Source organism: Topomyia yanbarensis, chromosome 2, assembly GCF_030247195.1.
Source record: "Topomyia yanbarensis strain Yona2022 chromosome 2, ASM3024719v1, whole genome shotgun sequence".
NCBI lineage: Eukaryota > Metazoa > Arthropoda > Insecta > Diptera > Culicidae > Topomyia > Topomyia yanbarensis.
The window spans coordinates 402,981,871-403,053,959 of record NC_080671.1 but is presented as its reverse complement, the minus strand read 5'-3'; the positions used below and the strand labels follow the sequence as shown (position 1 = coordinate 403,053,959).

Here is a 72,089-nt window from a genome sequence, read left to right as displayed (position 1 = left end):
CGTAATTCGGAACAAGATGTCGGTTGAAAATGAAATTCAATAGCAACCTATGGGAATATTATACCTTTCATTTGAATCTTAGTTTGTAAAAATCGGTTCAGCCATCTCCGAGTAACCGATGTGGACATTTTGTTAACAAATCCGCACATACACACACACATACACATACACACATACATACATACACACATACATACACACAGATATTTTGCGATCTCGGCGAACTGAGTCGAATGTTATATGAGACTCGGCCCTCCGGGCCTCGTTTAGAAAGTCGGTTTTTGGAGCAATTGCATAACCTTTCTATATAAGAAAGGCAAAAGAATAATATTTAATTAGCTTAATAAGCATGAGTTCAATGTTATCTTCATGTGATTATAATTTGCAAAGGTTGGTGGAATGCGTTTGAACGTGTAGGGAATGGGGGTTTAGTAGAGTGGGTGTGGAGGATGCGTCAGAAATCCTTCATCTTATTTCGGTATACGGGGTGGATGAAGGAAATCTGGGCGTGAGGGTGATCCAAGAAGAGGGGAGTGATGAAGGAAGGAGGTGTAAGGGCAAGGTGGGGAGGGGGGGGGGGGTAAGGGGCGGCTACGCAATACTCAACTGCATATTTTGCCTTCCATTTGAGACTTGGTTTGAGAAAATCGGTTCAGTCATCACCGATGAACCGGTGTGACTTTAATTGTGGAATATGCCCGGAATTCCGGACTTCCGGAATCGTCGATAGTGGACAATATATTCAAAGAATGTTTGATTGGCAATCAGTGATCTAAATCTACGATTAGAAGTAATTTGGTGACCATTTCAATAGTTTTTAGCCTCTGAGGTATTACGATTGTACCGATTTATATGGGAAATTCCAGTGTATCCTTACTAACACCCCTGTAACTCCGGAAGCAAGAGTCAGAACCGAATGAAATTCAGCAGCAGTCAATAGCATTACTGTATCTTTCATTTGAAATCAAGTTTGTAAAAATCGGTAGAGAATTCGTTGGGGAATGGGTGTGATATTAGCTTAGGAACTTGGCGGGTTCCCCGAGGGCGTCATGAACCGTCATAGGTGGCCAATGTGGTCAAAGCTGCTTTGATTGATCATTAGTGATCCAGACCCCCAAACTAGAGTAATGTTACATCAATTTTAATATGTTTTACATCATTTGAACATTATGGTGGTACCAGTTTATATGGGAATTTGCTGTGTGACCGCACTCTTCAACCCGTAACTCCGGAACCGGAAGTCGGATCAACTAAAAATTCAATAGCAGCTTATGGGAGCGTTATACCTTTCAGATGAAACTAAGTTTGCGAAAATCGGTTCAGCCATCTCTGAGAAAATTGTGTGAGTTTAAATGACACACACACACATACACACACACACACATACACACACACACACATACATACACACACAGACATTGGCCGATCTCGACGAACTGAATCGAATGGTGTATGATACTCGGCCCTCCGGGCCTCGGTTAAAAAGTCGATTTTTACAGTGATTGCATAGCCTTTCTTTATATGAAAAAGGCAAAAATATGATGCGGCAACAAAAGAGAGAGAGAAGGAATATCAAATCAAAACTCATCATCAATTGTCGTCCTGAAAAGGGCAGGTTCTGGTTTTCTCGGCACTGTTTCGCCTGCCAACGCCTGACGGCAGAATGGCATGGATATTAGGCAACATACCATCCTGGAAAATGGTCCGGAGAGCAATATTTTAAAATCCGTTTTTCGTCGTGTATGGTAGGGGAAAGAGGGTAAGAGTGGAACTATGAAAACGTATTGTTTTCATAGTTCCTCTGTTACCCTCTTTCCCCTACTCTCTAATCAGAAATGAAAATGATTGCCTCTGCTAACATAAACAGATTTACAAACCACCCGTGTTCAGCTCACAAATAATTCCTTCTCTACAATATAGCCCTTTGAGAACCCTGTACGCTCTAAACAGTTCAACACAAAATGAAACAAATCTACAGTGGACCTATAATTAAAATTTTTCATCATTTAAGTCTTAGGTTGGTGCATCATATTGACAGGTCTGACCGAGATGAGCTGAATTTTTTCGCCATTTCCGAGCAGTTTTCGAGTAATTTTTCAAAACAGTTTTTCGTTATGACAACATTGTTGAACTTATTTTCGACAAAATGGCAAGAAAATTATTAATTATATGCAGTACAGCAAAAGATATAAGCGTACCAAACCTTACATGACTTTCCTACCGAAATTTTTAAAAGGGCCCGTATATTGAAAGGTAAGGTGTTAGTCACGATAAAACCGGAGCTTCATTGTATAAAGGGTTCCGCCGCGGTATTGGTATTTAATTAGTCTACTTTGGGGTCCTTAAACTAATGTCACTGTTGAGTTACTTAGTACTTTGGAATGGTAATCCATGTTTTCATGATCTTACATGGACTACCATTCCAAAGTTGGAATGGTAGTCCATGTGTTTAAAAATTATGTGTGGTACCAGATGTGATGAAAAATTGACCATTAGAGTGAGACATGGTTATATGAAGAAAAAAATTTTTGCTCAGAGTAACTTATTGGGATCCATTTAGCTCCCTCTGCAAATTTTTAGCTCGATCGGTGAAACTATATTTTTGTGCCCACTGTTTAAAGTTTACATGGGATTTCGTATGAAGAAATCGTCTTTTCCAAAATAATTCTTCTATGAGTCGTCCGTTACTTCCTAAAAATAAATAGATGTCTGATTTTTATAGGAAATTTATCAAGGAAATAAAGTCTAGAAGACTGCGAAACGATCTGAGGCTTGTTGAAAAAGTTATTAATCAAAAACCGATTGATGCTCTGAAGATCGATGAAAATTTCACTTTTCATAGCATCATTGCTGCTGACAGTCTAATTATATACAAAGGTTTTAACTTTCTCTTATTATGTACAAAAGAAGCCTCAATTTATTTATCAAAACCCTTGCAAGGTGGCCAAACAGTATAGATAAATGATTTAGACACATTAAGAGTAAATCAAAACAAAATTTCATATAATTGGACAACCAACAGCAGTGGTGCTAGAAAAAATGATTTTTTATCAATCGTCAGAGCATCAATCGGTTTCTGTTTAATAACTTTTTTCTCAAGCGCCAAATCGTTTTGTGGTTTTCGAGACTTTGTTTCTGTGTTGAATTTCCTACAAATGTCGCATAACGATTTATTTTTAGGAAGCAATGGGCAACTCCTGGAGGAATTATTTTATGAAAGTTCCCACATTTTCCCACACAAAATCCTATGTAAAATTTAAACAATAGGTGCAAAAGTATAGTTTCAGAGATCGAGCTAAGAATTTGCACAGGTACCTGAAAAGCTGCTCGGAGCTGGAATCTAATTTGACTATTGTCCATCCGGCATTCAAATTGCCCTAGCACCCTTTGCTTACTGCCGAAGTATCAGTCCCATACTCGTATAACCAATATCAATTGAGTTGGTTTTGCAGCACCTGCACGTCTCGAGGCGACCAACGAGCACCAACGGCAACAACATACACCACATCTCTGCGGCGATAGCAAGCAACATGCGCGATGAAACGCACAAAGCAAAATGACACTACCCAGCCGGTTCAGTCTCTACTACGACAGAGCGATCGACGAGCGCCGGCAGCAATGTTGCAGTTATAGCAGGAGACGATCCTTCCTTGCCGGAATAGTCGCACAAAGCAAAATTCAAATATCTGGTGATGTACCCCCCGACTGGGCAGGCAGCGCAGTTGCCATGCACGCTTTGCTTGTTTGCAAGGTGATAGGGGATGCTGATTATAATAGAAGCACAGCGCGAATTGGATTGTAGCATACTTAGGTATTTATCCCAGGCTGCATTATTAGCGAAATGTAGTGTTTAAGTCTAGTAGTCCGCGTAAGGTGACAGAATATATTTTGAGCCCTATTCCTAAGTTATAAATGAGACCAGATATGATGAAAAAGTCACTAATCATCATTCGAATGACCCTAGTAGTTCTCACCTATCACCAAAATATCAGCCCTGTAATCGTGCAACCAATGCCTGTCTAAATGAGTTCATGGCGCATAGAGTACGCTTCTTCTGCGGGAGGCAATCAACGAGCACTGACGCGCGACACTGTTCATGACGTCTTTGAGGAGAGAGCGTTCTTAGAACTAGTCAACAGTTGCTTCAAAAAATTAAAAAAGGTTAATAAATGAGGCAACAGAAGAAATATCAATGGGATTACAAAGAAAGTCAAGAATATAAATTTTATTATAACCTGAGAGTCTTAAATCTGTAACATGTTATGTATAATAAAAGAAACTCTGCACAAGAAATAAGAGTATTATTTTAAACTAGTTTGATTCTCTAACGCTATTGTGCGGAAAAAATAGAAAACATTCAAAAGGTGTATCAAAATATATTCATTCTCGATAATATATGGATGTTAGCACCACTATGCGGTCTAAATTATATTTATACACGAAAGCCTTTGAAATGCTCTACAGCTTCGTAGAACATCAGATTGCATTATCTCTTACCATTGTATAGATAGGCGTATTACATTGAATTAATTTTGCTCACTGGCGCCACCATGTGGTGCAATTTTGCATTTTTCAAATGAGAGAATAAAGTATTTTTGCTACTCTCCAACTTGGTAGAACATCCAAATGCTCCATCTCTTAGCGTTGTACAGATAGGAGCATTCCCTTTAAATTGCTTGGCTCATTACCGCCACCACGCGGAGAAATCCTGAAACTTTCCAGTGAAACCAAAAAGTCCGTTTATTTCTCTACAACTTTGTGGAACATCATAACTTTCTATCTCTCGTCGTTTCAGAGATATATGAGTTTTTCCTAACCTTGCCCCACCTTTGCATGTGGGTCACATATATGAGATAAGCGGAGTACACCCTTTGCGAATGTTAAGCAGCAGTATCCAACTTTAAACGTTAATAACTCTTTAACGGTTGGTTGGATTGTCTTGCAGTCTTCGACAAACTTGTTCGGCATATCTTCAAAAGCTTAACTCCTTCCTAGGTCCGTGTTCGGAAGTTAACAGCGACCTCTAGGGGCGATAATGTGAACTGTGAGTGTTTCCCCATACATTTTGGCCAAAAATCCCATACAAACTTTAAGCTCGTTGGGGGAGGGGTTAGGGTTAACCGATTTCGCTCAAATTTGGACAGTGTCATTTTTTCATGATTTGGAACGACGCTAGGGGGTGTAGATTAGTAATTTCAAAAATGATCGTTTTATTGTCACCCTATTGTGTATCCATATTAAATCCCACACAAACTTTAACCCATTTGTGTTAAAATTTAGCACAATTTACCTCATCAGCATTTTGATTTGTGGTTAGAAATCGTATTGCGAGGCATTCCAGATCGCTTCTATTGGAATTTGTGCCATTCTAGTGCCTATGATAGTCATAAAATATAGTTGGATATCAATAATCTGTAAATTTACACGTACTCCAGCGGTCAGATTCTCTAGGATAGAAAATACCTACGAACAAGCAAAAAACCTTGACCTATTTCGTGACAGCCTCAACAATTACGCCCAAGACATGTTTCGCCCTCATAAAGCCACATTAGCACATAGATACTAAAGTGTCTTTTTCACACAGGGAAAAAGCCTTGCATGGGATTAGATAGGCTCATACATTACATTCCGATATCCTGTTTCGCTTACCAACTACCTACTCTCCACCATAGTGGAATGAATGCAGACCACCAGAAGCAAACATTGGGTGAGGGGAAAAAATGCCTCAACAAAAGTCTTTTATCAGTCCGAATGTCTTCATAAAAGCTGTCCTATTTAAATACGCATAAAACCGAAAGCATCCTCAACAACAGTCAGTGACTCTCTTTCTTACAGACAAAAAGTAAACGGCAAGGAAAACCAGAAGCATTTCCGCCCAATGCATGCGACAAAAGGCGAAACTAAGAGGACGTATTCACGCGAGAAGAACCGGAACAGCTCCAGCTCAAGGGCTGCTGACAAAAGTTGCCAGGGAAAATAGGCAAAAACCAAAATAAATAAGGGTAAAATGATAATGATTTATGACGTCGGCTGCCGTATGAATATAAATTGCTCGTGATTCGTTGGGAAGGCAACATTTGTCACGCTTTTCTCTTTTGGAGGTTTTTGTGTGATTTCTTGACAGTTTGCTTCCAGTGCACGCGCAGCAGCAGTGGAGGACGACGCATGGTGCTTTACGCTACGCGCTCATCAGATGTTGTTGACTCGTACACACGTGAAATGCTGATAAAACTGTAGGTCTTAAATCAATTTCACTTGGTTCGTTCGGTGCCGTTCTTTGGTCTTTCTCAGATTCGACATTTTTCTTTGTTTGCTTTTTTTTCGATGCGGCACCACTTGTTTTCCAAACCAAAGGCTAAACGGTGTTTTTGCTGCGTTCGTCAGATGGCGTTTTGCATAATTTGTGATTGCGAATTGAAAAGTAGAGCTTGGCTCATGTTTCTCAAGTTGTTTTGAGATCAATTTTTCCGGTATCAACAGCAAAATATTTGTTTGGAAGGTTTACAAATAGAACAAATGGAAATATTTCGAGAAAGTAAATTCTTCGATCGAATCCTAACGATGGGTGTGTAACAATCCGTACTTTAAGAACCATCATATAAAAAATAGAGAACTTTCAAATGGGTGTACTTTACCTTTGGTTTAGTCGAAAATATTTCCAAGGAGGAAGCAATGGTTATAACATTTTCTTTCCTGCATCTTCAGTCTCTCGTAGACGAAACATGAGTTATTTTGGTGAATCCCGCTCGTTTGGAATGGCCTTGACTCCATTGCCGTTGTACAATAGTAACACTCCTTGCTATCTCGATCTGACCAAAACGTCTGTGCTGTCATGAGGTTTAATGAAGGGTAAAATCAATTTGTTGGGGCCCTCTTTTTGGGATACGTCTCGGTCTCAATTCATAGTCTTAACCATCACAACAACACTGGTATGCCAGCCATAGGAACAGATCCCTTGCCAAATCATAATATTTTTACGAACGCATCCGCGAATCAAACAAGAATTTACAAGAAACCTTGTAGGATTCTTGAAGGAGTTGGGCCCTGTAATTTGCTAGAAATCGGCTTTCGCATAGGTTTCATTATAATAAAATGAGACAATCAGTTAATATTTTGATACGGACCGACGAACAACTTCTGAATTATCGCGTTGAGTTTTCGTTTTTGCGTTGATAGTTCAGCAAGCGATGCTATGTTCAGACTTTTCCACAACTGACGTCCATGTTTACTCATGTTGACCCCTGCGGATGGTACTGAACTCACTTAATACCTGCAGAACGACTGGGCCCAGTTGTTGTTCACAGTGGTTATTAAATCGGAAAAGTCTGTTTTGTTACGGTACTGCAACACATTGCATTTCTAATAAAAATAAACAACATACCTATTTTATTTTTATCCAATTCATCGAAGGGAACCCGGTACATTGAACCTAATAGTAAACAATTCCGCGAACGCAGCCTGAAAGACCACACACACCCAAACGGCTGAGCTGAAATCCGTCCTGGCGCTTATCTCATTTCTGATGGTGGCACGAATTGATACGGTTGATCGACTACTATCTGTGTTCATTCATCGTGCTTCCTGTGCTGGTTAGTCGTCACCGGCACCGTCAGTCAATATCGTGGAATGTCAGCCCGTCTGGACAGTCAGCCAAACGGACAGCAGCAACTGTTGTTTTTGTTTCATCTCTGCAGCCGGCACACGTTTTTCCGGTATCACGTAATAAAGCGACGTAGCTATGTGTGCACGTACGTATTCGACTGCAATGGGCAACTGCCAGTAACGGATTATTCGGTTAAGGATGTATTTGAAATAAATCCACACGGTTGGAATTAGAACATCAAACTTTTTCATAACCAAATCGTTTAACTTCAAAAAAGTGGCCCAAAACCCGCCTTCAAACTTCAACTTGTTACTAAATTATTACAAAACAATCCATCGAATTGACCACCGTTGCCGAAGCAGTGAATCCTGCACGGTCGATTGGTTTCACAGCAGACGGCAACTACAAATCACTGCCGCATCGGGCTGAAAGTCATGTCAAGTCACAGAACTCGCATCGATAGGCCGGTCGGTCAACGGAGCGATCAGGCCTGGACGGACGGATGGACCGAAGGAATTGGCGAGGTAAAGTGTGCTGTGCAGAGACAGAACAGACGAGCGAATGGCGTATCACAATCACAATCTACGATGGTGGTGTCACGTGCTCCGAAATTGTTCTCTAGAAGGCACACGTGTGCGAAATGAGTGATGGACTAATTAAACGAGAGAGATTGTCCCAGTCAGCTGATTGGACTGTTGACTTTTTTCATTGCATTTGGATCCCGGAGAAAAGCGAATTGCATTGGTCACTGCAAGGGTGCTTTAAAATTGTCTGTCTCGTAAATTGTTGTGGATGGTCCATTTGGGTTGCATGTTAACCTAATACATTCATGTTTGGTTGCTTTGAAGTAGTCTCACACAGGCCCGATGAGAGAGGGGGTAAGCCGGGGCAATTGCCCTGGGGCCCGGGTCGCGTTTGGGGGCCCGAATTTTTATCCTGAAGATGGGTGAAAACGTCTGGTATTCATAGAAGAGCAAGAAAAATAAGAATTGTAATTTCTTTGTAATTATTCATCCTATTAAATTGTCATATGATGAAAGCGGAGAAAAATTTGAAAGACATTTTAATCTAATAACTTGAGAATTCGAAATTGTGGATACCAGAGCTTTATTTTATATTTAACTTTTTTTTATTTCGACTATGTTAGTCACATTTTCTTTTTACATTTTAACGACATTCAATTAGCTAGAGATTACTGGGTAGGGAAATTTATGAAAATTAGAGCCATAGTACTCAAGTGAGAGCAAGGATGTGAAGTAAACAGATCGGAAAACTAGAAGTAGCAGGGTCGTTAGAACAGGCTTAATATCGTACGGGCTTAATCTTTGTCTTCTGTTAATGAGGGTCGAGCTTAGGCAGTATAACTACGAATCACCCGAGTTCACTAACATGTGTCCTGGTATCGATAGACGTGTCCATCTTTACCGTGACAACCGACGATATATTTAACATTTGTTAAAACAAACGTTCTTAGAGGAGTTGTCTACTTTATGTACTAGGTCAACAAAACCGAGTTTTTTTGTTTGAATTGGCAGAATACTTTACAAAACGTTCAGAAGCCAATTCAATGTATTTTCGAAGAGAACAGCGCCAAACAGAAATGCAAGCACACGGACGTATCCGTCCTCTTCTGCGTTCGTTTCTTTACTGGTGGTACCGGTTGTTGGATTGCAGACACTGGGAGTATTTTATTGAGTGAATATTTGTTTCTGTAAGATCCACAAATCTTGGTTTTGAAGCTTTTTGTGGTTTGGCATAAGATAACGATGTGCTGTTAGCGGTTATAGTAGGCGGACTTTTCTTAGCTACTTCTGTACAATGTTTTAGGTGGTGCAGTGTTTTTTGGAGAATTTGCGCATAGGAATCTGCCCTGGGTGCATAACCGGTGTTGTCTGATGAGATGTTCCATGTTCGGTTAATATGCATAAAATGGTTTTGTAAAAAGGAATTAGTTTGTTCACAAGCATTCTCACCACAGGAAAAGGATTAGAATTACCCTGGAAAATGTTCCTCAATGTTATTAAATCCATTTCTCCGTACCTTGATATAAACTTTTTTTTATCGCCATGTCAGGAGTGGGCAGAGATAAATCGTGTAAGCGCACCTGTTTAGAGCCGTTGTCTATATATACGGGGATGCTTTAGTTAACGTTGCCGCATTCGTTGGCGTGTTGTATGTTGTTTCGCGTAACGAATGACTGTGATTAATGTTTTATATGGTGCAATTGTTGGATACTAGCTCCTGCCACATTGAGCACCTTTTTCACTTTTAGTAATTGTTTCACTTCCCGAATAGCTGGTCTCAAAGAACATTTCCAAAAAAAAACAATAGCAACACAATTTATCCACAGTGGGGCTAGTTTTTGCCGGGGATCTATGGCGGAACGATTTTAGCTTGGACTCCGGGAGGTAGACTGACCTTAATTAACCCGTAATTGAAATAAATTTTTATTTGTATATTTGTATTTTTATAGCACGTTAAAATAATTTTTCGCCAAAAATGCTTTGTGTTAAGATGGAACACTAATTTTGGGCGTCGCTAGAGATGTTTGTGATATCCATAAGAAGCCAACTGCGATGTGCCAAATAAGGAAATCAAATCAGTTCAATTCAGTCACCAGTACTAGCAGTCGTTTGCCCGCTGTACTCGCAGTTGTTTTATTTGCGTTTAATTCCTTATTACTGCGTTCTGTGTCATTTTTTGTCTATTACTGTATATTCCAACAGCGTATTAAAACCGACTTCTACATTAAAACATCACATTCCTTTCCAAAAAAACCTTCATAAAAGCTATGATTAGAAAATTTTCTCGGTTGTTCTATATTTTTAATCCTACAACGGTTTTGTGGGGTACATTTGTACCCCAGAGCTATTTGCAATCCCTGTTATTCCGTTACGGTTTATTTTAACTGCAAGCAAACTTTATCATAAATCAATTTGATTATTAAACTTCCATTAAAGCTGGTGCAACCTATTTGTTTCACTTAAATAACCTAACAGTGCCTGCTTAAAATTTGTCTGGGGTACAAATGTACCCCACAAAACCGTTTATGTTAGTGTTTTATCATGTGTATATAATTCGGAAAATTTATTATATCTTTTTTATAAGCAAAATATCGATACATAGTAACTTGCGTGAAATTGTATAGGCTTCAACACTGCTGAACAATTAAATCTGTTATTTGATTTAATAATGCTACTATAGCAAAGTAACTAGAAAAGGCGCTTGGATCGTAATCGTATTTTTTGGTTTTGATGTCAAAATATGATTTGTATATAATATGTACTACGCACAACTCAATTCCTCATCTTCTGTAGCCCAAGTTCTGGAACGTACAATGCACTGGTCTGTTCCTTCATCGCCTATTTTAACTTCGTTACTGCATATTGCTGTATATTTACTATTTGTGTTGTATTTGTATTTGGTGTTCAAACAAGCATCGGAATAAATGCACTTTTTGGTCGGTTTTTGAATTATTTACTATTTGTTCAAAAAGCAATTTAATAATATTTACAACGCCGTATAGATAGTAAAAATCGGTTAGAAGCTTCCGAAGTTATAGCAATATTAAGGTTAAAAAGGGATGTTGACGTATTTTTAGGACAAATTGTATAAAAATGAAAATGTGCATAAAAAATTTGCAAAGCACGATTATTTTTGAAAAGGCTGCTTTGATTGGCTTATTTTGAATAAAACTATCTAATTTAATTATAAATTCAATAAAAACTAGGCATATTAGAGCGGTTTTAATTCTGGGGTACGAATGTACCCCACAAAACCGTTTACGTATAGAAAAAGTTACGAAACCGTTGTAGGGTTAAACGAGAATTACGAGCTGAATTTGCTACCTTATTCTTGCTAACAACAAAAACTGCTCCACCGCTACCAACAGATAAATCTACCCGTGTATCATTTTGTCTAAACCACAGAAGCAAAATATCGTAGGGGAGCCCGGGGCTAGATGGCGGTTGAGGTTAGTTGGCGGAATCCCTTTTTCTCTGTTTCAATTAGACATATAGCGCTGGCTCTTCTTGTGTACTTCAAGTTAGGTAAAACCCGTTATCCAATGTGTTTTTGTTGCAAAACGATTTGTTTGGTGGAAGTTGTGGGTGATATTGTGTTTTCGAGTATACCACGTAAATGTTCTAAATTTTAAATGCTTTGCGTTATTTAGAGTGATTTTAAATCTATTTCCCGAATGATTATATTTTTCGACAGCGCGTGAAAAGAGCATCCGTATAGATATTACATCTATCCACAAACAAAAGTAATTTTTTAAATAATTTTTAATAAAATATGCGGTTGAGGCAAGTTGGCGGTGCTGCACGTGGGATAAGTTGGCGGTACTATTTCCAGTGCAATAAAATCATTAAATATTTTTATTTCTGGAATTCACTCCAAAGTAAGAAAATCTTTTTCTTGTGTATCTCGCCAATGTAAGAGACATTTATTCCGGCCAATTGCATAAAAAATTTCGAAAATTTTCTTTTGTATAGGGAGTACGCGTCAAAGTCAAAATTCCGGGGTATTGAAACTGAAATATAATAGCAAATGTCGGTTAATATACAGTTTTCTCGAAAAGACATTCAGCACGTTCCAAAAGGACCCTTGAAGTAATTGAATCTCCATTTGATTGCTTAGTTTTTGGCGTATACTCACATACCGCCAACTTACCCCGGGGCCGGGGTAATCAGCATAGGACAATTTCTGTGCGAGAAATATCAAAAGACAATGTGTATATCATTAAGTATGAGAAACTGAATTTCCTTTTGTGCTTAATAATAGCATTTACTAGGATTCTCGTGGAAATTTAAGAACTAGAACTTAAATGGCATCTCTTAATAACACACTACCTCTGAAACGCAGGCGTGCATACTTCAAACTGATGAGCAATATATTTCGAATACCGTTGAACTAATCTAATCTGAAATTTTCCAATATTATTTATACTGAAAAAAGCTAGTGATTGAACTAAGTAATTTCAATGAAACCATCACTACTATTTCTAATAAAAAAAATCAAATTAAAATGCTCTCAAAACACAATTTTTACATCTATATATATAAAAGTCAAAGTTTGTATGTATATGATTTATAGACTCCCAAACGGCTTAACCGATTCCCGTAAAAATTTGCACACAGTAGGTATTTGGTATGGGGCGTGTTTGTGTGCTATTAGTTGGAGATTATCTGCTCGCCAGATGGCGCTTTGGAACAAATTGTGTTTTCGTCCTATTTCGCAGAGTGTCGCAGCAACGCGCGATGGGTATTAGCTAGTTTCTTATAAAAGAAATGTTTAGAATTCGCTCATACTTTCAAGAATGTTTCTGAGGCCCGGAGGGCCAAGTCTTATATACTAATCGACTCAGCTCTATGATTTGCCACAATGTCTGTGTGTATGTGTATGTTTTTAGAGAGCATTAAAAACTTTAAAGAAAGCCCTGAGACGAGAAAAAATGTACAAAAACCCTAATTTCTCAGAGAACGGGTTTGGTCTGCCATCACCCGACCCGCTAAAAACCACTGCTCTTGCCCAGAACCTGATTCCTCCCCGGCACTACCTTACGGCATTAGTTCGGGGAGGGGTTTTTTGTGCATAGCACCCACTCTAATTCAACTACTTAGTAGTTAGCTCCTTCAGTAGGGTTACAGCCCCACTCCTCGACACCAGTTCTCCACCATCCACACAGACTTGGCAATTTTTGCATGCAAGTCGGAAAGCTGGCTGTGAGTCGAGACTTAGACTTACGAAGACAATCTGGGCGGCAAACTTCTCTCTAATTCACCGAGCCCTTGGGCTCCCTTACGCCATTCAGCCCCACGACACGGCTCCCTTGTGCCAGTTAGCATCGTAACTCCCTTCTCGTACAATTCAGCGTCATGTACTTGTTGAGCTCCCGACTTGTTCGCGAACTACTCGGTCTAGTCTACGACGGTAAACCTAGCCTACTCCGACGGAGAATTCCCCGGCGCGAGAAGTTCTCCCGAAACCGAGCCAACCAGCCAGGCATCGAGGTCAGCTCAGCGATTCCGGTGGAGCAGAGCGTCCGGTTCGCTGGTGCCCCGATGATCCGCGACTGGTGGTGTCTAGTCGCGGTCTACTCAGTCTAGTCCCCCGCGGTGAATCTAGCTAACGCCGACGGAGAGTTCCCCGGCGAAGGAAGTTCTCCCGATACCGATTCTTCTTTGGTTCCCCTTTCGTTCCATTTCGCTCCACTTCCCCGATGAGCCATTCAGCTCCCGCCCTGACTTGTTCGCGAACTACTCGGTCTAGTCCCCGACAATGGATTTAGTCTACTCGGACGAAGAATTTCCCGGCCAGGGAGGTTCTCCCGAAATTGAACGGTAGATTTCTCCTGATACCGATGTTTGTTTCCGTGAGCCATTTAGCTCTCACCGCCGCCCCCCACCCCCCCAGTCCCGGCGGCGGATCTAGCCTACTCAACGGGCCAGCCAGTAGGTGCTGAGGTCTATCCGGCGATTCCGGGTGGAGCGTAGCTTCCGGTTCACTGACGCCCCAACGACCCACTGCTAGCTGTGCGACGCGATCTACTCGGTCTAATCCCCGGCAGTGAATCTAGCGTGCTAACGAGCTACCCGGTAGGGTGTCGAGGTCGGTCCGGCGATTCTGGTGAAGCCTGACGTCCAGTTCACTGGCGCCCCGACGACCCGAACCCGGTGCTACGTACTCAACTGCTCCCCGGCGCTATGGGAGCGTTGTGCCTTTCAGATCTAACTAAGCTTGTGTAAATTGGTTCAGCCATCTATGAGAAAATTGTGTGAGTTTAAATGACACACACATAAACACACATACATACACACAGATATTTTCCTATCTCGACAAACTGAATCGAATGGTATATGACACTCGGCCCTTCGGGCATCGGTTGAACGGTCGATTTTTACAGTGATTGCATAGCCAAGAATGGAATCCTACTGTACCATCATGATATCAAAATGTTGCAGAACATCTTAAAATGGGTGCAAAATTACTTGGATTTGCCAGTCTAGATCAATAATGACTAACCAAAGTCGCTTTGACCACATTGGCCACCTACGACGGTTCTTGATTCCATATAAGCAGGAACTGAAACATGCTCAAAGGAAGGAGTAAAGGAAAATTTCAAAATCGAATTTGTATTTTTAATGCCAAATGTCTTCAAAATGCATAAAACGTCGAGATTTGATGTAATCTCGAAAAAAAAAATATTGACGAAAGTTGAGTCTTTTAGACTGACACATTTTTGCCTTTCTCATATAGAAAGGTTATGCAACCCCTCTGAACATCGACTACCTAATCCCGGCCAAAAAATTTTTGAATAATGTAAATTCACTGTATTTTAATGGGGGCGTTTCTAGGGATAGGCGGTCTCCCCACCCTATCATGTCCCCTTCCATCAAGCCTCTCCCGCTCATCCCAATCACCTCTCCCATTATAGGCTGGAGAGGTGATTCGGTTGTGGTTTATTCATGCCCTTCACACACATATCCCCGCATGATAAAATTAGTTAGCCGAAAGACAACATTGAGCTAATGCTACTTAAGCTTATTAAACATTATATATTTTTGCTGCAAGCAGGGGCGGATCCAGAATAAAATTTCCTAGTGGGTCCGAAATTTCGATTTTGAAATGAACACGTTACGTAATACACATTTAATTTAATAAAAATTTAATTTGAAGTTATGTTGAGTTTGAAACTACTTTAAAATTGTAACTAATTTAAAATGTCATAACAAGTTGAAAATTTATTGCAGGGTCCGGACCCCCAGACCCTTCTCCTGGATCCGCCACTGATTTCAAGTGTTTCAGCGTCGACACATAGCATCTCAAGTTCGTGGTTGTCGATCCATTGGCAGGGCCGCCGAGAGGGAGGGGGACGGGGTGTTTCCCCCAGGGCCCGGAGTTTTGAATGGGGTCCGGATTTTAACAGCAACTAAAATTTTGGCTAATACTTTTCAACAAAAAATCCAATATCTTGTGTATGATGTAACTAGAATAGCGAAAATTCTAAGCTACTGCATATTTGATATCAAATATTTATATTTGTACCCAATCAGAAGATCAGACCAGGGCGGGCATTGCGTAGTTGGTACATCGACTGCCATGTACGAAGCCACCACCATTAGGGTTCAGATTTACTTTACCCTACAGGACCTTCACTTCAATGGATCAACGGATTATATGCTCCTCACAAAGATTCTCGAAAGACACTGAAGTGTGAATTTACGCCCTGTCTTTGTTTACTGTAGGGCAGAGCAAAGTTCGCTCGGGGTATCCTACGCAGCGAGAGTGGCTGGTGCTTTTTGTTTTTCTATCAACAAATCGATTTACAAATGCGAAAAAATACACCTAAATGCTCTACCACAACATTACACTCTGCGGCGAATGTGAAGAATATATGATATATTTTGTGCTACGAGCTACATAAGAAATAAAGCAGCACACTTAGAAAAAAATGAAAATTACATTTGACGTAAATAATATTGCGATGTATTTTGCTGTCTAATAATGGAATTTTACATGTTTTGAAATGTGAAATAAAATATTGTGTCGCTTTTGATGTAGAACTCGGTTGAATGGAGATGGAGAATTGTAAACAATGTATTTTTACATGTTCTTGAATGTAAATTCAAGTGAATTGTGACGCTCCTTTTATGTGCATCTTGTGAGATGTAAATATTTTTAAGTTTGAGAGCCTATTTGGCTTTTAAGAATGTTTTCGAAACCAGCATAGCGTAAAATCCAACCACCCTTATTTGAAATTTGATTCATGTTTCGCTATTCCCATTTTTTTATTTTTACATGGATTTTTTGTAATTTTGTTAAAATTTCGTTCATCAATTATTTTCAACACTTTCAAAAGCATTGGTTTTGGGCGACTTAGTGAAATGTTATATTAAACATTTTTCAACATATTGATAAAAACACTGATGAAGGCTGCAAGTCGTAGGCGTAATACGTATCTGTGCATTTTTGCAGTTTTCATAAAATAGTAGAATTAAAACGGAAGACATCATAAAAAATGTTTAAATTTTTTTCAAGTTGTAGATTTTTTTGTATTTCTGCAATTTCAACATTCTGCATTTTTTATCTATTTCCATTGTTACTATATTTTTATTTTATCTATCTTTTCGCGCTCTTCGTTTTTGCATTTTTATCACTACCACTTACCTTAATTTGTAATCATTTCTATGCTATTCCATTTTATTTGCCATTTTCGAGAGAATTCCATTCTATTTTATTTTTTCTGTTGTTTCATATTTTAATACCCTGATTTTTTATTTGTTTCTTTTTGTTTTTGTTCTTTTGTTTTTAAATTCATCCCAAAATGTCACCTTTCTCACACTTTGGTCCATGTTTTCTAGTTTTTAGTTTTCCGTAGTTTATTTTTTATCATTGCTAATTTAATATAATTTCATTTATTTTTTAAACATTTTTCCTAATCTTTCATTTTGTTCATTTTTGTTTTTCCGTTTAAGGGGTTACATATGTTAAGGACGGCCAAATATCGACATTTTTACATTTCTTACAAAAGAAATGTATAGAATTCGCTCAAACTTTCGAGATTTTTTCCGAGGCCCGGAGGGCCGAGTCTTATATACCAATCGACTCAGCTCGACGATTTGGGACAATGTCTGTGTGTGTGTGTGTGTGTCTGTGTGTGTGTGTGTGTATGTAACGGACAAATTCTCATTCGTGTTTCTCAGCAATGGCTGAATCGATCTTATCCAAACCAATTTTAAATGAAAGAACTAAAAAACAGTATGAACGCTATTAATTTGTTTTTGATTCTGATGTTTAGTTTCCAAGATATGAATGTTTGAATGCGTAAAAATGGCGTTTTTTGCAGTTTTTTTGAATTATCTGCCGAAATTGATAACATAGATTAAAAATTTATATGTTTTTAGACAGGTTTAACGAATACCTTTCGAACAAGCTATAGATTGTTGAAATCGGACTATTATCAAAAGAGATATTTAATTTTAAATGCGGACGAAAGATTTTTATCATTTCCCATTGCCAGAAATATGACCAAAAACATGTAATCTATTATTAACGCCAAAACGGCTTATTTTAGGTCAATAGTATCTTCGGAGAATTTAATGGAGGCAATATGACCTTTCTTTTGGTATTGTGCTTTTGCTGATTAATCCCCCTATGAGTGAGATATTTTCACAAATTTTCTTGGAAGTGATTATATCGAAATGATGCCTTCAGCAATTCTGTAGCTCTTACTTTTGCGAATAACTTTACTGAAGACTTCAAATATCTATTTTGAATACTTTAAAAGTTATGGCTTGTTGTTTGTGGATTACTCTTTGTCGCCTATTTATTGTTCAATATAGTAATAATCCATTGAAATAAGCCAAACATTATTTCGATAAATCGAATTTTGTATTTCATTTTTCTATCTACAACCGCTAGAAATAATCACCGAACACTTCCAAGTTGTCTGGAAGGAACTTGATAACTTATCAGTACAAAAATGTTCATTTGTGCGAACCTTCTGACTGCATTTTTTCTAACTTATAACCATCGGATCGATCTGAAACATATCGGAAAATGAAAAGCGAAATAAATAACTCCAAGCAACGGCGTAGCCAAGAGAAGGTTTTGGGGTTTAACACCATACAACCCCCCCCCCCCCCCCACCAGACCCAAAAAAATATTGGATTGAAGTTGAAAATTTATTGATGCAGACTGATTTAATTCAATATTACAATAACAATTATTTGATCCGTACATTGATAACCTGTTGTTGTAAACATCATGAGGACTTTTGATAAATTGTCGGAATGGGGTCCTGATATGTAACTGATCTATTGGTCTTGATTTCACAGTTGTATAATTGCATAAATATCAAATTCTTGCCTGGAAACATTCCAATAGAAAATTCCAGAGTTCTGTAATCAATCATAATCCTCAGATTTATTTTCAAATTGAGCTTGTTTTTGTAGAAATGTACTGTAATAAGGGTCTTTAGTTAATAGGAAGCGAAGTTCAAATTGATTTAATGTCTATGCTCACCAAAAAAATGCATAACTTTCAACATTTGCTAAAAATGTTTTTGCTTTTCTCATTCACTCTAAAATTCGTCAATCTAATCCCGACCCGGAGGGCCGAGTGTCATTTGCCAATCGACTGAGTTCGTCGAGATCGGAAAATATCTGTGTGTGTATGTATGTGTGTGTATGTGTATATGTGGAAAAAAATGTAACCTTTGTTAATCAGAGATGGCTGGATCGATTTGCACAAATGAAATGAAAAATTTGATGCCAAATGACTTTAAAATGCATGAAACATTGAGATGTTTGACAAAAATTGACTTTTTTTGGACTTTGGTACATTTTTGCCTTTCTAATATAGAAAGGTTATGCAATCACTCTAAAAATCGTCAATCATACCGGCCCGGAGGGAGTATGCAGTGAGGGGTTGCTACTTTAAAATTAAAACTAGTTTAAAATTTCTTAACAAGTTGAAAATGTTCGGCAGGGGCTGGACCTTCCGGATCTTTCTCCATGATCCGCCGCTGGTTTCAAGCGATGTTTCTGTATCACATAGTATCTCAAGATCGTGGCTGTCGATCCGTTGTATGTATGTGCAAATCGTACTGAACATGTAATATTCATTTCCACCATTGTATTGAACATAACCAGCCATGGAATCGTAGTCTGGACAAATGAGAAAAGCACAATTGCACCCACCTAAAACAGGTTTTTTTTGGAATGCGTCGAGTTGAGACGAAAACGTAATATGATTAATAACGAGGATAACACTTTCCGAATGTAGAGAGAAATTTATGAAAAATGACGATTTCCATTCGACTCTAGCAGGTTCTGATCGATTTTGATGAGCATTTGAATTTTGTTGTATGACCAATTATATGTATAGGTCAAATGTTCAAAAACAGTAATTTAAGGTTAAGATAGCATCAGTTTAAAACCGCCAATTTTGGGGGTTTAGTATCTTCAAGTTTTACAAACGTTAAACAGCGCATCATTTGATAAAATAATTTTGACGGTATATCGTCCAAGAAGTATTTATGGTGAATTTTCTCAGGTTAATATTCATGATTGTAATAAAGTCTCAACAAATTCGCTAAAGACAACACGAACTCTGTTAATATTTTCTGAAAAATTAATTCTGATTAATTTTAAAACTTCAAAAATTACGGTTTCGGAATTATGCCGTTTGGACAGTATGATCGATTTTCACCAAACCGAATTTCTGGCAAGCAAGTAGAAACAAAGTCGTTCTACACTCGTTCACAAGAAACTTCCTCGAATGCTGAATATCTATTATAATACATTGAAACCCCGATTTTATCAGCCAAATATGAACATATGTTTGATGGGCTCTAGCAGACGAACAAGACTGAATTGGAGTAAATCCTTTCTTGCGCATGTTTTCCTTATCATGAAGATGGAAATATGTAAAAATAAAAAGTTCATCATAATCAGAAATAGTTATCAGACTACATCAAGGGACGGGAAGAATATTTTAACAGCTTCAGTTTATTATAAAGAAAAAAAATTGCCCGATTTAGTCAATGTCCCCATTTTGTCAGCCTAAAATGAGATAGATAAAAATGGGTCTTTATTGTATGTATTATTCTTTATTGTATGTATTATTTCACATTAATAGGTACATTTCATTTTTGGGGATTTTTTATTGCATCGAACTACAACAATTTTTAGATAGCTTTCAAGGGGTTATTTTATAGACTTCTTCCAAAATTTGGCGAACTTATTCCAATTCGTATACCAATTAATTGGTATGCTTAAGGGTTTATATGTTGCAGATGGAGAAAATACTGAAACTTTCAGCTTTTTTCCTACACAATATTACGTAAGCTTATTAAACAATTTTTCCTAATAAGTTTGTGAAAATTAAAAACTATTTGAAATTTTTTAATAGTTTTATTTTTTATTTAACCGTGATTTTTTAATAAATAGTGACCATCGCTTCACAACGTAGTCTATTTTTCATGGCTTGCGGTGAGCACGATCTCTCGAATTGCTGAACTGAAAATGATGGAAGAGAAATTAATTTGTAGTATTCTTTACAGATTTAACTCGTCGCGCAGATAGCTCTGAATTAGACCCGCTGGTGCCCTAAGACGATTTCGCTAGGTTTTCAGAGCACTGTGCACCCAGTGCATTAACGCAAGTGACGAAAGGTTATCGAAAAGTTTCGTGAAAATGAAAATTCCAGTAATGATGATGATTTTTCCAAATGGTTCGTTTTCGAGAGGTTTTTATTTGTTCTTTGGCATTAGGATTAGCGATAATAATTCAAATCAAGGATACTACTGGGAAGTCACCTTTAGAAAAAGTCGATGTCGAAGTAAAATTTGGAACTAAGCACGCGTGTACTTCAGAGATAGCGTGATATCAGGATCTGCGATTCCATTTCAACGCTTTTTTGTGAAAAGGGCGATACTTACAAATATAAACATAAGGTTTTTTTTCATACATGCGAATGAGGGCTTTGAAGCGCAACAAATTAACCTAAAAATTTGGATTCTACGATTTTGCTTTCTTAAACTACAGCAAAAAATACAACGGGCGAAACTGTATTTTTGTTTGTTTATTTAAAGTTTCGCCCTCCACGCTCCATGCAAACAATCAGGGCGATACTTTTTTTGCTAGCAGTTTAGAGGCGAAACTGTTTTTTCGTATTTTTTAGGATTATCAAGCTGATACCAGCTGTAAATAGTAACAATGATCGCTATTGAAAAACCCGGACGAAATCGGTGGTGTAAAACTGTAGTTATTGTAAAAAACGTAAGGGCGATACTTCAATGCTGATAGGTGGGACCGAAAATGTAAACAATCGCCAAAGGGGCGATACTATAATTTTGTCAATTTCAATAGCAAAAACAAATTTTAATTTAATAATTTCAAATACTTTATGAAGTTTTGGGTTTCGATCACTGAATCATGCAATCTAGAATATAAAACACTGGAAATATTCACTGTTGATTTTCTTTGAATGGTGTCACTGCTAGTAGTTTTCAAGAAAAAGCGTTGATTTCTTAGTTCTCAGTCGCGTTGGAAATTTGAGTAAAGTATAAACTTCAAATCGATTCAAAAAAAAATTCGATTTTTTTGGCTCAGTACAATATATAACCTCTTTAGGAAAATTCAGTTTTCCCACCACAATTTAGATATTTTATTAACAGAGCATTAACAATAATTCGTTGGTATGTCTATTTTATGGGCCATTTTTCGCTTTCCCATTGATTTGGTTTGAGATTTCTAGCACTGATGTTGTCCTATGCTGATTTGAGCGATTCTCTGAGTCCTGCCACTATCCCATGTAGTATGTGTTATCAAAAACATCGCGAAGCATCAAGATCTAAATGTTCTCAAACGATACAATATCCGAATAGAGTGATAAGAGTTATAAGAAATGTCTCATCACACTGTTAGGTGGATTAAAAGCGTTTTTGAGTTAACGACCTCGGGTCATAATAGCACAAATGTTTGACATTTTTGATATTGTAGAATTACTCTGGAAGCTGATTAAATTCGATCAACGTTTTTATTCTATTGTATATGAAGAAATCTTTATTAATATAAAAGATGCATAACGAATGCTTGGCATGCGGAAACTCAGCTTGCGCTAATATCTTAGCGAACAATCGATAAATTGCACATGACTATAATAAGCTAAACACTCTTGTACAAAATTAAAATTTCAGTTTCATTCGTATTAGGGTATAAATTAGGCACATAAATCCTTTCCTGTCCATGTTGTTTATAAACAACAACGTTTTTAAACAGCTATAACTTTTGATTTTGGCTGAATTTACTCACAAAAAAAGTAAGACTAGTAACTAGGACGAATATCTTTCATTTCAGCGCTAAAAGCCCCTAGAGCTGAAGTTATTGCTATTAGCCTGATAGAACTCCGCTAGAGCAGTGCCACCAGAAATATTTTCAGTTAGCGTTAGCGTTATTTAGCAGCCTCCAGCACGGGTTTTTCCTTTTTTTAACCCCATGTACGCTAGAAACAATTTGGGAATGAAAGGGTTAACTTAAATTAGATCCTACATGTATGCATGGTGTAATTGTTCAAGAAGAAAATATATAACCTTGAAAAACAACTCATGAAAGAAAGAATGATGCATTTTATTATTCATTTAACAAATATTCGAATATTGCCGCTTCTATATTGATTATCTCTCATATTATTAACCGTTATGTATCCGACGCGGTACCCGGGTACCTTTTTAAGTTTCAATTAATGAAATTTCCATGTTTTATCCGTAGCTGAAAATTGAAACTTTGTGACATCTTAGAACATCACTATGCCAAGCTTTTGAGTTAATAATATTGTTGATATAGTAAGGGGGGAGTGAGGAGGGGCAGCTGAGTTTTTTTACTATGTAACAGGCGGACGTGGGTACCCGGGTACCCACAAAACTGAAAAGGAAATTTCCAACCGATTTCGACACTTTTGAGTGTTTTGGGTTCAGGAACTCATCCACTTTTAGACTTGGTAAAAATTAATCGGATTACTTCATACGGTTCCCGGGAATCCGGATTTCCGGAAGCAGGTTCCAGTGCTGGGATACTATTTGTGAACTTCAATGGAATACTAGCAATATGGGTATCAAAATTCTTGGAATCACATCAGTAAGTTATATCTCGTGGTTTTGGAACCATTTGGTGATTTGACCCCGGAACGAACATTCCGGAGCCGGTTGTCGTGCGGCTGTGAGTGGCCATTCCATTCCAATTCCATTTTTTAAATTGCCATAGGTTCCCGCAACAATAAACAACATACTTCCAAGACAATTTGAAGGCCAGACAAAATCAAATTTAACTTGTTAAAGAATCTACTAGACTCTGCCAAGAGACGCTTGTTGAATATATTTAATAAGTTTCTTGAGGGTAATAATGTCCCTCATGACTGGAGGCAATTGAAGATCATCACCATCCAAAAATCAGGAAAACCAGCCTCGGACCATAACTCGTATCGGACGATTCGATATCACGAATTAGCTACATGGGTCTTCTCCAGGGCTAAGCCCTCTTCTCTATAACTTTTACGTGAATGACATTGACGAATGTCTTGTCAATTCCTGCACGCTACAACAGCTTGCAGATGACGGTGTGGTCTCTATTACAAGTGCCAAAGCCGTCGATCTGCGAGGACCATTGCAAGATATCTTGGACAATTTGTCTGCTTGGGTCCTCCAGCTAGGTATCGAGTTCTCTACGGAGAAAATTGAGCTAGTCGTATTTTCAAGGAAGCGTGAACCAGCGCAACTACAGCTTCAATTAATGGGTCAAACTATCGCTCAGGTTTCAACTTTCAAATATCTCGGGGTTTGGTTCGACTCTAAAGGAACCTGGGGATGTCATATTAGGTATCTGAAACAGAAGTACCAACAAAGGATCAACTTTCAAAAACATACAATAACCGGAACATGGTGGAGTGCCCACCCAGGTGACCTGATCAGGTTGTACCAAACAACGATATTGTCGGTGTTGGAGTACGGGAATTACTGTTTCCGCTTCGCTGCGAACATACATTTCATCAAACTAGAGCGAATCCAACATTGTTGTTTGCGTATTGCTTGTAGTTACATGCACTCGACTCATACGATAAGTTTGGAAGTGCTGGCGGGCGCACAGAGGAGTAGCTAGAACAAATTCCTGGCCAATAACCAAAATATTTTTTTTTCGATTTTCTCCTTCGTTATATTTTTTTTATATAACTAAAAACAGTTACTCCTCTGTTGGGCGTTCTTCCGCTGAAAAATCGATTTTAGGAACTCTCATATCGATTGCTCATCCGATGCAATATCTTGAACCCGTTAGTAATTGCAAATTTCTAAAGGCTTGTCGAGCTCAATTCTCAAACCCGATTTATGTCCTTGTACTTCGATTACATGACACAAAATATCAATCCTTTTTCATACTATCTCAACCGGGTCAATCTCCTTCATGCTTTTGATTCAACTGTATTCTTCGACACATCCATGAAAGACGAGATTCGTGGAATCCCGGATCACATACGTCCGCAAGTGATCCCAAGCATCTTTCATAGTAAATTTCGAGAAGTCGACTGCAACAAGATGTTTTACACCGACGGGTCAAGCCTCGACGGCTCCACTGGCTTCGGTATATTCAATCAAAACCTCACCGCCTCATCAAACTCAATGATCCTGCTTCAGTTTACATCCCAGAAATTGCTGTTAATCAGTATACTCTTGGGATCATTGATATTTTCCCACCGATCATTACTTTATTGTCTCGGATAGCCTCAGCTCAATCGAGGCTCTCCGTTCAATGAAACCTAGAAAGCACATTCCATATTTTCTAGGGAAAATCTGGGAGCGCCTGCGTGCTTTGTCTGTAAGATCGTACAAGATTACCTTAGTTTGGGTTCCCTCGCATTGCTCCATTCCAGGTAATGAAGAAGCGGACTCTTTAGCTAAGGCGGAAGCTTTACAAGGTGACATATATGAAAGACCAATTAGCTTCAGCGAATTTTTCAGTATTACTCATCAGAGAACAGTTCGAGATGTACTGGCAAGCCGCGATCTGCTCTATATGTCCCTCATATACACCTTCCTTAAAACCATCAATATTCAGATTTAACTGCCCCTATCATTTTTCTTATCATTCTCAGAAGTGCCCTCTTCCGCCTACCGTACCCCGACGATGGTTTGATGCGACTCCAAGACGACACAAAACAGCTCTGTCGAATGACCCACTAAACACGAGACTTACAGCACAACATCACACGCGCAACGCGGTGTATTGCCGATCCGCATCTGAGCCGTACTACGAAATCAGCTAGAGGAACCCCTGCTGTCTCGAGGAAGGCCGCCCGGCGCCCCAAAACATGATGCATCCGTCTGAATCTGTAATCCTTACCGTTGATTCCCGATGCCGGAAACTGAAAGTTTATATCTCCCTCCCTGTTGGCCTTGTCCACCCTCTCTTCAATGTCTCTAATACACAGATATAGGACTTCACCCTCCCTCCTCCACCTTGTATATCATCACAAAACTTACGTGTCCCCCTGTCTTCTAGTTTTAGTTTCGATCAATATATAATCTCGTTAAGAAATGCCCAACTGTACCACTACTTAAAATAGCTCTAATTAATCCCCCCAATCGCAATAAAATTGAATCACTCCCTCTAGTTATTTCTAGTTTTAAAATGTTCCGCTTAGTTAATAATGAATTGCTCCAACAATCTCCCTTCTAAAAATTCTAAAGTGCATTACTATACAAAGAACACACAAAATGACCCCCCCCCCCCAAATGTTACGAATATTATCTTATCCCCTCTTGTATATGTATAAGTTAGCTGTAAAATTTCATTACATAAAAACAAAATGATATTTAAATGTGTAACCCCCTAGTTTTAAGAAATTCAAAATGTAAAACAAAGAAAAAATGGCACCATTGTTGTTAACCATTTTTTAACGACCTATTGAGTCAATTTGTCAACAATTGTTACGGCATTTAATTAGCAAAGGACTGGAAGGTGAAGTATATTTTTCAATATTAAGAGCCATAGTACTCAAAGGAGAGTTTTGCTTTGGAGAGCCATCGCGAGAGGATCGTTTTGCACAGCTCTCTCGCGATTGCTGCCTTCTGTGGAAAAATTTTGGTGCTATGCCATCCGCATGAATGTCTTTTCCAGTTAGTAGTGATTTATAGGTTGTACAATAGTTCTATTGTGCCTTATTGCTGATAATCCCAAGGAGGAATGAAGTGAATAGTGATGTTTCGAAAAATAGATCCAGCTAGAGAAGGCAAACATGCAGTTAAAATCGTTCGGTAGTGATATATTCCGCAGTCTTAGTGAAATGATATAGCTGGTTGTGTGGTAGTGAGAAAGTATATAGATACGGAGCATTACATAGTGAATATAGCGTGTGAGGCAGCAAGGTGTGGATGCTTAGGAAATTCTAAACGGACGCTTCTTCCCGTTGGAATCAAGATAAGTTATCCTTTTTCATATTTTAACATGCAATGCCCTTCATATTCTGTATACTAGGGTTACCAACCGTCCTTATTTTAAAGGACATGTCCTTATTTTCGAGGTTTTTGGAAAGCGTCCTTATTTTACTTCAAATGTCCTTATTTTTAGTCTCAAACCTTTGCATATACAGGGTGGCTCAACATGATGGTTTTTAACAGGGTATGTCATGTTATTGCAGTTTAGTATTGTTTGCCACCACAGTATGCTCACCATTTTCAAATTATTCAACTATATTTCGAAAATCAGAGAAATGTGTTTCGTGCACTCCTACCATAATATGGTCGACATAATCGGCCAACTGACTCCACTATTCACCATACAATCAAAGAGTAAAAGTTGCAGTTCTCGATATTGGATGATTAGCGGACAAATCGACCACATCCAGCACGCATTGAAGAAAACATAGCGGTGGTGGCGACATTCCCATTGGAAACCAACATTACTCGACTAATTAGCCAGACACCACTTGAAATACTCGAATCCGTCATCAAAAATTGGACCAGTCGAATGGATTACTTCAAGCGCCAACATGGTCAACATTTAAAAGAAATTGTTTTCAAACAATAAATGGCAAAAAATGTTCTTTCACAAATAAACATTTCGCGATTTACTCCATTTTTAAAATTTTTGCGAGATCAAAAAAAAACGTCATAATGAATGACCCTATATTAAATTATTCAGATCAACTTTATTCCAAGAGAATCAATTTCAAGTGTCAATTTGAAATACTTCCAGCGATTGTTTTTGTTAATGTATACTCTCTGCGACTCACTCCAATCAAAAGTTTACTTAGAAACAACCAATATTTGTCGGATAACTCGATATGAGGTTTGGCCAAAGCGGTTATCTTCGTTCAATATACACCATTCCAATTTGTGTCGATCAAGATTCAACGTCCCAGTTCAACTGCTGGAAAATAAACCAGAATCCCGACTTTTTCAGAATTCTGGCTCAAGTGACAACTGATTCAGGCTCCAATTCCGAATAGATTTGGTAGGGATGTCCTTAATTTGCTCTCAGTATAAATGGTAACCCTATGTATACTATCGCGACAAGCTAGAATATGTTTAATGCCGCCCATGGAATACAGTAAAATTACGCAGTTCATCTCACACACATACACTGCTGGCCAATAAAATAGGTGTGTGATAGATTATTTTGTTTTTCTCTCAATTACGCATACCAAGTTGCAGCAGTCTCAATCACACCTACCGCACACAGAAGCTTTGGGATCTGTCAAGTTACTAGTGAGTTGTTGTCGCTGATTATATTTGCAATCTTTGTCAAGATGCAAAACAAGACTACCGCAGGCTTTTTCGTGTGGTCAATATAATAGGTGTGTGAAATATATTAACGTGTTATTATTTTACATAATTCCATTATACGTTTTATTTGAGGAAGTTTGAATTCTGCGTGTTAATAAATGTATTTAAATGTTGAATCAGTCGAAGATTTGTTGTAGAATGAGTCGAGCATCTCACTGTACTCAAGTGGAACGAGTTTTGCTAAAAAAAATTGTTCAAGAAGATAAGACGTATAAATAAATCGCGAATACACTGCGGCGTTTCGAAAACTTCGTTACAAATGCCTTAAAACCTTTGAAAAAAGGAAACACGCAAAAAACCTAAGAAAAAATTTGCAGCAGCTGAGCATCGTATTGCAATTTTACCGAAATCTGACCCATTCGCGTCATCCAAGACCAATTCAGCACAAATTGGAAAAGTGGTAGGTCCGAGAACAGTTTTCTGTAGGCCGTAAACCCCAATCTTCCAGAAAGAATTGCTAAGAAGGTTCCACTATTTCGAAGCCAAAGCCTTTGAAGAAAAATGCAATTTGCTTTTTAACAGCGTTAATGGGCCTGGTTCAGAAGGAATCAAAAAATGGCGACATATCCTTCGGAGGGACGAATCAAAGGTAAACCTGTTTTCCTCCGATGCACAACGAAACGTTAAACGTCCAAAGGGCAAACAGTTTGATCTGCGACACACGAAAAATATGGTAAAGCACGGAAGAGAGAACAATGAGGTTTGGTGCTTGCTTTTCGTAGAATAGCGCAGGTCCTATTCTGCGCAACGCCACTATAATGGCAAGATTCGAATGCAAGACTAAAGGATGGACATCCTAAAGGTTCAGATGTGGGAAGTGAAGAATTCAAGATCGCGTGGGAACGAGCGTTTATATGTTCGCGCTAGAGACCGCGTTTATAAATTTACAAGTGTTTAATCGTTGACTTGATCACCAGGGCGTTTCAATGTTTGCGAAATTGCGGGCGTAGATGTGCATGGATGACCAACAAAACTGGTTCAGTCAATGAGTTTCAACGTCGCAAATGCTTAGTGTGGAAGTTTACCGTGACTTAATTTTTTGTCGGTTCCGACAGCATGAAGTAACAAGTTACTTTACGCTTGTCCGGACATGCCGTAGACTCAGGTGATTCGCATTTCTAATGTCAAAAGACCCTGACTCCTACGGTAGCAGACAAAAAGTTAAGTCGCCGGTGAGCTCTAAGCTTGCATATATGATCCTTCCACGCTTTTTTAAACTTTCTCCCTTCAACTCCTTGCTCTCCCTTGAGTACTAAGGCTCTAAATATTGAAAAATATACTTCACCTTCCAGTCCCTTGCTAATTAAATGCCGTAACAACTGTTGACAAAATTGACTCAATAGGTCGTTAACAAAAATGTTTAACAAAAAAATGGTAAAAATCTGACCGCGAAGGATTCGAGTGTTTGTATGTTAACGTGTTTGATCGCGTAGGTGTTTGTCATATGTATGTATCTTCGTGTGTATAAATTCGATTGTATAACGGTGTAGTCAAATCATTTGGATATTCGCGAGATCTTGATTATTCACACAAACCGCGAGTCTAGTGCGTAATTTTGAGTGTACGGTTCAGATACTAGAAGAGAGGGAGTATCCTCATATCACTAGAGTACCCGGCAATGAAACTTGTTGTCTAGAGAACATGAGCGTCATTCATTTTTTGGAGGTTTGTCCAACTGAAGGCGTGTCCGAAAGCTGCTAGGAGGATAGGGGTTTCCGGACGTAACTGATTCATGTTCACATTGAAACGCGCTTTTGTATTGTACATGAGACCGCGTGTATCAATTCATTAGTGTAAAAGCGTCCACTTAATCATAGGGGCGTTTTCATGTTGGCGAGATTGCGCACTTAAATTTGTGTGGATAACCGCCGTTGCATGTTCGTGCTGGTGATCAGGGTTGTTTTATCGCGCAGGGCTCGAGCGTTGGTATTTTAACGGGTTTGACGCCCAATTGTCTGTGTATTGCGTCAATAAATTCGTTTGTATAACTGTGTAATCGTTTACATATAAGTGAAGGTTTTTAAATGTTTGCACGAACCGCGACTTTCAGTAAATGCTTCACACGAGGGCAAGCACTGGCAGGGTTGAGTGTGTCGTATTGAAAATACCAACGCATTATAATTTAAATAAATAATGAATGCATTTAAAAATAGTTCTGCTGTACTTAATAAGGTAATGAAGGTGGGGTGGGGGGGGGGGGGGTGTGGTGTGGATATGGGTTTCAACCAGAAAATAGAATCACTTTTTTGCGAATGTTTTTTGAAATTTGGGTGAAGCGAATTGACCAAAACTTTTGTGCATTATAATGTATCATTTCAATAACATTCCATATTTTTTTCATGCAAAAATATAGACAAGCGACTTTGCGATGAAGCTTTTTGTAGAACGTCTCTGAAAAACACGATTTGCGGTGTCAACTGCCATTCAAAAACTACTTCGCCGATTTATTTTAAATTTTGCATGCATATTCTATGTAAAAAATACTTAACCCCTGCGCTGAGTTTTTGAGATAATTTTTCAATTAAGGGTTTTTTTACTCATTTGAAAAAAATAGCTTTTTCTTACGAAAAATTCCGCCATTTTATGAGTGTTTTTAAATGTGTAACCCCCTAGTTTTAAGAATTTCAAAATGTAAAATAAAAAACCTGTTTTAATCCACCTATAGGTGCAATTGTGCCTTTCTCATTTCTCCAAACTATGATTTAATAGCTGGTTCGTACAATATAACTTTATGGAAATGTCTTTCATTCTTATTACACTTGGTAAGTATATATAAGAGCACCTTTTTGCATTCATCGAGGTATCGGTTTGAATCGGAGTTTTCTATGTGATCGCACTCCACAACCCGTAACTCCGGAGCTGGAAGTCGGATGGAGATGGAATTTAATATCAGTTTCCGGGGACGCAACACCTTTCATTTGAGACTAAGTTGATCAAATCGTTCTAGCCATTTTCGAAAAACCAATATAACCGTTATTCTGAATTTGGATGCTTCCGGATCCGTCGATGGTGGCCAGTGTGGCCAAAGAGACTTTGAATGACTGTTGGTGACCTAGATCTACAAATTCAACAGTTGTGTTTATATTTTGGAAAAAATCACCTCACCAATTCATCGCAGAATTCGTTAGAATCGGGATTTGCTGCGTGATCGTACGTATCACCCTGTAATTCAGGAACCAGAACTCGGATCCACACAAAATTCAACAGCAGCTGATGGACCTTTCATTTAAAATCAAGTTTGTCAAAATCGGTTCAGAAAATTCCGAGAAACCGATGTGGACAAATCAACAAATTTTGTTTTGTAACCATACTCTTCAACTCGTAATCCGGAACAAGATGTCGGTTGGAAATGAAATTCAATAGCAACCTATGGGAATATTATACCTTTCATTTGAATCTTAGTTTGTAAAAATCGGTTCAGCCATCTCCAAGAAACCGATGTGGACATTTTGTTAACAAATCCGCACATACACACATACATACATACATACATACATACATACATACATACATACATACATACATACATACACACAGATATTTTGCGATCTCGGCGAACTGAGTCGAATGTTATATGAGACTCGGCCCTCCGGGCCTCGATTAGAAAGTCGGTTTTTGGAGCAATTGCGTAACCTTTCTATATAAGAAAGGCAAAAGAATAATATTTAATTAGCTTAATAAGCATGAGTTCAATGTTATCTTCATGTGATTATAATTTGGAAAGGTTGGTGGAATGGGTTTGAACGTGTAGGGAATGGGGGGTTAGTAGAGTGGGAGTGGAGGATGCGTCAGAAATCCTTCATCTTATTTCAATATACGGGATGGATGAAGGAAATGCGGGCGTGAGTGTGGTCCAAGGGGAGGGGAGTGATGAAGGAGGGAGGTGTAAGGGCAAGGCGGGGGGGGCGGCGACGCAATACTCAACTGCATATTTTGCCTTCCAGTTTGAGAAAATCGGTTCAGTCATCACCGAAGAACCGATTTGACTTTAATTGTGGAATATGCCCGGAATTCCGGACTTCCGGAATCGTCGATAGTGGACAATATATTCAAAGAATGTTTGATTGGCAATCAGTGATCTAGATCTGCGATTAGAAGTTATTTGGTGACCATTTCAATAGTTTTTAGCCTCTGAGGTATTACGATTGTACCGATTTATATGGGAAATTCCAGTGTATCCTTACTAACACCCCTGTAACTCCGGAAGCAAGAGTCAGAACCGAATGAAATTCAGCAGCAGTCAATGGCATTACTGGATCTTTCATTTGAAATCACGTTTGTAAAAATCGGTAGAGAATTCGTTGGGGAATGGGTGTGATATTAACTTAGGAACTTGGCGGGTTCCCCGGGGGCGTCATGAACCGTCATAGGTGGCCAATGTGGTCAAAGCTACTTTGATTGATCATTAGTGATCCAGACCCGCAAACTAGAGTAATGTTACATCAATTTTAATATGTTTTACATCATTTGAACATCATGGTGGTACCAGTTTATATGGGAATTTGCTGTGTGACCGCACTCTTCAACCCATAACTCCGGAGCCGGAAGTCGGATCAACTAAAAATTCAATAGCAGCTTATGGGAGCGTTATACCTTTCAGATGAAACTAAGTTTGCAAAAATCGGTTCAGCCATCTCTGAGAAAATTGTGTGAGTTTAAATGACACACATACACACACACACATACACACAGACATTTGCCGATCTCGACGAACTGAATCGAATGGTGTATGACACTCGGCCCTCCGGGCCTCGTTTAAAAGTCGATTTTTACAGTGATTGCATAGCCTTTCTTTATATGAGAAAAGCAAAACACGATTTGCGGTGTCAACTGCCATTCAAAAACTACTTCACCGATTTATTTCAAATTTTGCATGCATATTTTATGTTAGAAATACTTAACCCCTGCGCTGAGTTTTTGATTTATCAAATTAACGAATTTAATAAATTGACGCATTTTGCTTTGGACCATTTTCTCGCTGTTTATTAATATTCCGTTTGAATGTATGTTGGGAACTAAGACTTATTAAAAAATTAACGAATAGCATCCGGACTGTAACCGACAAACATCTACTCGCTAAAATGCCTCTTTACAACCTAGCCATAACGACACATGATGAGTAGTTATTAGAACGAGCTATATAAACTTCTCATCATTGCAGCCGCGATCACAAGTGGGACGGTATGGGGACGTTGATATGTGTTATTCAAGTCATCTCTGGACTGTGTAACTAATAGCGCGTAGCTATGGAGTACGATATTGTATTGCACAAGTATGAGATTGCTTGAACACTGACGCATCATTTGGGGGCTTTTCACTCACAGTTCGAGAGCGAAAAAAAAAACAGATGCATTCCCGCTCCCATGGATTTGTTTTGAGTAGCAAACTACATCTACCATAGTTAACTGACAAAAACAAAATATAGTTTCTTTTATATTCAAAAAAAGAACAATCAACCTCGTTGAGCTACCGCGTATGGGCCACAATAAATTTATTTTAAATAAAAATTGAAAGTCAAAACACGACAAAACAAGAGTTTAGTATACTTTCTGAAGCAATTTCTAATATCTTGTAACTATCTGGACTTACGGAAAGGGGATATGAGAGATGAAAAAGGTTGAAAAACAGTGACACTGAGTACTGACTGACACACATCGCTTATCGTTATAGGACATGGAAAGTTTTGTGCTCAAAAAACGCTATGCACATATGAAAGTCACGTCGACAAACTGCCTAATACGGGAAACCAGGCTGAGGCAAACTGGGAAGAATAATTGTTATTGTTGCACAGCTCTTTGTAAAACAAAGAACATAACAATCACTCTCAAATTATATCTCATTAGCAACCTTGGTCTGGCAATTCGATGTGTAAAGCGCTTGTAACCATTCATCGTATATTCGAGCCAGTAAGGATGCTGAGTGATCAGTAGAATAGTAGAATAGTAGCACTAGCCCTGCAATTGTCCTGTACACTAAGAATCGGCTGCGAAGCCGGTCGCGTTCCATAACGAAACGTAGTGCCAAGGCCTCGCCTTCAACAGTATCATATGTTGTGAGTACATTTAACATTGCTTCCAACAAGACGAAAGAACCATCAGGATAGGTTTCGTTCCGTTTCATCAAATTAATATTTACCATGACAAGTAAAACTGAAATGTTTACTAAAGAGTATGCTAACCGGGAGTGGGCGTAGCGTATTGGTAAATCGATTGCCTTGTACGCAGCGCCCCTGGGTTCGAGTCCCGACCCCACACATAGGGTTAGAAATTTTTCCTAAGAGATTTTTCTAACCCGAAGAGGCGAATGACCTTAAGGTTAAAACCTCTATAATTGAAATAAAAAAAAAAAAAAAAAAAAAAGTATGCTAACCGGAATCATGTTTTTCGTACCTATCAAGCGTCGTTCAAATTCCTGTTGACTCAGGTTGAGTAATTACCAGTGTAAATGTGCCAAAATAGCAGGACAAACTGCCTGTACGCCTATGATCTCGACCACAACTGGGAAAAATTACGATTATAATGATTTTTTCACACCCAATTGAAAACCGAATGGACCGGGAAGGATGGTTTTACGGCCGCTGGTTCTCGTTCGGTACGACACGGCGCGCAGATGGCCGAAGGGTGGATTTGCAACATACAGGCTGGAAGTGCGTAATGGTTCGGCTGTCGAAGAAATGATCCGTGAAAGTGACAATTTGTTAATTCTATTGGTTCCGGTCTATCTTGATTGTTGGAAAGTAATAGAAAAAAAGTACGGTTTGTTATGGTTAGATGTTTCAACAGAATGTTGCTGGTTGTTGTGGTACTTACGTTTGGGTTAGCAGCTGCGTAGCAGTTAGCCTGTGACGCTGTAATAGGGCATATAGTTATCTAATATTTGTATCCCATTTATAGTTAATGTTAATTTAAAATAGCTTTTCTATATGCGAAAAGCAAAAGATAAAGACAAATAAAAATGTTAAACATATGAGATTGGTAGATTAGTACTCATTAATTATTAGTCTGTTATCTTACATTGTTCCATGAACCGTTACAGAAAAACTCTAAATGAAAATTGTTAATACATGGTAAATACAAGAATATCACATCTTTATTTCCAGTACGCCCGGATGAACGAACAAAGCCCTGTAAAACAATTCAATAGAACCTCAAATGAAACACTCCCTCCCCCGCACTTTGAACTGCTAATAGGCTAACACGACTGAAACAATGTCCGCTGTGTTCCCCAAATAAATTGGAACCAAGTGAAGTCAATTTTCAGTCCCCCATCGTTTACCACCCATCAATCTTGCAAGCTCACTGTCCTACACTTAACCCGTCCCGTAACCGGTCACCGGTAGCCATCGCAAAGGCAAAATAGATCGAGCGGTCAGCTGGACAGGCCATTTAAATTCGGTCCATTAATTTCAACAACTGGAATGAAGGTTTTTGTTTCCCTTTTACTCATCTTACTTTCCGCTCGATTTGGGTACCCCGGCCCCGAGCAGCCTGTACTAAATTTCGAGTTAATTGGACGGAACCGGTCGAGAGATTTTTTTTCTATTTTGTTAATCAAATGAAAATGAACCAGCTCAGGGTTCCGCAGCTGCTGCGAAGGATTGTCCGCTTACTGTTTATCGCACAAAGGATTAGAATAGGTGGTGTTTGGTTTTTATTTGAAGAAAAATGGATCAAATTTTCACGAATTCTTGGGCTGGTTTGAGCTGGAAGAAATTTCATACTCGGAAAGTGGCAATGTTAGAAAAACCTTAACACTCCCGTAAAGACCTGGGCTTTGCCACACTATCCCAACATTGTAAATTGTGTCTCGACATGTGAAGCACATACATCATCATCAACATTCAACCTCTTCCGCAACGGTTCACAACTGCCGGCTGGAATGGATGTAGGTACCAACTGGAAGAGGACATTAGTCTGCGAAAGGTTCTCGGTTTCGGCCTGTCGTCGCTGCTGGAATACGAAATGATATCGAAGAGCCTAACGATTGTATATTGTCGATATTCATACACAGTTAAGCACATTGCAAGGGGTCGGTTGAAAACCGAAACCATTTTCACCACCGCACCGCTGTGGTATATTCCGAACCATCCCCTCCGCACTCTCTCTCTATCTTTTCGCAATCGGCCATGCTCAAAATCCATTATGCGGTGTGAATGGGTAATATTGACATTTCACACTATTGACTGATCGTAAATACGAGTTACTGGAGGCTGGATTGGCGAGACGAAATCGTACCGGGCTAGCTTCTAGCTTCGCAGTAAAGAGAAGCTACTTAATCCTCTTCGCAATGAATAGTGTCGTCCGCTGGATAGAATTGACATGTGCAATGCCGAAATGCAATTCGAATTTTGGTGGTAACTTAGGTACAAGGTGGTGCTCGTAGCACCTAGCCTAGTTTTTTTTTTTTTTTCAATTTGTTTATTTGATAAGGCACGTATGCGTTAGCTTAAAGGTGCCATTTTTTCATTGTTTTACATTTTGAATTTCTTAAAACTAGGGGGTTACACATTTCAATATTATTTTGTTTTATATAATGAAACTAAAAAAAAAACTTTACAGCTAACTTATACATATAAAAGAGGGTATAATATAATATTCGTAACATTTGGGGGGGGGGTCATTTTGTGTGTTCTTTGTATAGTAATTCACTTTATGATTTTTAGAAGGGAGATTGTAGGAGAAATTAATTATTAACTAAGCGGAACATTTTACAAGCTTATTAACTAGAAATAACTAGAAAGAGTGGTTCAAGATTAAGGGGAATTAATTAGGGCTATTTTAAAGTAGTGGTACTGTTGGGCATTTCTTAACGAGATTAAATATTGATCAACTAAAACTAAGCACTTAAGTTTTGGGAATATATTCAAGGGGAGAAGGGGATGAAGTCATACATCTGTGTATCAGAGACATGGGAGGGAGAGCGGACAAGGCTGAAGGGGGGGGTGAGATATTAACTTTCAGTTTCCGGCATCAGGAATCAACGACCAGGATTACAGATTCGAACGGATGTATCAAGTATTGGGACGCCGGGCGGTTTTCCTCGAGCCGGCAGGGGTTCCTCCAGACGATTTCGTAGTACGGCTTAGGACCTAGCCTAGTTGGTGAGATAGAGTTGAGCAAATATCTATATATTAGACAATCAATCACATAAGCGTCTATGAATAGAGCAAATTAAGGACACATCAAATCAAATGTTAAGCATGTAGTATTCGGACACTTTATTAATTCTGTAGAAATGGTCCATACAGTAGTAAGATTTAGAAAGCTACAACAGCGATTTGCTTGAAAAATGCAGTGTTTCAGTAGGAAAAGTATTGTCATGATATTATCAGTAAAAAGTTGTGCTGGGTGGAAGACGAGAACAAAAAGAAAATGGTGGGTAATGTCAGAGACATAACCACAATAAAGTAGAATACGCTTAAGCTTTTCTCGAACTTGGTCCGTAAATTGTCATCGGAAACTCTACGTAAGTCGTTTAGAATGATTTTTTTTTTGAAATTCGACAAACAAAAATCTCCATCGTTATTTATTAAATTCGAAAAAAATACCATCGCATTCAATGTTCTGGAATGTGCAAGCTCTTTAAAAAAATTAACATTTTCTCCATGACCGTATTTGCATAAACTGTTAATAATTTAATAGTAATATTATTTACTACAAAAAATCTGGAACTAAATTACTCCTGAACGTGTCCTTCGGTCATTGCTCGACTCAAAATAATTTCCCCCAGTCGATCGAATCTGTGCGTAGTGTGCTGAATACTCTTTACTCAAAACACAGATTTAAGTAGCGTTGCCACCTCTGGAGAGGCTTTGACCTGGAGATTTTCACTGACAGGGGGGGGGGGGAGGAGGACGTATTTTGAGTGAAGCTAGGCAGAAATATTACTACGTTAAAATAAAGCTGTAAATTTTTCACGTTAAAGAACGGTTTTGTCGGTTTAATCTGGTGTAGCGTTTCACTTTCCAGACCAAGTGCCAAGAATACAAAAGCACCAGCTACTCTCGCTGGGGTAGATAAGTGGAACGTGCATTACTCTTCTCCACAACTAACAGGAAAAGGAAAGCAAAGGAGGCAGGGGAGAGGCATCACATGGGAAGCTTTATTTGGTATCGGTTATTCATCACCAGATGTCGCAACAAAGGGACAAAAAAGAAAATTATTTAAAAGGTGGGATACCTAAAATTGAAAAAATAGGCAAAAGGGCGACTAGAAAAAAAAAAAATACTCAAGCAGGTTTATTGGAAAACATGAAAAAATAAAAAAAAAATAAAGGAAAAAAAGAAAAAGAAACAAATAAAACGATAGATAAAATGAAAAAAAAACATGAAAACATTAAATAGATTGAAACAAATTTGTCACATTTGTTTCAATCCATATATAAAACGGGACGAATTAAAAAAAGCAGTAATGGTAAAAATATAATTTGGAAAATATAGAGCAAATGAGCAGAAAATGTAAAATAAGCATAAATGGAAAAAGGAAGGAAGAAAAATCTGGATGAAATAAAAAAGGATTAAAACAAATCTAATATGAAACAACAGAAAATGAGAAAAAGAAACAATAGAATTTATATAATATTTTCCAAGTGAACACGAAAAAGGACTATTTATGGAGTCATTCAGAACTCGTTTCTCGACTCCTATTTGACCAATTGAGCGCTCTAAAAGAATTATTCTTCTTTTTGACGTAGGACTACGTCTTTGTTTTCGATATGGGGGTACACTTTGCAAATTCTACAAAAATGGTATGTAACGAAAAGTGGTCCAATGTTAAACGCATATAATTCATCCATCTCACGATAAATTTACAAATTTTTTGCACATATCGCGCCGAAATACTTCTAAGATTGTTTATATCATGGCATTAAAAATTTAAGTAATGTTCAACCAGGTCAAAATATCGCGCATTTACACACAGAAGATAGCGCTTCCCAAGGCCAGCACGACACATTTGTGTACCTAGCGTGCTACGCTTCTATGAATGACGTCATCATCGACTATATGAAGAACGAGTTTGGCCGAACAAGCTCAGTTGCCTGTTGAACGGCAGGCGGAGCAGATCACTGCGCTTTGTGTTTTCACAGCCAATGTAGCTGAGTTAGAAGTCCGTTACACTGGCTGTGGGGGTACGCTACCCAGTGCCGTCCAACAGGCGACTGAGCTAGTCCGTTCAAATACAATGCTTTCTTTTGTGTTGTGCTCGTTTCCAGCACACTTTTATGTACAATGTCGAACACAATTGTTCGTACACAAAAACACGGTTAATATAGTGTCGTGGTAAAGGGCGAACACGAAATTATTGCGACACCGAAAATGTCATGCCAATTTTCTTATAATGTTTAAAATCAAACACAAGTTTTGTACATATATTTACTTCAAAAATCAAAAGAAAAGTTAATCGATGGAGCCTTGAGTGTAAAATTGAACGCATTTTCGCTTGATGCCCTCCATCAAAGTCTTTACAGTGTCATCCGGTACCAGTTTCTCAGTTTTTTTCCATTTTTTTAACATGTCCTTCTCGTTTTTGACTGTCTTCTTGCTCTTCCGAAGTTCCCGCTTCATCATTGCCCAGTACTGCTCCACCGGGCGAAGCTCCGGACAGTTTGGCGGATTCATGTCCTTTGGAACAAAATGGTCAGAATTGGCCTCATACCACTCCAGGACACTTTTAGAATAGTGACATGGTGCAAAATCTGGCCAAAATAGCGGAGCTTCGTCGTGCTGCTGCAAGAACGGCAAAAGGCGCTTCTCGAGGCACTCAGATTTGTAGATCTCGCCATTTACTGTGCCCTTTGTCAGGAAAGGCTCACTCCTCAGTCCGCAAGATCTGCTTTGAGAGATTTGGAGGCGAACTTCGACATTTTCTTCTTCTTAAATTTGTCGTCCACATAGAATTTGCTCTTGCCGGTGAAAAACTCCAACCCCGGAATTTGCTTAAAATCGGCTTTTATATACGTTTCGTCGTCCATCACACAGCAGCCATATTTTGTCAGCATCTTCTCGTAGAGCTTCCGTGCCCGAGTTTTAGCCGTCGATTGTTGCCGCTCATCGCGGTTTGGGAAGTTCTGTACCTTGTATGTATGTAGTCCAGCTCTCTTCTTTGCATTCTGGACGTAGCTCTGCGACATGCCGATCTTTTTAGCCAAATCACGGCTTGAGACGTTAGGATTTGCTTTAATCATCCGCTTCACCTTTCCCTCCGTCTTTTTGTTCTCCGGTCCCGGTTTTCTTCCAGCTCCTTTGCCGTGGTCCTACGTCAACCGCTCCTGGAACCGCTTCAACACTCTGGAGACGGTTGAATGGTGAATGTTCAACATTTTTTCCAACTGCTGGTGCGACAGGTCAGGAAATTCCAGGTGTTTGGAAAGAATTTGTTCTCTCGACTCGCGTTGGTTCACCTTCATTTTCGTTGAATCGAAAAACACGACTTCGAGTTTGACAGCATGTAAACAATACACATCAATGAGAAAGTGTGCAAAATTTGGTTGATTTTTACCCAATGGTAAAAAAGTTGTGCCCTGTTGAATGTGTCGCAATGATTTCGTGTTCACCCTTTAGATCGAGAGATTGCTAGTAGTTGTTCACTTGGTTCAACTGTACGGCTGACTTGGGCAGAAGTAGAAAGTAGACTGATTGTCACTCATTGTTTGTTCACGTTTCACACACAAGGTAGAAGGAATCAATTTTGGCCTTTGCAAATAGAACAAGCGGCGCGCGGGTAAATTTGATTACTTGCTCTGCTACAGCAGCGGAGCAATTACTAGCGTCTGAACTGAGCGAGATGAGAAACCGAACTGATCAAATAATATGATGTTCCGTAGTCGGATTCACAAAGATCACATGAATAATACTCAGCGCGCTGAATAGTAACCATGTGATACTTGAGTTTGCAATGTCCAGGCAGTACTCTGACTAGAATACTGCAGTTGTGGTTGGAAAAATGATTTCTTTGACATTTTCGGACTCACATCCGGCAGAAAAGTTTTAGTTTGAATGCAAGTTTGCAAGCTATGCCAATGGTTAACATGTTCGAATGCAGCCCAAGAGCGAATCTTGTGCTTTGTCCAACTTATCGACAGTGGTAGAACTGGTTCTGGACCAACGAAATCAGTCGCAACGCCAGCTCTAGCCAATTCGTCCGTCCATTCATTTCCAGTAATACCGGAATGACCGGGTACCCATAGAGGGTAGATAGCATTTGAAATGCTAAGTTCTTCGATTTGAGTTCGACATGCGATTACTACGATTTCGATCTCGAATCTGCCGAACTAAGTGCTTTCAGGGCAGCCTGACTGACAGAGCAAAAATAGATTATTTTACCGAAAATTCCCTGCTGAAGTGCGGATTGTACGCCACACAGAATCGCAAAGATTTCTGCTTGGCATACGGTACAGTATCCACCAAGCGAATGAGATTGGTTTTATCTCATTTCATGACAATAGACACCAGCACCGGCTCGGCCCTCCAACAAAGAACCGTCAGTACAACAAACTACGTATTCTTCAAGTTGTCGCTCCATCCAGCCGGACAGCCATGCCTCGTGAAGAGGAATTTTCACATTGAAAGTTCTAAAAAGAAAACTACATGTGAGTGTAGGGTCACTGGGAGTATCCCAAGTAATTATTTGAGGCCACAGTCTTGTGTGGCTAGTTGAACGATCTATTGGGTTACTGTTCCAGAGTTCAGTAAACTTAAGATGGCATGCACAAGTAAGTACACATGTGGTGGTTTTTGGTTCAAGAGTTCCTCTAGATCAGCAGTAGGTGTTGTCGAGAACGCACCGATCATAATCATCGGCGAAACCATACGTCGGAAATTCAAGCTCATTAAGTTTCCTCAACAAGTCCACAAGGTTCCACAGAAGTGGTGACAGCACATCATCTTGAGGACATCCGCAGAAACTCAATTTCCTTATCTCTACTTGTCTTAACGATGAGCACAGATGTCGGTTGATAAGCATTGCGTGTATCCAGTTCGTGATATATGAAGGTACTCCATGACCTCGTGCTGCTTCCAAAATGGATTCGAAAAACACGTTGACAAAAGCACCTTCAATATCGACAAAAACTTGTAAACTTGATTGCTTTTGTGAAAAAGCTTTTTTAATATTGTAGACAACATTGTGTAACAGGGTGGTAGTAGACTTCCCCGGTGATATGTATGTTGCATTGCATGCAGTGGGTGTCGGGTGTAAGCTACCATCCCGAATATAGTGGTCGATTAAACGTTCCTCTGATTTAAGAAGGAATGAGGTCAGACTGATCGGTCTGAAACTTTTTGCCTCCTCATAAGTGTCGCGGCTGCCTTTGGGAATGAATTTGACAGTTATTTCCCGCCACGCTAATGGAATGTATCCTGTTGCAAGACTACAAAATATGCTTGTAGTGTTCATATCCTTTTTGTAGTAGAACTGGAATAATTTCATCCTTTCCCGGAGACTTATATGGAGTAAATCTTTCAATCGCCCATTTGATCGATTTGGTTGTCACAATTCTACGAGCAAATGCCCTAGAATCAGAACTACCTGAAAATAACGCAGGGGTAGTCGTCAGTGATGGCTTCGTACAGCCTGGAAAGTGTGTGTCAAAAAGGCAGTTGAGTACTACATCTTCATCTGACGAGTATTCACCATTAGCAGTTCTAATGGAACTGACATGAAAATCTTTCGATTTCGAAAGTAACTTATTTGATCTACTAGTCTCGTTGAGACTTGAGACATTTGTGCAGAGGCTTTTCCAACCACTTCGCTCAGAGGATCGAAGGGCTTTTTGGTATGCTTGGCGAGCCAACTTAAATGCCTCCGACCCGTACCTTCGTCTGCGATTCCAAGCTCTTCTACGTAACTTTTTGAGTCGAACAAGTTCGGTATTCCACCAAGGTGTTCCTCTAGAAGCACGCATAACTCGAAGCGGACAAGCCTCATGGTATGCTGCTACTATGAGTGAGCTTGTTTTATCCACGACCTCATCCAAGTCACTTGGAGATTCAATCGTCGGAAGATACCCATGAAACCTAGTCGCCAAGCCCTCTTCGTAGAGGTCCCAGTTCGTAGATTTGGGATTACGATCGGTGACGATATCTAGCGAGACGTTTGAATGATCAAGGACGATGTACTTATGATTAGATAACGACGGTTCGATCTCGTTTGGTACGAGCAAGTTTGCCAACTCATGCTTAATACTGTCAGAGCAGAGAGTTACATCTAACACCTCTTCTCTGCCCGCTGAGCGGTTTCCTGAATTGAGAATGTGCCGATTTGTACTATTTAAGTATTCCATTAATTCGGTGTCCCTCAAATTGATATCTGAGCTGCACCAAATTATGTGGTGGGCCTTTGCGTTACTGCCGATTATGAGAGGAAACTCATTTCTGCCACAGTATGATACAACTCTTTTGAAATCATCAGAAGGTGATGGTTCCTTATGCGGCGAATATGCCGAACAATAGATGTATTTCTTGTTTGTGTTGTCAACAGTCATATTTACCGTGACAGCACAAATATCGCAAGTTGTGAAGTCGGATGTAAGACAAGCGTCAATAGCCCTATTCGCAAGTATACATGCACGAGGCATTTCACGTGGATTTATCATGCCATTTTTGTTGAAAGCTACGAAGACGGGGTTAAGTAACTTTCCAACATAGAAGTTTCCTTTACGGAAAAGCTACGGAAGCTTTTCCTTCATGCACAAGGCGGGATAGATTCATGATTGCTGTACGTTTATGCTGAAGATTAATTTGTGCTACTCTAACCATACTCGATTACAGCACTACACATTTCATCATCAGCGCTTGTTGTACAGCGACTAGAAGATACCGAACTCGTTGGCATATAATTGCCTATAGCGAACCCCGAAATGGGTATTAGGGACATGATTATCATTTGAATCCCACGATTTGCGAAGAAACAAACGTCCACTGTGTCAGAGATTCGCCTAACACAGCAAGGGTAAGACCCACGACACTCCTTGACTTGAGGACTCCTGTTTTCAGTCACCTCTTACGACATGGGAACAGGAACCCAGTGGATCAATTCTTGGTTGAGATGTCACTCATTCTACAAGACAATCAGAACTAATATTATTTGTCATCAATTAAACTTAATTTTTAATTTTCAGGTATATTTTCATGTTGTTCTTGTTGTTATTAATAATTCCTCGATTTTCAAGAATCTACAGAATTCAAACAACTCCTTTCAACCCGTAAACCATTAACCTGATGTTTACCGTTTATCAAAGCAATATTTTTGATATTCCGCTCTCGTGCTGCTCATAATTGGAAGTCACCCTCCGCAACCACCCTTTACCTCTCGAATCACCCATTCAATCGCACTTCTAATAAACGTGCATTCAAGTGGAGGGGGCTGTTTTCATCCTTCCTCGCTGTAGTCTTTTTAAATTTGTTTACGATTATCGTTCCGATTTGAAAATTACTTTTCCGTAAGGGGAGGGGAAGGGAAACGTTAAACTCTGATCGTAACGCTTTCATGCAATGGATAATAAGCACACTAATTGGAAATTGCGGGTTAAGAGCGTTGAAGGCATGGCACACGTAGGGATGCCAATTCGGAAAAGAAAAGTTGTTCCCACGTTGCACGATCCGAGAGAGGACACACGGTTGCTAGCAGGTTACCGGCATGATCCAGATAGCAGTACATAGTTTGATATTCCACCGCGCACAAAATTTGTTTATTTTCTCATCTTTGACGTCACCCTGCGAGATTGCGCGCTCTAAGAAATTATTTATGCAACCGGTAAAAAGTTTTTCACGTGAGCAGCTTCCTGAAGCAGCAGCATCAGAAGGACTTTGTTCCGCTGTCAGAGCGGGATACCACTAGAATGCGGCCCCTAACATGCAAAGAATTTTTCAGAAGGTAACGTTTTTTTCTCTCTATTTTCCATCAGTAGCACGGAAATGAGCTGCGATTAAAGAAGATGATCAAACGACAGTTTCGGAAAAAAATTCCTTTCCTATCGTCTCCCAGTAACTGAGTTACTGCAGAGTTTATACGTTCTTTGTATTCCAGCAGTGCATTTTGAGCAGTGACGTATCGAAAGGGGTACATGGTTCTACAGGGAAAAAATCAAATCACCATCGAATTGATATTAATTTAAAAATGCGGTCGTGACTTTGTTGGCTATAAATTGTAATAATAAATCTTCCGATCACATTTGGTAATGCAACGTACTAATTGGATATCGTTATGTGAACAAATGACCACCGGACTCGTTTGCAACCGGAAGAATTTAGGCGGAAATTGGAAAACGCCGATACATAGATTAATACAAATTGAAAGCCAACGGGCTGCCAAGTAGCGAAATTTATAATCGTCCAATCTAAAACGATAATCTGCCGGCCTGAGTTGATCTAACGCCAGAGATATGTATCCGGAAAAGGAAAGCCTACTCGAAATGTTGATCTCCCCCCGTCTCTTCAGGCGTTGAATCACAATCAGGCTGGTGGCAAATAAATATTCATCATTCGTCCAGAGAAAATCCATCATCATTGCCGCTCGCTGCACATTGATGCGGACCCGAACTACGAAAGCGTGCCCTTTAACAACGTCACGTTGGTCAAGTTTATTCGGAATCATTTATTTAACAACGAAAACAACAATTTTGCTTTCTAGAACATAATTTAGTCCTTGCTGCAAACCGGGACGCACTCATCGGACGCTCACTGGCAATCTTCCACGAGGATTGCCGAAACAAGGCCACCACCATCGCCGGTCGGTCGGTCGGTTGGTCGGTCGGTGTAATGCACTTCCACAGCAGGGCTTCACCCGTTGCTCTCACCCTTTTTTGTTGCAGCTGGGCCCGATTGGGGAAATCGTGGGGATCATTTGGATAAATAAGTAAACACCGAAACGCGCTGCCTACAGCTGCGTCGTCATGCTATCCGAATTCGGCGGGTGGATTGACTTTGTGCTCGGACAATAATATAGAGGGAGGGGGGGTGGTAGGGAAGGTCGAGCTCGCGCAAAGGACTTTCGGTTGATTGAGCTGTACCGTTCGTCGGGGATTCATTTGCGATTGATCTGGAATTCAAATGCCGGGACGTTTTGGTATAATTGGAGTGGATCCGAATTCGGGCACTAGTTTTTGGAATATAGTTGACGAACAGAAGGGGGAAGTTTATTTTTTGAATATATTACGACGGTTTTTTACCTATTTCACCTGTAGCAACATTTTGCTGAAAATTAAATCTTTTGGAATGAATTTAGAGTAAAATATGAGTTGACCTTTTTTGTAGTGCAAATAGGATTAAAGCATTTTTTTCAAACCTTTTGAAGTCGAAAAACACAAAGGGGGTTGATCAAACTAAAGGCTTCCTCTGCAGTATTAGAAACTGCTCGATTGTTGCTGATGCTCACCTAGCCTACTTGTAATAGTTGAATACTATGAGAAAGGCACTCGAAGCAGTGACGAAAATTTTCATTTCCAAATGTTAACTTTCAGTTGAATTTTCCGCAATTAGAATATATCGTCGCTGTTGTGCTATCTTATGACAAACGCCATTTTGGGGTAAACTGAGTTAGATATGCCACATGACTCGTCTAACGAATCTCTATAAGATGGCGTTTCCAGAATTTTGAAATTTTGCTTGGTTACTGAAATATAGCGAGAAAAGTGATTAGAAATTGTGAGTTTTTTACTTCAAATCATTATGTCTTGGGATTGGCTCAAGTTATAATGAAGTTTTAGTTGCTTTTATGTGTAAAAATGTCGTAGGAACACAATGGCATAATAATTTTCAAAAGAATAATACATGTATTGGGAGAAAAACGCAGTTTTAGCTTTAAACTGGTAATATAACATATTTGGCAACACTGTAACCAAAAATAACTATTTTTTCTAGATTCCCTGACTCATTTCCTTCAAAATGCATCCAACCGATTGTTTACAGACCAAATTAAACCAAAGATATGAATAAAAGTTCCTAATTGGTGATTTTTTTCTATGGAAAATTTTCCATGCACGATTATGACACGTCATACAAATTTTTTCATCAATACACACCTATGACACGTGTGAGTGCGACTTTTGTTAACATTTTTAGTGAAAACTCGCAACATAGTCAACCGATCTTCGTAATATTTGAGAGATTAATACAGAATAGGTAGAAGCATCAATTGTCTTCTCTGATTTGTTTCTACCATTTTTAAGTTTCATGATATTCAATCTCAAACTTTAAAAATCGTTTTTCTCGAAATGTGCAAAATGACGCTTGTCATAAGATAGCACAACAGCGACGATATTGGCTTATTTCAAATTAATACATTTTCATTTACCAGTCAAAGCCGTCATCTGCTCTGTAGTGGTCAGTTGTGGATTCAGGGTAGTTTATTTATTTTTATTGGGCACTGCCATTGTTCTCCCCAGGGACTATCTCTCGGTATTACTTCTGGGTGGATGGCTGTACTTGATGTACTCACTCACTCTCGCTCACGCGTTCATACATCCTGTATGAGGCTTACTTTGGTGCTCGCTCTGTCACACCCTGATTCACTCTCTAACACTCCACATGGGGCTTACTTTTGTGCTCACCTGTATCACGCTATGCGAGGCTGACTTAGATGCTCACCCTTCACTCCTCTGCCACGCCACGAGGTATCAATAGCTAAGTCCCAACATACTACGCTACGACCCTCCCGTCTTGGCATGAGGCAGTCCACATAGACGCCTATACACTCGCTCTTCTGCCTTGCTTCGGGGTGGCTGGGTTTACCCCTTGCCAGCCGCTGCGCCAAACCTGCCTCAGCTTGAACAGACCATTCACTCACTTTTTTTGCGCTCGGCCCTTTCCGCTCCAACCACTAGTTAGTCGTGTCTGTCGTCTGTTGCTCGGTGCGCCAGATTCCCAGTAACCTGTGGCTTCTTCATATTTGCCTCACCGAAGTGACGCGAAGGTCCACCTATTGCATGGTTACGGGCTCATCTTGGCGCCTTTACCCAGGACCTCTTGGGCCAAGGCCTTGTACACCGCACTTGATTGTGCGCCTCGCTTCAGCACCAAGAGCATTTTGCCGATATTGGTGCGTCTCACGCTGCGCACGTCTTGCCCGAGGGCCGAGAGGCTTTCAGCCGCCCGCATTGACTTAAGGACGTCAGCATATTTGTCCTCGTCGGTTTTTACCTACAAGGCCTCGCCTCTGTCCTTGGCCTTCTGTGCTGGTCGCGAGGTACGCTTGGCGTCGGCTTCCTCCTACTGACCAACTTCCAGGGGTTTTCGCCCCCTGTCCCGGTTGGGCCGGGTTGCTAGATCTGAGGTAGCCAGAGAATAGTGTAAGGTGATATTCCGGGCGGGCAGGGCCGCTTTTAAACGCAAAATAGTGCTAAGCAAGTCCACCTGCTACTAGGAGCTGTGCAGAGAAGTAGACGTTAATCCCTGGGGCGATGCTCACCGTATCGTTATGACCAGGATCAAGGCTCCAATGACGCCAGTCGAAATGTGCGCTGACAAACTGAAAATTATCATGGAGGGTCATTTCTCGAAGCTCGACCCAACCGCATGACCGCCTACACTGCACGATGATGCAGATGGGGGAAATGCTGGTGACAATCGAGTTTCCTACGACGAGCGTCATATAGTGGTAAAAGAGCTGAAAGCGAAGAAAGCTCCCGGACCAGATGGTATCCCCAATGTGGAACTGAAGACTGCGATCCTGGCGTTTCCGGACATGTTCAGGATAGTCCTACAGAAATGCCTGGACGATGGCTACTTCCCAGATATATGGCTGTTTCCGACAGTACCTCCACAGGTTCGGGCACGCGGAGATCCCAGTCTGCCCGGACTGCCCAGGTGTAGACGAAACTACCGAACACATACTGTTCGTATGCCATCGGTTCGACGTCGAAAGAAGAGCAATGCTTGACGTCTGTGGCTGGGACACAACCCCTGATACCCTTATTCAGCGGATGTGTCAAGCGGTGGAGAAGTAGAACGCAGTCTCGACTGCAACCACCCAGATTGCCAGTAGGCTACAGGTAATTTGGCGCACCGAGCAACAGACGACGGGCACGACTAACTAGTGATTGGTTAGTTGGAGCGAAAAAAGCCGAGCGCAGAAAAGTGATTGAATGGTCTGTTCATTCTGAAGCAGGTTTGGCGCAGCAACTGGCAACCGCGTAAGGGGTAAACCCAGCCACTCCGAAGCAAGGCAGAAACGCGAGTGTATAGGCGTATAAGTGGACTGCCTCATGCCAAGACAGGAGGGTCGTAGCGTAGTATGTTGGGACTTAGCTATCGATGCCTCATGGCGTGGCAGAGGAGTGAAAAGGTGAGCATCCAAGTCAGTCTCACACGGCATGTTAAGGGTGAGCACAAAAATCAGCCTCACATGGTATGGTAGAGGCTAGCACAAAAGTAAGCCTAGCAAGGAATGAAAAAGGTGAGCACACAAGTCAGCCTCGTATGGTATGTCAGAAGTGGGGCCTAAGAAAAATGTCCCACATGGGATGCCAGGGGGAGTGATAGAGGTACAATAAAGTGGCACGAACGAGAGTGAATCAGGTGATAGGGTGAGCACCCAAATCAGCCTCACATGGTATGGGTGGGGCGAGCACAAAAGTAAGCCTCGCAAGGAACGAAAAAGGTGAGCACAAAAGTCAGCCTCATGTGGGAGTGTTTCAGAGTGAATCAAGGTGCGATAGAGAGAGCACCCAATTAAGCCTCATACAGGACGTATGAACGCGTGAGTGAGAGTGAATGAGTACACTAAGTACAGCCATTCCCCCAGAAGTAGTACCGAGAGGTAGTTCCTGGGAGGAACGATGGCGGAACCCAATGGAGTTTAGTCGGTATTAATGGCAGCGTCACCATTCGAGCCCGACACGACCCCAGTGCACCCCCTGCGGTAAATTGGACCTTACCAATAGCACGTGTACTGGGCTAGGACGTAAAGGTTTTCTCCATTGTAAAAAAAAAGATATATGGAAGATCCAGAATCTGGTGTTGCTGCCAAAACCAGGGAAGCCATCAGGAGATCCAGCATCGTATCGGCCTCTACGCCTGCTGGATACTCTTGGTAAGCTTCTGAAAAGGGTCATCGTCAACAGACTGACGACCTACGCTGAAAGTGAGAACTAGGGTTGTGGTACCGGTAATACCGGTACCGAAAATCCCGGGAATACCGACCCATTTTTGGTACCGTAATACCGGTACTGAACAAAAGCCAGTACCGGTATTTTCGGTACCATACAATTTTTTTATGAAAGATGCAACATGACTTTTAATTATATTAATTACCTTCTAGATGTATCGTTGAGCTAACACCTTTGTGGGGGAATGAGGTGGGGCCATGATCATAATAATTCTAGAAGTTGTACATTGTTAGCTCCCATTGTACAGAACGGAATGTTCGAATTAGGGCACTATTTTGTCGAAATTAAATTTTACCGATCTTTTTTCTAAATAGGCCCTAAATAGGCCACACCAAAAGGCTCGCATAGAGAGTCCCCTGGTAGTGGACACATCAGTTTTCAACGACAAAAAAGGCAACTCAAATTTTTCTAAAAACTATTCGCGAATGCGCTGAGAAATTAACTTTTAACGATCTTGTACTAAATTTCAAAATATTCACATCTAATGTCAGAGACGTAAAAATTTGCTATGATTTTTTTTATTAGCGACATTCTAATTGGTTTCCATTATTCACTGGGTGGCGCGTAATAAGACTATGGTCTAAGTCATGTCTGTATTTGGTTTGCTCTTAAACCTTTATCTATAAAAGAACGAATAGCGATTTAGTAGCTAACAATTTTAGACTTGGTGAACTGCTTCAAATGGGGCGATTTGTAATTATTGATGACAGCAAAACTCCATAGTTTACAGGAAAGCAAGGAGCGTTGGTATACATTAGAGAACAGTAGCCAAACGACATAAATGTCGAAACCAATTTACAGAAAAGCAAGAGGGGAAATGCGAGCACCCTGCTCAGAGATCGCTTTGATTTACTGTTGTTGATAGGGTTTCTTATATTTACAATCTGTGAAATCGAAGAAAATCGCACCGCTTAGCAGTTATCGATTTCAAAGTGGCCTAGATTTCGAAATAAAGAAGGTGCTGCATACGAAAAATATCTTCTGCTGAAATGAGTCATGCCATACCGAAGCAATTAAAAACAATAAACATGTTTTTGATCAGCACAAATCAATCATCTGAGAATAAGGTCATCAGTTTAAGCATTCAATTTCACTTTGAAGCTTCTTTCGATTTTTTTAAAAAAATATTCGAGTACCGGTACTTTACCGGTACTACCGGTTCTGAGGGCTTCAGTACCGTAGTACCGGTTCTCGCCAAAAAGGGTCGGTACTGCGAACCCTAGTGAGAACGGACTATCGCAGAGGCAGTTCGAGTTCCGGAAAGGGATATCGACGGTGGAAGTCATCCGCACAGTCATCGCGAACGCGGAGAAAGCATTGAAGCAAAAGAGAAGGGGTAATCGCTACTGCGCCGTGGTAACGATAGACGTGAAGAACGCGTTCAACAGTGCTAGCTGGGGTGAATGCGGTTTCCGGACTATCTATGTAAGGTTTTGAAAAGTTACTTCCAGAACCGAGGAAAGCAAGATGGGGCAGAGGTCGATTAGGATTACGGCGGGAGAACCTCAGAGCTCCATACTCGGCTTAACGCTCTGGATGGATTCTTTGGCTCTACGCTTGTTAACAAGGTTACGTAGACGTTTGTACACATTATGATCATTAAAATCATTAGTCGTTTTCCATTTTTTGTATGCAATATCACGATCGATCATTACTCTGCGAATGGATTCTGTGAACCACCGATTTTTCTTTGGAGTAGGGTAAAAAGTACGAATGGGCACGTAGTCGTCATGAATTTTTTTCATCACGGAATTGAAAAAAATCAACAGGTCATCTGAGTCACTTTCTCTGTAAAAATTGGTCCAATCGGCAGAATAAAAAGCACTCGTTAGTCCCGGAATATCGATGGATGCATAATCGCGATATTGTACTATGCTAGGAGTAAGGTTTATATCAAAATCGATCGAGGCAAATATGAGATCGTGATTTGATAAAACTGGAGCTTCTACCTGGTTGAATAGTAATGTTTTGGAAACATCATTGGAGATAATCAAATCAATCTGGGATGAACCGTTTCTGTGGAAATGTGTAGGTTCATTTCCAAGACTTGACATAGAATACATGGACAGTAGATTTTTCAACCTTGTTGTTTTATTACCTGTAAGATCCATCAGATTTGTGTTAAAATCCCCAAGAAGGTAAATGTATTTGTAATGCATCCCATGACTTGATAGTATGTTATCTAATACATCGCAGCAATCCGCATCTGGTGGATTGTAAAATGTAACCAGTAGAATTTTGTTTTCATTAATAATTATTTCTATCGCAATGAACTCGGTGTAAGCAGAACCAACTGTACCAGTGGACTTGTCGATTACATTATATTTTAAGTTATTTTTTAAGTAAATCAATAATCCTCCTCCCAATCTACCCTTTCTATCATGCCGCACGATGTTGTACCTTTCAACCGCAATAACATTATCGTTCGTTTTGTCGTTCAACCACGTTTCATTAATACAAGCTACATCCACCTTTGATAACTCAATAATATGGCGTAATTCATCTAGTTTGCAGAGCTTACGGGCGCAAATACTTTGGCTATTCATACAACATACTGACAACTTAGCAGGTAGCAAGGCAGAACGCATAACAGTAGCAGGTAAAGACCAGCTCGTAGAGGTATGCCCTAAGGCATTGTCAGCCATTAAAGGAGTTAACAAAAGCAACCATTAAGAGAAAAAGTAAATTGAGCACATTCTTATCATCTAAAACATTTAAAATAAACAAATCCAAAACAATCATTCTTCAAATTTCAAATAGGCGACGCAAACTGTTCCGCATTTTTAATTTAACACATGTGTTTAGACACCGGTGTCGGTAGCGCACTCGTGATCAGCACCAAAAGAGTATTCATCAGCCAGCCTCAATCCAATAACAAGTAACAGCAACAGCAACGGCAACAGCAGCTAGCAATAGCAGCAACCACTCGAACAGACTTTCAGGAAGGAATCATAGGATTGCACGGGACGGGTGTGGAAGGAAAAAGAAAAACAAAATCAGGATAGGATTAAATTTGTTGAGTTAGACGATTCAATTCGTATTCCGATGACACAGCTATCTCTCGATCATTCAGGGTTTTCTTGACGAAGACGATTCCGTTTCGGGTAAAAACATTTCCAATTTTTCCGGCCTTTTTCAATTGCAGTGCTTTAGACCTCAAATCCCTTGCAGCCGGTGGTAAATTTTCGTTGATAAATATGCGTTTGTTTACGGCGAATCCAATCTCAGAGAGAGACAAGGAGCGGGAGCGTAGGTAACGAGCATAGAAATCGTTTCTCTGGACTGTGATCGCGAATTGTATTAGCAGAGCATACACTTTACCAGCAACTGGATCTCCTTTAACTAGCCGTCGTATATCGACGAGAGGAAAATTGTTTTCACTATACCCTAGTGAAATGCACCAAGTGCGGAAGTAATCGGACAGATTCGCTCCATGCACAAATGGAATTCCTGTGACGATGAGATCATTCGTTCGCGTGAGACGGTCCATAGCGATCGTGCAATCCGTTTTGTTTTTCTCAATCGATGCGGTGAGTTCTTTGAATGTTGTGTTGTTTTCCTCTCGTAACTTGTCGAAATCACGAGTTATATCATCTCTCAGCTTCTCCATTTGGGTAGTGAGAGCGTTACCCAAGTTTTCGATGTCTTGTTTAGAGCTTCGCTGATTGGTGGAGAACTGAGATCTCATGAGGTTAGCGAGTTCGGTGTTACTCATGTCGTTAGTAGGGGTACGACTAGACTTTGAAACTGAGTTTCCACGAAGCCGTTTGGGAGCACTATCTTCATTTGACATGGTGAGTTGATGACTAAAGCGCGAATCACCGATATAAACCACTGTTCACACTGCTCGAATATAACGTTGTTGTTGGTACAGCTCCAGAGCGAATAATTGCACAAATATTTTTTCTTATTTGGCTTCAGTCCGTGGTTTTCTAAACAGGATAACACTGTCACTGATAATGCGGTATAAAATTTTTACACTGGCGAAAGTGGGTGACAACCCGATGGATAATAACCGCGTAATTACAACTTGCGTCGCGACAATCGATCTACGTACACATCATTCTACCACAGACAGACAGACTCCACAATCCAAAGTAGCGCACTTATCAGTCTGCTTCACTGACTGTGGAAGCATGCAGCGCAGTGCTCTGCCTGCCGATCGATAGGCAAATGAGATTGTATGATCAATTATGTTCCTTAAATAGTCGATGGTGACGTCATTCATAGAAGCGTAGCGCGCTAGGTACATGAATCCGTCGTGTCATACTTAGCAAGCGCTACCTTCTGTGTGCAAATGTTTGGTATTTTGACTGTTATACATTATTTAAATTTTTAATGCTGTGACATTAAAAAAATATATGGGATCATTGGAATCTATTCTCAGAAATATTTCGATATGTGTAATCATTTCGAAAAATTATTGAGAGATGGCTGAATTGTAAGTGTTTAAAACCTAACCACTTTTCGTTATATACCATCTCTATTGAATTTGCAAAATGCACCCCCATATCGTAGGCGTAGTCCTACGTCAAAGAAACGACGAAAATTCATCCATAAATAATAATAGAGTTATGAGCATTCAAAATTATGACACAAAAACCTCACATCGATAGATTTTAGAATGGCACATAGCCCCATAGTCAGTGTTTCACTTCTCGACAGGTCAACCGGCTTCGGTATCCTCAATGGAAATATCACTATTTGTTTTTTATTTTTGCTAAATGATCTTAATTTAGGTTACGTCTATAATTAACTGTTATTCAGTGTAGTCTCGGAATCATAGAAGCTTTAACCGCAGCGTTGGACTCATCTTCTGGCTGCTGTTGTTGTATTTGTGTTGGGCCATGGGCGACCTCTCCGCCGCCGAGGTAGTGTGGCAGTAGGCCCATTGGCGATGTTCATTTGGGTGTCGTTCTCGGAATCTTGGAGCGGGCTGGTCGTGATTAGGCGCAGTGGCAGGTACTCGACGGTGAGCCGGGTGTTACATGAAACGCATTCTGGTGGAGGTACGTTGGACACGATGTGGGCGTGAGTAACACGGGTGTGCCCCACGCGGAGTCGGGAAAGTATTTTCTGTTCTCTCTGGCTGCCTCGGGCGGTCCAGATGTCAGTTGAGGCCTTGACCTTTTGCGTATGACCTTGGGATCTTCGCCAGTGGTTGGTGAATCTGTGCTTTAGACTCGTGTTGCCTCTGATACCGCTGTGGCCCGGGACCCAGCAGATTGTTACCAGTGGGTCTCGATGATTCTCGATGGCCTGAACGCACCCGTAATATCCCGTGCTTGGAGGTTCCGCTTTCGACGTCTCTTAGGACCGAGAACGAGTCGGTGAATATGACCGTCGGTGTGTCGGAGGTTCTTTTGGCTATTGCCACTGCAATGGCGGCCGCTTTCGCTGAGAATATTCAGCAGGAGCCGGGTAAGCGGAAGGAGAGCCCACTCCCCACGCCACTGATTCCCGCGCCTCCTCCGTCGTCAGCCTTGGAGCCGTCGGTGAAAATTTGGTAGTGTCGTGCGTACCTTCGGTATACTAGTTGTCGGTACTTTATCATTATACTGCTCGGGTGGTCGCTAACCTTTATTATACGAGCAAGGCTGTCGTCAATATTTTGTTCGGAGTCGTACCAGGCCCGTAGTCTCACTCGGTGCAGCCGGGCGATGGGTGGGAGGGGATTGCCGGTGAATTCATGGTGTATGTTGCGTCCAGGCTTCGGCATGTCATCTCGATCCCGTCCAGGCTTCGGCATGTCATCTCGATCCCGTAAAATATTCTACTGTGTATTAGGGATCTTGCGCGGTTCAGTGCTCCTCGGCGGTTGTTCTTAGGGTGGCGGGAGCAGATCGTGCGGACCAGCCGCTTTCTGCTCTCGCAGACTTTTTTTAATCGTCGGAAATGAGGCATCATGGTTGGTTGCCGATCGAGCGTGATCCCGAGAACTACTGGTTCCTTTCGGAACGGAACTACAATGTTGTTAAGAGGTATTGGTCGGGCGTTGGCTGGGTGATATGTGCTGCAGCAATGTGTTATGGAGCACCTTTCTACTGCGATGTTGAAGCCGGTCGCGAGTGCCCATCGGCCGACCGCGTTGAAGCCGCCTGGAGGGATATCTTTGGACGGGGTATAGTTCTCCCTAGGACTACCAAGACGATGTCATCTGCATATTCGAATACGTAGGTGATTTCGGGTAGCGCGGCGAAGAGCGAGTTCATCCTCACGAGGAATAGGGTAACAGCTAGTACTGATCCTTGCGGCACTCCGTTAGTCTCGCGGAACTCGTCGGATAATGTGCCGCCTACGCAGACCCGGAAGCGGCGGTTGGTTAGATAGTTTTGAATGAACACACCGATGTTTCCCTGTATGCCTCATCGCTCTAATTCTTGTAGTACGCCTTCGCACCAGACGGTGTTGTAGGCTTTTGCCACGTCGAGAATGGCGATGTCGGCGTGGAAGTTTTCGGATCTGGCTTTGTCCAGTATTTCACCGAGGGAGCCTAGGTGGGCTCCAGTACCTAGTCCCTTCCGGAAGGCAAATTGGCGTTGGTCGAGAAGTTTATGGTCTTCCAGCCACGTGGTCAGTCGTCGGTTAACCATTCTCTCCAGGATCTTCGATGTGCATGATAGCAGCCTGATTGGTCTGAAGTCACTAGGGGTACGAGTGCCCTGCCACTTTTTGAGGATGGGGACCACATGGGCCAGTTTCCATTCCTCTGGGAAAGACCCTCCTTCCTAAATTGTGTTGAATGATTCTAGGAGAGCCCTTTTACCTCCGGGGGGGGGGGGGGGGGGAGATGCCAAAGCATCGGATAACCGGGGCCATCGAACTTCCCTCGTGCAGTACTGAAGGCGACGGCGAGTTCAGATTCCGTGAAGGGTTTATTGTAGATGGCTGTGGAGTGTGGCGTGAAGGTAGCAGGTGCGGCTTGGAGTTATCTTATTTGTTGGGCGAATGCTGCTGGTAGGGCTTCGTCGGCGGATAACGATTTGAAATGGCATCCTATCCTGTCCGCGATTTCTTCAGGGTCTGTGATGGTGACGTCGTTGACTGCTAGGGAGTAGCCGTTTTGTAGGCGTTTTCCGCTGAGCGCGTTAACCCGTCTCCACAGCTCCGTAGTTGGAGAATCCGGATGAATTCCGTCCAAGAAGTTGTTCCAGCTTGTTTCCTTAGCCACTTGGATTGTTTTCCTTGCGGTGTTCCTGAACGTCCTAAAGTTATCCGCTCTTTGGTCACGGAGGGGGTGATTGGGTGATGTTTTTTGTAGGGTGCGGAGTGCTTTCCGGCGCGCTTTGATGGCGGCTGCAGCTTCCGGATTTCACCAGTGTACGGCTCGGTGTGGTGGTGCACCGCTGGTTTGGGGGATACTTTCTTCAGCTGCGTTGACAATTATTTCCGAGAGTTCGATCGGCGTGTACGTGCGGTCTCGGTCGAGTTGGGATTGTATAGATGCGTCGTAGGCGTCCTAATCGGCGTTGTCGTACAGCCAGCATCTGCGCCTGGTGGTTTTAGATGGGGGGTAATTGGTGTGTAGTTCGATGGGGAAGTGGTCGCTCCCAGCCGTGTCGTTGACCGTGTATCAGCCACATAACCCTGCGGTGGAGCTAGAAGCAAAGGTGATGTCGATGGCGAGGCTTTGTTACCGCGGATGAACGTTGGGCTGCCGTCATTTAGTATCACGGCATCGACTTTTTCGATGGGTTGGACAATCTTGTTGCCTCGGTGGTAGCACTTGTCTGAGCCCCAGGCCGAGTGGTGGGCGTTGAAGTCTCCCAGAATGACGAATGGGGCTGGGATCTGGTTGATCAGGCTGATTAGTTGATTTTTTATATTGGTGACCCCCTGTGGGAGGTAGATGCATACGATGGAGCAGCTGGTGGGGGTCTAGATTCTCCTGGCAACCGCGATCAGTGCAGTGTTGAGCGAGATGTAGGTCGATAAGAGTTCAACCTTTATCATGTTGTCTGGTTATTCGCCAGGTATTGTGAAGCTGGGTCTCTGCTAAGTAATTGTATAGTAAATACCTTCAAGGACTACTACTCAGGATACGAATTTAAAGTCATAGTCGATCTCTGTTCTTTAGAACGATACCAAGCGTCGTATATAATTTTTTTCGATTTTTAGATTTTTCGCGAAATGGTCCTCTTTTAAATTGAAATACGTCTAAAAATTTCATAGAAATCGACACATAATTACGTAACAAATCACTATAAAAAATCTACCGTGCGTCGCAAGAGTAAGAAATTTTTAAAAATTTTGTGAAAATTTCAGAACGATACCAAATTATTTGTTCGAGTTACTATTTCCGGCCAGCTCAAAAATACGGTTTTTAAGAAAACTCGGTTTAATTTTTCAGTAACTCAGGATATACATAAGAGATGTTGCGCAGAACTGAAAATTTGAGTAGTTGTATATTATTACCGCCTTTTACATTTTGATATATTATTTTTAAGATCCTGAAGCACATTTTGTGGGGATATACAAAAACAAAAATTTTTAGTGGTTCAGTGTCATTAAACAAAATGCACATATTATAAATTTATACCGGCACCACAAAACTATCAATTCCAGCCTAAATGGGGGCTGATTGGTCCCAGTTTTTAATATAGTTTGGCTGGAATTGCTCCCGCTATCTTTGTTTTGCTCTTGTATGTTGTAGTTCAATACTTTTTACATTTATTTTGCACCTGAAACCAAATTTTGAATTTGAGCTTGATGTACTTACCACCTCCATCAATTGCCGAAATGTTATTTTTTTCCTCCCACCAACATTGCCATCGGTGACACCACACTAAGCCTAGTCGGCTTCCCTTGTCCCAAATGCGACCTTCGGTGAAATCCCGTGCATCCTATGCGAACATATGTGTGGATGTGTTTCTTCCCTTCCATTTCATACCTACGGCCGATGAAACGGTAGGTCAAAGCGATTGCAATCTGTCACTTGGGGATTTATCGGTCAAGTTTGGTATGGCTAACTTTAGCCAATGTGAGTACACAGTAAACTATGAACTATCTACAAATTTTTAGTTCGATCTAAATGGATAAAATAAACTGGAAAAACTTACGGAGCTGTTAAAAACGGATCCAATTGATCGATTATTCTGAAAGCTCGGTCCTCACTTTCCAATTAAATAACGTAATAAACAATGTTAAAGCAACAACCCTAACAGCTACGTTGAAAATTAGTGTGTAAGCGAACTTCTCCAGACTTGTCCGGTTCCGGTCTCTGACTGTGCTTTTACCATTCCTCCTGTCAATGCCTATCTCGTGTTCACGCATCCGGCCTACTGGGATTCATGTGAAAAACCACAACATTAGGCATTGGCTCTGCTGCCTGCGGAACGGCACCTAAACATACAACCGGAGCTACCAGCAGGATTCGGCTGTTGCTGACCAATCATCAATCAAGATGATGTGTGATGCTACTGGTAGAATGATGGCTACAGTAGGACGTTTCAATTTGCATTTACATTTTCCGTGCGATTTAATTCAAGCAAAGCTAATTTGACCAAAGTTAGGAAGCGTTCCTTTCAGATTAAAATATAGATAACCTATTTTCAAATGGTTCCCATTATTATGGCCAGTAACTGTAATTAAACTCGCAGTGTCTACAGCCAACGTACCACTTCCAACCGAAGCCTCCGTACCGTGACTTTTCATACGGTAGATCCAGTGCTGGCCTTCACAAGTTGGAAGATCAATTACGGGAGACTCTCGGGAAACGAGGAAATGGCTACGACGAACGGGGGACAAACATTGACGCACCGGAGAAGCCTACCGCATGTTATCGAACGGATCAAACTAATTCATAGAATCTTGACAGTTTTCGTCGTGGCTGTTAGCGACATCGACGGTTGGAGGGTGATGGTAGAGGAAAGAGAGAGAGACGAACGAAATCCGCTTCCAAATATGTGAGGTAGATGTTTGGCCATACCCGGCCAGATTCGGCTGTCCGGTGTCGTCAATCACAGCGGATCACAAACGACAATCGCGACTAGGTTCGCCTTCGGTCGCGCTGTCCAGTGTTTGGCCTGGGAGAAATTTATGAACGCCGCTGGAAATGCCTTAATTGGATTCGGAGCTTTCTCTCGTTATTTATAGGTTTGGTTTTTCTCCCTTCGGAAAGGAAGTCACCGGAAGCCATCGGCACGGGAAGAGTTGAAGGCAGTTTTGTGCGTAGTTAGATGAATTGATCTCAATAATTTAAGGAATCTCTTTTGAAAGTTGTGACATTTATGAGTTTATGTTTTATACACACATTTGTGGAGCAATTAACCCTTTCAAGCCCAACTTTTTTCTAGTGCATGTACGGTTCCAAAACTACTTTTTTCTTGTAAATGTTGGGGTCAAGAAACACGAAAAACCTTTTTTCATAAAGATAGGTGCTTTCCTCGCAGTGCTAGAAGCTACTCAATTTTTACCTTCCAATGCTCAATACAATTATCCTAGAATATTTACAATAGTCCAATTGCGTGGAAAACGTAGCCAAAAACAGTCTAAATTGATAAGTTTTATCAATTTTTAATAATATTGCAACGTAATGAAGATATATGAAAAAATCATTTTCCGTTAACTGTTCCTGGCAGCACTGCTCCATTGGAATCCAATCAGGGTACTTACAATAACTTCAGTTCTAGAGCTGATCCTTTTAGCTGTATAAACTCAAATGAAAGGCAATTATTAGCCTTACTTGTTTTGTGAGCAAGTCCTTCCTCAAACAAAAGTTATATCTGTTTAAAAACGTTGTTGTCCAAAAACAACATGGGCATGAATGGGATAAAGACAATGCTAAATTAAAGAAATAGTGAGCTGGATGCTTTAAACGCATCAATTATATTTTTGAAGAAATTCTCAAGCCAATCATTATGCAGTAGATACGTTAAACTCGTTCTGGAGTATTGCAGCGTAACCGTAGTGTAACCAAAAGCTCAAACTATTTATTGAAGAACCCGAACAGAGCTAAAATGAGCCAATCAAGAAATGATAAGTCATTGAAAGAAAACTGGCCTTGAAATACCTTAAATAAATTAACGAATAAATCAATCAATAAATAAAACAAATAAATAAATCAATAAATAAATAAATTAAAAAATAAATATTTTTGCGAATACATAAATAAATAAATAGATAATAATCACGCTCAAAGGATTTAAATCAAACGATATGGATCAAGCGATTTAAATCAAACGATTTAAAGCAAACGACTTAAATCAAACGATTTATATCGCTCGAATCGTATCGTACCAAAAATAGCAAACATAATTTCGAATTTAAAATCGCACGAGAGAGATAATTGAAACGCATTTTAAAACGTGCGACCTAAATCGTACGATTTTAAATCAAAGGATTTAAATCAAGCGATTTAAATCAAACGATTTAAATCAAGCGATTTAAATCAAACGATTCAAATCAAACGATTTAAGTCAAACAATTTAAATCAAACGATTTATTTCAAATGACTTAAATTAAGAGATTTAAATCAAACGATATAAATGAAACGATTCAATTTAAATGATTTAAAACACACAATTTAAATTAAAAGATTGAATTCAAAATGGTTTAAATGAAACGATTTAAACCAAACTAATAAAATCAAACAATTTCAATCAAACAATCCAAATCAAACGATTTAAATCAAACGAAATTCGTTTGATTTAAATCGTTTGACTTAAATCGTTCGGTTTAAATCGTTTGATTTAAATCGTTTGATTTAAATCGTTTGATTTGAATCGTTTGATTCAAATCGTTTACAATAAATCGTTTGATTTATATCGTTGATTTAAATCATTTGAAATAAATCGTTTGATTAAAATCGCTTGATTGAAATCGTTTGACTTAAATAGATAGATTTCAATCTATTTAAATCAAGGATTTAAATCGCTTGATCTAAATCATTTTATTTAAATTGTTTGATTTAAATCGTTTGATTAAAATCGTTTTATTTAAATCGTTTTATTTAAATCGTTTTATATAAATCGTTTGATTTATATAGTTTGATTTGAATCGTGTGATTTAAATCGCTTTATTTATCTCGTTTGATTTAAATCGTTTGATTTGAATCGTTTGATTTAAATCGTGTTACATAATTTGTTTGATTTAAATCGTTTGATTTAAATTATTTTGATTTTAAACCTTTGATTTGAATTGTGTGATTTAAATCGCTTGATTTATCTCATTTGAATTAAAACGTTGGATTTATATCGTTTGATTTGAATCGTACGATTTAAATCTTTTGATTTAAATCGTTTTGTTTGAATCGTTTGATTTAAATCATTTGATTTTAATCGCTTGATTTAAATCGTTTGATTTAAATCGTTTTGTTTGAATCGTTTGATTTAAATCGGTTGATTTTAATCGCTTGATTTAAATCGTTTTTATTTCAAATCGTTTGACTTAAATCGTTTGATTTGAATCGTTTGATTAAAATAATTTGATTTGAATCGTTTGACCTTAATCGTTTGATTTAAAACGTTTGATTTAAATCGTATCATTTAAATCACTTGATTTAAATCGTTTCATTTTAATCGTTTTATTTAAATCGTTTTATTTAAATCGTTTGAAATAAATCGTTTGAAATAAATCGTTTGAAATAAATCGTTTGATTTAAATCGTTTGACCTAAATCGTTTGATTTGAATCGTTTGATTAAAATCATCTGATTTGAATCGTTTTACCTTAATCGTTTGATTTAAAACGTTTGATTTAAATCGTATCATTTAAATCACTTGATTTAAATCGTTTTATTTTAATCGTTTTATTTAAATCGTTTTAATTAAATCGTTTGATTTAAATCGTTTGAATTAAATCGTTTGATTTAAATCGTTTGATTTAAATCGTTTGATTTAAATCGTTTAATTTAATCGTTTGATTTAAATCGTTTGATTTAAATCGATTGATTTATATAGTTTGATTTGAATCGTGTGATTTTAATCGCTTTATTTATCTCGTTTGATTTAAATCGTTTGATTTGAATCGTTTGATTCAAATCGTTTGCAATAAATCGTTTTATTTACATCGTTAATTTGAATCGTTTGATTTAAATCATTTGAAATAAATCGCTTGATTTAAATAATTTGAAATAAATCGTTTGATTTCAATCGTTTGATTGAAATCGTTTGACTTAAAGAGATTGATTTCTATTGTTTGATTTAAATCGTTTGATTTAAATCGTTTGAAATATATCGTATGATTTAATACGCTTGATTTAAAACGTTTTATTGAAATCGTTTAATTTGAATAGTTTGATTTAAATCGTTTGATTTTAATCGCTTGATTTAAATCGTTTGATTTAAATCGTTTGATTTAAATCGTTTTATTGAAATCGTTTGATTTGAATTGTTTGATTTAAATCTTTTGATTTAAATCGTTTGATTTAAATCGTTTGGTTTAAATCGTTTGATTTAAATCGTTTGATTTATATCGTTTTGTTTGAATTGTTTGATTTGAATCGTTTGATTTTAATCGCTTGATTTAAATCGTTTGAAATAAATCGTTTGATTTGAATCGTTTGATTTAAATCGTTTGATTCAAGTCACTTAATTTATCTCGTTTTATTTTAATCGTTTGATTTAAATTGTTTGACTTAAATCGTTTGATTTAAATAGTTTGATTTCTATCGTTTGATTTAAATCGTTTGATTTAAATCGTATCATTTAAATCACTCGATTTAAATCGTTTTATGCAAATCGCATGATGTAAATCGCTTGATTTAAATCGTTTTATTTAAATCGCTTTATTTATCTCGTTTGATTTAAATCGTTTGATTTGAATTGTGTGATTTAAGTCGCTTGATTTATCTCGTTTGAATTAAAACGTTGGATTTATATCGTTTGATTTGAATCGTTTAATTTGAATCGTTTGATTTAAATCATTTGATTTCAACCGTTTGACTTAAATCGTTTGATTACATACAGAGCCGCAGAGAGGGGGGGGGGACCGGGGTATTTCCCCCCGGGCCCGGAGTTCTGAAGGGGGCCCGGATTTTTACCAGAAACTAAAATTTGACAAATACTTTTTCGACAAAAAATTAAACCTAAATTAAAAAAATTAAAACCAACCTAATTCTCGCATCGAAACAAGATCAGACTCGAGCGGGCATAGCGAAATTTGTTCATTGAATGTCATGTATGCAGCTCATCTGGGTTCGAATCCTAACCCCGCACACAGGAATAGAGATTTTTTATAGGAAAATTCCTAACCAGAATGAAGAAGCGAATGACCTTAAGGTTAAAATACCCAAAATCGAAACAAAAATATGATCAGACTTGTAAGGGTTTAAATTTAAATTTAAATGGTTTGATTAGAAGTCATGAGGTTGTCTTCAAATTTTGCTAATATGAAATCGATTTTTTTTATCTATCGAATTTCCAATCTTCGAAAGCGCTGGATTACTATCGAAAGTTATTATTGAAATCCTGCTTAGGGTTGCCACACCGGTTTTTGGGGGCGAATTCCGTGTCTTCGTTCAGGTAAATTCGAATTCACCCGGAAGAATCCACTAGATTACTTTGCAATTTTGAGTTGCCCTTTTCTCTACCAGGAATCGTCCAGCACCCAGTCCTCGTAAACATCATAATCGGGCTGCAGGCGCCAATTTTTAAGGAGGGCCCCTCTTGGCGTTGACAAATATTATTTTAAAAGTGTCATTTGGGTTTACTTTGTCCCATTGAACCTTGGCTTAAATGGATCAATGTTCCTCACAAAGATTCTCGAAAGAAACTGGAGTGTGATTTCACACCCCATGTTTGTTTACTGAGGAGCAGAGCGAAGCTCGCTCGGATTATCCTTCACAGCGAGAGTGGCTGGTGCTTTTAGATTCTTTGTGAATATCTGAGGAAGCGAAGTACTACACCCAACTAAATCAACAAAACTGTTAACAAATGCAAAAACATACAACTAAATGTGAACGGCACAGAGTGCTGACCAAAACAATACACTCTACGCTGAATGTGAAGAAAATAAGATATTTTTCCTCTTAGTGCTACGAGCTACTTAAGAAATAAAACAATGCATATTTATTTGTTTTTAAGCGATTTATACAATAAAAAGCAATAGAAGTGCTCCAAAATTCTGTCGAGTGATCACTTCAATTCGAAATTCTAATTGATTTCAACGCATACCCATTAGGGTGTCCCAAAATGACATCATGTTGAAAAAGTCATCGGGCTCACTTCTTAAATGAAAGGTTAGGGTATTGGGACCACTTTCTTCTTCGGAGTGAGTTTGCTAAAATGCTTCCTACTGGTGGCGACTTTTGATTTTTTGAAAAATGGGCCGATTTCGGATGAAATTTCAAATTTATGCCTGTTGAAGTGGTCCTGAACTGTCTTAGATTTTTTTTCAGCATTTTTTATTTTTCTGGAGGTCCAAACGGAGAAGTTTGGTTAGTTAGTTTGTACAAATTTTGAATTATAAGAGCGGCAGAGCTATTAAAACTTTGTAAAAAATGAAATTTTTGGTGTTTTTCGGTATTTTTTCTTCAAAACTGGGTATCTACAAAATTTTAAAAGTACAGAAAACACTTTATATAGTTGAGCCGAATTCAGGGGCGTAATTTTACTGAAGAAAGTGTATAGCTACGGCTAATCGGGTATGAGTTATTTAAATTTTTGTTAGATAACCTTTGACATTTTTAGCAATTTATCAAAAATAATGCTGTTCCAAAAAGTAAATTAGTTCAAATGTGCTTTGACCACACATTGTTTTTTGAAAAATAGAAGAAAAATTATGAAAAATGACGTCTGTACGTCTTTAGTATGTCAGGACGAGATTTAATGAGCATCTGATGATTTTTTTTTCGTAACTTAAATTACAATAATAATAACTTTGCTAATGACGCCAAGTCTCGAATTATTTTTTGAAGAGTTAATTCTCCATAATTACTTCTAGGAGGCATCTTCAACAAAACTATTGTGTCAGAGGATGCGCTGTATTCTGTTGTAAAACTTTTTCGAGGATATTTGCCCCAAATTTGACTATTTCTGAATTATGTGATCTAAACAGTAAATATCAGTTTTTCACCACTCACCTCACTCTTCTGCATTTTTCTCCACTTCAAAGTTCCTAACATGAAAATAAGACTTTATATACAAAATGTAAGTACGTCAATCAATTCAGCCTTCAAATATACGCCATAACTTGCCATTAACTCGACATATTTGTTTAATTTTAGTGATTTTCAAACCCGCTAGGTGGCTATTATCATAGAAAATAATTTAAAAAAAAATGTCAAATGCTCATAAAAACCGATTCTGATGTACTAGAGACAAGCGAAAAACGCCATTTTTAATCATTTTCCTTCTATTTTCCGAAAAATAATATGCGGACTAAGCCCACTTAAGTAGTTTTATTTTGCAGAACAGTGTTATTTTTTATGAATATCATAAAATGTCAAAAGGTTATTTAACAAAAACTTAAATAACTTATACCCCATTGGCCGTAGCTATACACTTTCTTCAGCAAAATTACGCCCCTGAATTCGGCTCAACTATATAAAGTGTTTTCTGTACTTTTAAAATTTTGTGGATACCCAGTTTTGAAGAAAAAATACTGAAAAGCACCAAAAAATTTACTTTTTACTAAGTTTTAATAGCTCTGCCGCTCTTAAAATTCAAAATTTGTACAAACTAACTAACCAAACTTCTCCGTTTGGATCTCCAAAAAAATAAAAAATGCTGAAAAAACATCTAAGACAGTTCAGGATCACTTCAACAGGCATAAATTTGAAATTTCATCCAAAGTCGGCCCATTTTTCAAAAAATCAAAAGTCGCCACCAATAGGAAGCATTTTAGCAAACTCACTCCGAAGAAGAAAGTGGTCCTAATACCCTAACCTTTCATTTAAGAAGTGAGCCCGATGACTTTTTTAACATGATGTCATTTTGGGACACCCTAATACCCATGTGTCTCTTGAAGTCTATCACCTGCTCAGTAAAACTCTGCTGGTCAAAGTACCATTAGAGGCGGTAACCCTACCTCTATTTGAGAGCTCAATTGGCCAAATGAGTCATCAAAAACTCTTAATAAACCAAAAATGTTTCGGAATTAATTCAAAAATTAAAATTTATAATTTTAATATATTTTGTACGCCGTTCATTGTTACAAAACCCATAAAAAAATCATTTTTAGATACGAGATGATAGCGATAAGTTTTTGTCAAGGGATCGTACTCAAATGACGGAGCTTTTTTCTGCGATTTTCGACTACCAATTCCCCCTCGCAAAGAGGCCAGGGATAGGAAAAAATACGTTTTACAATTCTTTCAAATACGGCCTTTTATCAACATTTTCATTATAACAGGTGTGCTAACATACCAACAACAACAAAAATAAGAGAATAATTCATGTTTTTATAGAATTGTGAATGTTTTCGAAACCAGCATAACGTAAAATTCAACCACAACCCTTATTTGAAATTTAATCCAAGTTTCTCATTTTTTCCATTTTTTATTCATACATGGATTTTTTTAATTTTGTTAAAATTTCATGGATCTATTTTTTCAAGGTGTGGATTATATTTGTATTTCTACAATTTTAAGATTCTGCCTTTTTTAATCTATTTCCGTACTTTTATTTTTTCCATTTTTTTACATTCCTTACTTTTGCTTTTTTGTCTATTGCTATCATTATCACTTACTTTAATTTATAGTTCTCTTTCTGTTATTTCATTTTATTCGCAATTTTTCGAGAATATTCTGCTTTCTTTATTTTATTTTTCTTATTGTTTCATATTTTAATACCCTGCTCTTTGTTTGTTTCCTTTGTCATTCCATCTAATTTTTAGAATTTGTCTATTTACTACATTTATTCTTATAATAGCCTTTTTCTATTTGCCTTTTTTCTTTTTTTTTTGCATTTCCAAAAGCAATTTCACTTATTCAAATTCAATTCCAATTTGTCTTATTGTTTAATTTTTTACCTTTCTCCTATTTTCTTCCTTATTTCTAGTTTTTAGCTTTTCGTTTTCCGTAGTTTTATTTTTTCCCATTGTTCATTTAATATATTTTTATTTATTGTTTATACCTTTTTCTTAAGATTTAATTCGTTATTGTTATTTCTTCATTGTTTCCATTTAACCTATTTTGAAAGTACTTTTTCTGTTGACCATTTTCCTATACGTTTACATTAACTTTTTTTTATTTTCCTAAAAAACATTTGATTTATCTTTTTTGACACTATGCGCACTTGTTCTTCACTTTACGTTTAGTTCGTTGTTTGAATTCGTTTCAAATTTCATTTCTAGTGTTTTTTCAGTTCTTTAAATAATTTAATCCATTTTATTCATTTTCTTCGTGTTAATTTTTCAATTTTTTTATTCTATAGTATACCATGTTGGCTTTTTCTACTATTTTTTGTTTTCCATTTTGTCTGTTTACTCCGTTTTTGATCAATACTTCCCATTTTCTTTAATTAATTTAATTTTATTTCGATTATAGATATTTTAAGCTTAAGGTCATTCGCCTCTTCGGGTTAGAAAAATCTCTTATGAAAAATTTCTAACCCTATGTGCGGGACGGGACTCGAACCCAGGTGCGCTGCGTCCAAGGCAATCGATTTACCACTACGCTACGCCCACCCCCTTCAATTTTCTTTACTTTTTCGTCTTTTCATCATTCCAATTTTTATAAATTTTACGGTTCGTCCATTTTTTTAAATTTTTCTATGGTTATTTTATTCTTGTCTTTTCTATATACTCCTCTAATTTTATGCATTCTTAACGTTTTATTTACTTTTTCTATTGCTTTAAATATAACTTGTTTTTTTTTGTTAAATAAATTTTATTATTCTTGATTTATCGAGTTTTTCAGCTTTATGCAATTTTTATATTAATGTTTGTATTCTTTTTAGTAGTTTTTTTTCATTTTCATTGATTCTTGAAATTTTTCTTACCTTCTTATCGATTTTTCATTATTTTCACCAGTTGTGCAATAATGTTCGACTTCTTTAATCTTCGCAATATGTTTTTCTTGTTTCCTGTTTTCTTTTATCTATTTTTATAGGTTTTATTTTGGTTTTTCTCGATTTAATATTTTTTGATTGACATTGACATTAATTTGTTTATTTGATTGATTTTGTTGATTTAGCTCTTTTGATTCTTTTAATATTCAGTTTTCCTATTGGTTTTTTATCTTTTGCCGTTGGTCGCCGTTCAGCTATTTTCATTTTTTTGTAATTACTACATTTTCAATCTTTCCATTTCCTTACTTTTATAAATACTATTGACCAAAATGGCGCTTCTCAAAGTCACCAAAACTGTCGAAGCGGAATTAAAAAACTCCCAAAGTATAAAAACTCTACTTTTTGTTCCTTCATTGGCACTACAAACAACTAGAGCTAAAAGCTAGTATATAAATATAAAATTTTAGTGTACTATACATAGTATCAGTGAACTCCAATGGATTTCAAACATTAACTTTTTTATGCGCAGGCGATACATAGTGGTAGGGGCCCGTACGTTGGACCCCCGGGCCCGTATTTTCTCTCTGTGGCCCTGGTTACATATGGTGAGGTCGGCCAAAACATAAAAAAAAATTATTCTTCTATCGTAAAGTTCACGCTGTTGATAATTTAACTGCCGTGTCCTTGAACGATTTCATTGTTTCCTCAAAATTTTTTTATAAATGTTATGCATTTTTTAATATTTTTTTTTCAGTTGGATATAGTTGTTTTTTTTTTTTTTAAATCGTCTCCGTTTCCAACAAGAAGAAAATTTTGTTTTATTAATCATTCAAGGACACCACAGGTACATAAACTAATGAATTTTTTTTAGTTATATGCTTTCAGTTCAGCTATTGGACTGGAATCGTAGTCACGGTAAACCTCTCTGAAAAAACGCATTTTGCGGAAATTGCTATAACTTCGACAATTAATATTTTTTTTGTTGTCAAGTGGATTTTGAAAATTGGAAATTGTACTTCGCTAGACGTATTACAAGTATTTTATAAAAATATGGCTATACTCCTTTACAAAAATTTAAACTTCTCCGTTTTTCCTGCATCTCTGCATATATATCCCTTAAATCGTTTGATTTAAATCGTTTGATTTTAATCGTTTGATTTTAATTGTTTGATTTAAATCGTTTGAATTAAATCGCTAGATTTAAATCGTTTGACTTAAATCGCTTGATTTATCTTGTTGATTTGAATAAAACGAGATAAATCAACCGATTTAAATCAAACCATTTAAATCAAGCGATTTAAATCAAGCAATTTAAATCAAACCATTTAAATCAAACGATTTAAATCAAACGCTTTAAATTAAACGATTTATTTCAAACGATTATTTAAATCAAATGATTTAAATCGAACAATTTAGATCAAACGATTAAATCAAACGATTTAAATCCAACGATTTAAATCAAATGATTTAAACCAAACAATTTAAATCAAACGATTTAAATTAAATGATTTATATCACACGAATCGTATGGTACCTAAAAACTCTCACATAATCTCAAATTTAAAATCGCACGAGAGAAATAATTTAACCGAATTTTAAAACGTGCCACCTAATTCGTAGGGCTTAAGTCATGCGATTTAAGTTGTACGATTTTAATCGAAACGATTTACATCGTTCGATTTATATCGCATGAATCGTAGCGTACCAAATTAACAAGAATAATTTTAAATGTAAAACTCTTCGTCGAAGTGACTGGCAGCCAAATGGTTCGCGAAAATGGGCATCGGTATTGGGAGAAATACCGCCGCCGAGGAATTCTCAGCACCAGCTAGTAGATGAATAGGAACGAGTAGAGCCAGTAGTAGAGTCGGTATACTTAACTAGTACAAACAAATTCGGCGCTACCACAAACCAGCAGGCAATCTGTAGAGCTGAGTCGATTGGCACACAAGGCTCGGCCCTCAAAGCTCCGAAAAAAAATCTTCATTGTTTGAGCGTTTCTATAAATTACCTTTATAAAAAAGATAAAATATTAAAACCCTCCCAATGAGAATTTTCTGTGTATTACACGACTAGTATCGTACCAAAAACCGTAAGTAGATAAGTAGATCACATTTCAAAACGTGTGTGTGTGTTAACTATCCTACCTCCCACTAGCTGGTAGTGATTTACAGAAAAAAGATGTTTGCATGTATTTTAACATATCCATGCAAATAACTTGGTTCAAGCATTTAGGTAGGTGTTAGCTCAATTGACTTTCCGATGACCCATTTCGTGTACAGCGCCAGACATGTTCCGAAGTCATCGTTCCATCAACCAGCCCCGCCTTATTGTAATGTTTGTATCAAATGGATTATAACATTACAATAAGACTTTCGATTCCTTTCATGAGGTAAGAAATCGACGCGTATTTAGTGTATTTATTCTTTTTTTGTATATATAAATTAGAATGTCTGTAGAAAAATATACCAGTTTTTTTATTTCCTTCCTCATCTCCTACTTACGCGAGTGACTGATACTTGCTTATCCATTTTTCGTCCCATTCCAAACCTTCTCCAGATATCCTCAAAATCTCCAGCATCTTTCTCACGCATCAAACAGCCCGAGCAATCCTTTCTCTTTCTCACATTTGCAAGTACAGAGCAATTTATCAACAACAGTATGCATGCAGCAGATACAGAAAACTCCACTGGCCACGCATGTGGTCCTGACCCGAAAAAGGTTTGGAAAATGTCGGAAGAAAAAGAAAAACTGACCTGCAGGTTTCCGAATGTGGAACTAAGAAATTGGTGCGACACCTATCGGGTGATAGCTACGGGTGACGCGCTGATAATTTGGAATCCCTTTTTCTTGCCAAGTGACGCCGAAAATTTTTCACTTTTTGAGAAAGATTTATCACTGGGAAAAAGCACTTTTTTGTGAGTTTTTGATCTCCACTATTATTATTTACGTTGTTAAAACACTTTTTTCTTCCCCGCATCGGGAATAGACGGCCCGTGTTGCGGGGGGAGCACGTTTGACATCCCAAGTAGCAATTGCAACTTGTTGAAAGTATTAAATGTTGCACAACTGCTACACAATATTTTTTATTGTTGGATATATTTGAAAATAATTTCCACGGGTTTTTAAACTGATTGTGCAACTAAGTAACTATA

General features: G+C 38.9%; 1 long non-coding RNA gene across 1 annotated transcript; it reads right to left on the bottom strand.

Annotated features, from left to right (window-relative positions):
* Nucleotides 1-20,537: 20,537 nt before the first annotated feature.
* Nucleotides 20,538-59,276, bottom strand: LOC131684957 (uncharacterized). Its single transcript, XR_009304717.1, has 3 exons — nucleotides 59,105-59,276; nucleotides 58,765-58,935; nucleotides 20,538-20,628 (listed from the first exon to the last, which is right to left on the bottom strand). It is a non-coding gene; the product is annotated as an uncharacterized LOC131684957 (long non-coding RNA).
* Between the last annotated feature and the right edge of the window lie 12,813 nt (nucleotides 59,277-72,089).